The 72089-nt window shown below is 39.8% G+C and overlaps 1 protein-coding gene across 2 annotated transcripts; it reads left to right on the forward strand.

The window, feature by feature from the left end:
* Positions 1–2704: 2704 nt before the first annotated feature.
* Positions 2705–24436, forward strand: BMS1 (BMS1 ribosome biogenesis factor; the record flags this gene model as incomplete). Of its 2 annotated transcripts, none has more annotated exons than XM_079536408.1 (22): positions 2705–2880; positions 3650–3840; positions 4749–4828; positions 6025–6213; positions 6677–6819; positions 8301–8422; positions 9106–9302; positions 9725–9861; positions 10444–11216; positions 12020–12121; positions 13098–13255; positions 13778–13859; positions 15029–15105; positions 16030–16209; positions 17779–17967; positions 18572–18752; positions 19281–19339; positions 20155–20277; positions 21597–21744; positions 22660–22835; positions 23251–23412; positions 24082–24436. In XM_079536408.1, 22 exons carry the CDS (start codon positions 2705–2707, stop codon positions 24316–24318), a joined length of 3882 nt encoding a protein of 1293 aa, XP_079392534.1. In that variant the 3' UTR covers positions 24319–24436. The 2 variants fall into 2 exon arrangements, with proteins under 2 accessions (XP_079392534.1, XP_079392535.1); XM_079536409.1 differs by having other exon boundaries at positions 15032–15105.
* Positions 24437–72089: the final 47653 nt, after the last annotated feature.

The raw sequence follows: 72089 nt of genomic DNA on the forward strand, positions 1-72089 counted from the left end.
CCCGCCGCGCCGCGCCGCCCCGCGGGAGGGCGGCCGGAGGAAGCGCACGTCGTTCAGCAAGGCGCAGCTGGAGCTGCTGGTGCGCACCTTCGAAAAGCAGCCGTACCCTGGCATCGCCCTGCGCGAGCAGCTCTCCGGCCTCACCGACATCCCCGAGTCCAGAATCCAGGTAAGAGCGGCGGCCGGCCGCAGCCCCGCGAGCGTCTTTTGGGCTGTCGGCGCGTTTTGGCGGGACCGAGTCAAAGTGCCTTGACGGGCGGCGGGAACGTCGTGTTTAACTCTGCTTCCTCTCGCAGGTCTGGTTTCAGAACAGGAGGGCCAGGCAGCTGAACCGCAAGAAGAGCGAAGGCGTGCAACCCCTCCAGGCGGCGGCCGCCAAGGAGGAGCGCGGGCACTGCGGCGGGGGCATCGGCACCGAGCAAGCCCTGCAGCCGGGGGACAACCAGTGCTGCTCCGGCCAGCCGCTGCCCTGGTCGGGGCCTCAGTACGCGAGGCTCGATAGTCATTGGAGGAGCTGTGGAGTCCCCGCTCAGACCCCCTCTCACTTCGGCCTGGACTATATGGGAAAAGGGGAGCAGTTCGGTGCGGGAACTGTAGGCAGTGCCCCTCAGCACTCGCTCCCTGTGCAGCAAGCGCAGGACCCGTACCTGAAGAAATCGTTCCCTGAAAACTACTATGCAGATGTCTTGAAGCCATGTACAGAAGATTACCTATATCTAGCAGCTAAAGAGAACACATATAGCAAGCCTGTCTTAAGCTACTTAAATGCTGACCAAGGTCTGGTCGATGAGACCTACTCATATACCAAACCTAACTCCTCTCCGTTTAGTAACAGTTCCATTCCGAGCTGTGGCGAGGGGGAGTCTATGCTTGAGCTGAAGCAGATGAGGCACAGCTCTCCTCATTTTGCAGCTAGCGAGGCAAGCCCTCCTGCAGTACCTGCAAAATATGAAGGGAGGTACCAGGGGACGTGTGCTGCTCCGGACCCATTGTACGGACAGCAGCTGCTGGGGACAGTGAGTGACTATGACCCTCACTGGCTGGGTATGAGAAATGAAATTTTGGGGAATGGTTTAGACTCGCTATTTGAGCAAAATGGGGAGCAGGGTGGGCCTCAAAGTTACCTTTTTGCTTTGGGTGGCCAGAATTCAGCCTGTCATTTGGGTCACACGTGAAACCATGACAGCAAGGCTGCTTGATGGAAAAATCATCTTTTACTTTGTTCGATTGGCAGTGTTGTCCCAAAGTGGTTAGAGGTTTTGCAGGTGGAAGGATGGAGCACTTGCTGTGAGCTTCATGCTCGGTCTGGAAGGGAAAGGAAGATGAGGAAAGCCAGGGAGGTGCACAAGAGAGTAATCTGTGGAAGATGTGTTGCCTGTCCCTCTCCTGTCCTGCTGGGATTGTCACCAACCAGCATTCCTGCGAACATTTGGCTTTCAGTAGCTTCATATTAACCTGTGTTTACAGACAGATACTTCAGTACTTCGGATACCTCTGTACCTCAGTACCAAAGACTTTGTCTTCTGCTGCTCAGACTGCGTTGGATTCTACCAGGAGGCTTGGGACTGTGGAATTGGTTTTATAGTCTTACTGCACAAGATTTTGCTTGTATTTGGGTGTGAATTCACTTTCTTTAACGTAAGAAGCACGTAGAAAACTGGCGTAACATTTAGAGCCTCTAGTGGAGAAAGCATGAATGCAAGCTGGTCTGAGCATGGGATATGCAGCCTAGGTGGCGGCAGGCTGGCTCACTTGGTGTGTTTGTGTTTTAGGTGTGCTCCTGATAAAGGACACTCCTGGTGTCTTTTTAGGTGTTTACTGTATAGTATTTTCATTTAAAAACGTCCACATTTATGGCCTTTTAGAAGGCTTTCTTTTTGTGATTTCCTGTTGTATAATTTTTTTTTCAAATTGTTTGCTAATATTTTAAAGGAATTGTGTTGATTCAAGTAAAAACAAACAAACACTCCAAACAAGCAAATTTCATTTTACCAAAGGAAGGTATACATATATGTATAGGTATATGTATATTACATATACCTAGATTCTAACATGTACACTGCTTTTATGGAGAATGAAATAAATATAATAAAATGAAACTTAAACACGGACCATTATTTTATTAATGAAAAGGACCACAATGCTCATCTGGTTCCAACCCCCTGCTATATGCAGGGTTGCCAACCAGCAGACCAGGCTGCCCAGAGCCACATCCAGCCTGGCCTTGAATGCCTCCAGGGATGGGGCATCCACAGCCTCCTTGGGCAACCTGTCCCATTGCTACGGGCACTGTGAGCACGGACAGTCTCACCTCTCTATGAACACGAGGTGAGGAAAAAAGACCCCTGAAGAAACAGGGCACTGCAGGCGGGAGGCAGCGGTGTGCCGGCCAAAGCGCTCCGCCGCAGCGCGTCCCCCGGAACTCCGGAGCGCCGGAATGCCGGGTGCGGCCGCTTGTTTCCGGGGGAGGCCGCAAAGCGTTGCGGGCCACGCGGCGTGCAGGTAGGTGCTGCGGGTGCTGGGCCTGGGCAGCGCGGTGCGAGACCCGCTCCGTAGTACAGGGCTGCCTTGCCGTGCCTGGCGGGAACGCGGTGTTACACGTGTGCCATCCGAGCTCACTGCCTTGTGTCCTCTGCCTATTGTGCGCAGTCACAGGGAAACCTTCCATGCTACGCTGACTGTAAGCGGCTGTTGAAGGAGTAAGATGGAGGAAAAGGAGAAGAAGAAGCACCGTGCCAAGCACAGCGGACCGAAAGCAGAGAAAAAAAGGAAACGGCATCTCAATGATCTGGGAATTGGAGAGGAGGAGGATGCTCGGAAAAGAAACCCCAAAGCCTTCACGGTGCAGTCCGCCGTGCGGATGGCCAGAACGTTCCATAGGTGAGCAGCAGGAATTAAGTAGAGAGCATGCAGTCCATTGGCCAGACAGTTTTCAGAAAGTGGTGAGGTGCTGGAACAGCTGCCCAGAGAGGCTGTGGATGCCCCATCCCTAGAGGTGTTCAAGGCCAGGTTGGATGGGGCCCTGGGCAGCCTGGTCTGGTATTAAATGTGGAGGTTGGTGGCCCTGCCTGTGGTGGGAGGGTTGGAGATTTATGATCCTTAAGGTCCTCTCCAACCCGGGCCGTTCTGTGATTCTATGAAGCCCTGGCACAGCTGCCTGGAGCTGTGGGTGCCCCATCCCTGGAAGCAGTCAAGGGAAGGCTGGATGGGGCTCTTCTTCCTGCTCTTGTGGGTGGCAATCCACCCATGGTAGGGGGTTGAAACTGGTGGGCTTTAAGGTCTTTCCCAACCCAAGCCCCTCTGTGATTCCATCTGGTGTTTCCTTATTGTTTTGCACATAAATATACGTAGTGTAATTTTCATAAAGAGGCTCATAGAGCTTTCATTATTTGCAAGGCTGTGTTGTAATTTGTGCGTGTGTCGGTGGTGTGGTGCATCCTGCATATGTGTTACCTGCAGGTATGCTAGGTTTACTTGGAAAAAAAAGTCTGTAGAGCTCCTTCGGCTTGGTCAGAGTTCCTTGTTCATTGTAGCAACCAGGCACTTGGTGAGCTTTCGTGTCTGAATGTTTGCAGATGCTGAAAATATTCTAAAAGAGCACTTATTGCTTTTTAATTTCTTCTTGTGTTCATTTTAAATTTCTTCTCAGAACTCAGGATTTGAAGACTAAAAAACATCACATTCCTGTGGTTGACCGTACTCCTTTGGAGCCTCCTCCAGTGGTGGTGGTTGTAGTTGGCCCTCCCAAGGTTGGGAAGAGCACCTTAATAAAATGTCTCATTAAGAACTTCACAAGACAAAAATTAGTTGAAATCCGGGGCCCTGTTACTATCGTTTCAGGTGAGATTAAATTTGGGCTTTTGTTCTTTTAAACTTGTTCCTTTCTTTGTTATGTTTTCAGTCCCAACTTCCACTTGGCCATTGCCTTTTTACTTTTCTTGTATATTGCCATTTGGATCATTGAGGAGCCCAACCCACAGCATTTGAAGAAAAAAATTGTAAGGGAAAATCTTGCTTGGATCCAGACAGTTGTGTCTGGTATTGGTAAACTCTTGAGAGGTTTAAACTAATAAATCTGCTTTTTGTCAGGAATGATTCACAAATATGGAAAAGGAAAAAATGGGATGGGAAAAATGTGCTAAATTGGATGTTCTATTTGGTCTACTGAAACTTAGGAATTGAACTTTGCAGTTGATAATATGAAGGAGAAAAAAAATATGGTAACTTTCAGTCAGAGGTGTCCTTGTTGAGTGGTATGTTGTTAAAGAGCTCAAGTTAGTTAAACTGAACAGTGGGTACTTTGTTCTAATTCAGATGCATGTTAAGAAATCTCTTAATATCTATTTGGTGTTTTTAAACTATTGTGTTTTTTGGGAAGCTGCAGCAGAGGGTTTTGTCTGAAGAGGAGAAAAAGTAAGTAGTAAAATGAAGTCCTTGGAAATTAATTCTGGGATACAAAAGATAGAAGTAATGCAGAGGTTTCCTTCAAAATACAGTGTATCTTTGGTTGTTAGGTTGTTTTTGGAAAAGGCAGAACAACTTCTTGGAAACCAGGTGCTCAGCCTGGTAATTTTAAATGGAAAGGTTAACATTTCAGAGAATTGCAAGCATTTGAAAACAAGTACTTGTACAATTGCACATAGTTGGCAGTCCACTTGCTAGACTGCAGCAGTATAACCTGGAAGGAAAACAGTGGAGTAATTCCTTTGCTTCCTCTTTGAATTTCTGCTCCTTACTTTTGTTTTCAGGTAAGAAACGCAGGCTGACTATTATTGAATGTGGATGCGATGTTAATACAATGATTGACCTGGCTAAAGTTGCTGATCTGGTAAGTTACAAATAGCATATGATTTCTACTCTAATTTACGTTGAAAGTACTTTTTCCTGGAAGTCCTAGAAGTAGACTGCATAAGTGGTCTGTTTTCTCTGGTCATTGCTGTCCAAGGCAATGCTGTCTTGGGCTTCCAAAATAACATGTCTAATTCCTACAATGAACCTAATATTCTCTAACAACCTCAAGGAGTTTTCTTGACTGGTGGGAGTGGGAAGATGGGATTTGGGTGTGGGATGGTTTGAGAGGATGAAGGGAAATTACACAACTTTATTGTGAACAGAACTGGTAAACTATTAGCATAAGACTTTATAACAGGGCAAAATATTGAAATGACTTTTTATTTGAGGATTTCGTCAAACTGTGTAAAATCTGAAAATGGTATTCAGCTCAGTAAGTTTTCAATTAGTGCATGAAGTGGAAATATGAGTTGGTTTTGTTTGATATACTTGGCTGTTTCTGTCCTTGAAGGTAAGTAATAGGATTGATTTCAGTGAAATGTGGTCTCTGTTTTAAATTTAAACTTTTTGTTTATGAAGTCTTTTTTGTCTTGAGAGTCTAATATGCAATCCATGAAACTATTAGCAATTGTACTTTGTGTATGGATTTAGAATAGAATGTTCATGGTTGATTTGGGCTTGGGACCCTCAGCTGAATGTTAATCATAGTATCGTAGAATGGCCTGGGTTGAAAAGGGCCTCAGGGACCATCTAGTTTCGAGCCCCTGCTGTGTGCAACAGATCAGGATGCCCAGAGCCACCTAAACTAAAATGCATGCAGTAGTCCAGGATCCTGTCCTACCTGCATGCTTCCTTCTTAAGGAAGTAAGTTGTATTAAAAGTACTGAATTCTGTTGGTATGTAGATGATGTTGAAGATTCCAAATGCACTGAGTGATGCCGAGAATCTGTTTGGTTTTACTGTTAGGAGGCTGAGTTTACATCATTATTCACAGATCTTCGTCATCAGTTGTCGTGCATTTTAAGTTCTTCATCACTGAGGACCCAGCAGAGCTTTATTTCAACTTTCATGACATTTTCCTCTGTCAGTGAATTTTAGTCAGATAAACAAACAGAGTGTGACAAATTACACAAAATGATCCTGCTAATATTAGAGGGTGCTCAACTTTTCACTGTTCTTGGTTTCTGAGAAGCTTGTGACTTTAAAGACTTAACTTAGATATTGTGTTCTCAGGTTCTGATGCTCATTGATGCCAGCTTTGGATTTGAGATGGAAACGTTTGAATTTCTGAACATTTGTCAGGTACATGGCTTTCCCAAAATTATGGGAGTTCTTACCCACCTGGATACATTCAAGAACAACAAACAATTAAAGAAGACAAAGAAGAGGTTAAAGCACAGATTCTGGACTGAAGTATATCCGGTATGGCATCCCACATTTATTTTCTGCGTATTTTGCATTGTAGTATGTTAATAAAGTCTATGACAATACTTAAATATTTATTGCATTCATAAAATCTTTTGAGTATTGCTATCAATAGACAATTTTGTTATTATATCATATAATGCAGTCTTTGTTAAAATGCTTGTATCTCTGTCTGAGCATGCCTCGCTAGCAAACACGTGATACTAGTAAAGAGATCTGTTACATGGGTTATGGAGACAAACTAAATCTTTACAACAGATTTTCTGACCTTGAATGGTTTTGCACTAAGATTTAGGGGAGTGTTTTCATGTTGAAGTGTGCTAATGAGCTTGAACTTCAGGAATCAGTTGTAAATTGCAGTTTACAATTATGATTTATGTAATAGAATTGTGTTAGGTTTTTCCAGTTTTGCAAGTATTGCATTGATGTTTAATATTTTAATGTTTTTTGATATATTCAGGGTGCTAAGCTGTTTTATCTGTCTGGGATGGTTCATGGAGAATATCAAAAGCAGGAAATTCACAATCTGGGACGTTTCATCTCTGTTATGAAATTCCGACCACTTACTTGGCAAACGACTCACCCATATGTCCTTGCAGACAGGTATGTGGCTCTCTGTTCCTCAATATCAGCATAGAAAATATGCTTAGTGTTTAAAAAGCTAGAAATAGCTGAGCATCTGTGAACACAAAACATAGAGAGAAAGAACAAAAATAATGGTAGTCTTTCAGTAACATTGTTTTAGGTTACTATACTTGTTATAGAACGTAGGCCACCTCCAGACAGGTTGCAGATGTGGGCCCATGAGAGCATAACAAGGTTCAACAAGGCTAAGTGGAAGGTGTTGCAGTTGAGCCATGGCAATCCCAGGTATTTATACAGACTGGGCAAAGAGCCTCTTGAGAGCAGCCCTGCAGAGGAGGACTTGGGGGTCCTGGTGGACGAGAAGCTGGACATGAGCCAGCAGTGTGCGCTTGCAGCCCAGAGGGCCAACTGTGCTCTGGGCTGCATTAAGAAAGAGGTGGCCAGCAGGGAGGGAGGTGATTGTCCCCCTCTACTCGGCTCTTGTGAGGCCTCATCTGCAGCGCTGCGTCCAGGCCTGGGGCCCCCAGCACAGGAAGGATGTGGAGCTCTTGGAGCGGGTCCAGAGGAGGGCACTGAGATGAGCAGAGGGCTGGAGCAGCTCTGCTGTGAGGAAAGGTTGAGGGAACTGGGCTTGTTTAGCTTGGAGAAGAGAAGGCTCTGGGGAGACCTCATTGTGGCCTTCCTGTACTTGAAGGGAGCCTATAAACAGGAGGGGGAACGGCTGTTTACAAGGGTGGATAGTGATAGGACAAGGGGGAATGGTTTTAAACTGAGACAGGGAAGGTTTGGGTATTAGGAGGAAGTTTTTCACCCAGAGGGTGGTGAGGCACTGGAACAGGTTGCCCAAGGAGGTTGTGGATGCCCCACCCCTGGAGGCATTCAAGGCCAGGCTGGATGTGGCTCTGGGCAGCCTGGTCTGCTGGTTGGCGACCCTGCACACAGCAGGGGATTGGAACCAATTGAGCACTGCGGTCATTCTGTGATTCTCCATGGCTGGTTGTTTGTGTCCCCTTCTTTGTGCAGTACAGAAGGTGGATGTGGAAGGGATTTCCATCTGATTGCCAGTCCTTCTTTCTCCCCTTCCCTCTGGTAGTTCTTGTGTTGCTTACTCACATTGTTAAAGAAAAGATGGTATTGCATGTCTGAAGGGAATGCATCTTTCTGCTGTCTTATGGTGGTAACCTGTTTTCACCCTGATGACAAAATTGATTTGAGGAGTGTTTAGTGTGCGTAGCTTATAAATAATTGAAGTGTTAAGGCAGAGGTATGTATTTCATGAAATGTTGGTTAATCTTCTGGAGGTACGTACATCTGTGTTCAACAGGTTTTAATATACAGCTGTTTCATATTATTGACTGTTTTGATTTTTAGAGCCTGCAGAGCGTAACTCAGTGCTGCTGTGGTTGTGTTCCTATAAATTCTTTTTTTTTTTTTTTTTTTATTAGGGCTGTTAGATGATCTGACTTTTTTTTTTTTTTTTTTTTTTTAACGTTTGCTAGAATGGAAGACTTGACAAACCCAGAAGATATACGAACCAATCCCAAATGTGACAGGAAGATATCACTTTATGGCTACTTAAGAGGAGCATATCTGAAAAACAAAAGCCAAATTCATATGCCAGGTAAGTTATCATATTCCTAAAACTTGTGTTTGTGCTGATCTGTGTTGCTGTTGGTATTTTAATAGTGGTTTGATTTGTATCTTTAAACAGTGAATTGTAAAATAGGTTTTTCACCTTTTCAAAATCATGTTAAGCTTTTGGAAATGTTTTTTTGTAATACATGTTTCTGTAAAAGCATATAGTTGTAAATAGCTGTGCTTTTCAATTCTGCAGTTTTCTTGCAGTGTCAAACACAGCATCTGAAGATCTTCAGTGATGTTTCACTTTATGAGGTGCTTGAAGCGTAAAACACACCAGCTCTAATAGCGACAAGTAAATTTGACTTATGTAAAATTTTTCGTACTGTTTGTATAAATTCAGTATTTTAGGCACACGATTTAAAAGCTTAATTTCAATGATTTTAATATTAAATACACAGACCTATTCAGAAAAGTGAGTTAATAGTTCCCCTCATTAAATGCAGTCAGGCAAGCCTAGAGCTGTGTGTTGGTGAACTTGAGTGTTCTCCTCTAAGTTCATTGCTTTAACAGCAGAAACAGATGTTTGATACAGAGGTGATGAATTGCTGAATACTACAACGTTTTGGTTTTTTTTTTTTCTTTACTCTCTTCATGATGGATTGCACACATTTTAGAATTAAAACTCAATGAAAACCTTGTTTGTCCCCTTGCCTGTCTCCCTAGGTGTAGGGGACTTCACTGTGAGTGATGTGAGTTTCCTACCAGACCCCTGTGCGCTACCTGAGCAGCAGAAGAAGCGTTCTTTAAGTGAGAAAGAAAAACTAATCTATGCCCCTCTCTCAGGAGTTGGGGGTATTGTATATGATAAGGATGCTGTTTATATTGACCTTGGAGGAAGCCATGCTCATGAAAATGAAGAGGTAAAAGAGCTATGTTATTGATTTCAATTCTTGTATCTTAAAAAATGTAGTTTTCACCTCTAGAGTAAAAGTAAGTATTTAATAATAAGCTTCTGAAAAATAATCCCTTTGTATTAATTTCTTTTTTCTTCTCAGATGGCTTCTCTGTAAAACTCTGTGCAAAGCATTTGAAGAATGAGTTAATAAGTAGTTAATTTCAGAAGTTTTGTTTGTTAAGACAAGACTTATATAAGCTTCTGGTGCTAGAATATTATCGTTCTTATTTTGCAGGGTAGGGCAGTTGCAGGAAAGAATAATGATGATGATGATCATTTTTACAAATACATATTTCCATTTTTTTTGTCGGATCACTGGTTTTATTAACTGTTCATTGGATGTTTGTTTATTCACCTTAATTGAAATGTAAAAAACTGGCTTTTCAGGAGGAAGTGAGACCAAATCATGAGCTGGTTCAGAGCCTCATCTCCACTCACTCAGCCATAGATACTAAGATGGCGTCAAGCAAGGTTTCTCTCTTCATGGACTCTAGACCATTAGGTTCAGAAGATGTGGGACAAGAGTAAGTTTTGAATTCTGAGCAATGTTTGAGCAATTCTAAGTGTCTGATTTTAGGTTCTAATTTAGGACGGTTTCTCAGTTATATACAGTTAGCAGAGTGGCTTGTTGCTTAGTTCATTTTGTTAGACTACTCAAGCCAGATACCAGTTGTTCTTAGCTCAAATTATGTATTAAGAATGTTTTACAAGCAGTATAGTTCTACAACCCAGAATTTCCTGGATGATTCAGCTTTAAGTGGAACGTTTCTTTTCAGAGTTTTAGAGAATGGCAGTTATAATCCTCAGTGAAATGCATCATTTAACCTATTTCCATACCACAGCAAATGAAGAAATTTCATGGAGTTATTTGCATCTACAATTTGCAGTGAATTGAACTAAAAGGCTTTTTGTACTTCATGAAGTCTGTTACCTTTTTAGTGTTTTTCATAATTTCATAATTATGAATAACCATAATTAGTGTTTTCATAACTTTTGATGTTCCTTCCGCAAAAATGTTTTAAATTACTGACATGAAAACAAATTGTTTTGCTAATATTTCTTTGCACTTCACTGTCTTTCCCCAAACGTGATCTTTGGAAAAGCAGGATTGTGATGCCAAAAGAAGAGAGGCAGATTGATTTGAAGACTGGAAGAGTACGTCGGAAAGCATTATTTGATGAAGAAGAAAAGAAAGAAGATGATGATACCGTTAGTGATGAGGAAGATGAGCAAGAAGAAGCCATGTCTGAGGATGGAAGTGATGGTGATGATGAAGAGGAAGACAGTGATGAAGAGCTCTTGGAGGCAGAGATGGCTCCTGGGAGTGCCAAACGTCTGAAAACGGAGGTGGCTCAAGAAGAAACTGTGAGTGAACTGCCAGCATTTGCTGATAGTGAGGATGATCTTGAGATGAGTTCTGAAGAAGAGGGAAAAACTGCCTCTGAAGAAAACGAGACAGAGGAAGATGATGATGATGAAGAAGAAAGGACATATGGAAATGAGAGCTCGGGTAGTGAATTTGAAGCCGCCAGCGAAGGAGCTGTGGAACCTGAGCAAAATGAACTAGCGAATGAAGATAAAGATACCAGATCTCAAGTCTTGGTTCGCGGTCTGAAAAAAAAATCCTTGCTCACAACAGATTCGGGAAATTGCACAGCAGAAGAGGCATCAGAGTCTGAGGTTGAATCCCTCAGTGAGGGAGATGATGAAGAAAAATCGCATGATGAATTAGAAGCTGAAGTATCAGATAGGAAAGGATTTCAGCCAAAGAAAGCTGATAGGATGAGGCAAGCTGAACCTGAAGATGATGAGGTTGAAAATCTGCTGAGAGAAGAAGAGAAATATGAAGAAAAAACAGATTTTTCTGCTGACACTGCAGGTAGACTGTAAATGTTGTAATTTTTTGTATGCCCATTTTGCATTAAATTCATTGTTAATTGTTAAAGGATAGCATAATGAGCAAATATTATATGTATTTGAGTTGTATAATGTGTAATTGTTGGGTGGCAAACTTCACCTTTGGAAACCTGGTACTATTTACTTTCAAGCCTTTCATTTGTAGTGCAGTATACAGATTTCAGGTTTCCTTGCTAGAAAATGGAGATGATTCATTTTATAAACTTTGGCATTTCTGCACCAAATTTTATTATAATCTTTATGGATCTGTGCGTAACAGAATTCAAGGTACATTATTTCACTTAGAGCAAACCATTCTTGGAGGAACATGACTAAAATTTTAATTATTGACTGAGTATTTGATTAAGTTGCTCATAAGAAGCATTGGAATTGCCATCCTTGGAGGCATTCGAAGTGCCTGAATGCTGCCATAGGCAACCCGCTGTTGGTGACCTTGCTTGAGCAGCACAGCTGGAGAAGTTAACTTCCAGAGCTTCAGCTTTAGCCATTCTGTGATTCTTTGAGCAGCAAGGGAGTGTATAATTCCACATTTGAAAATATTAAAATCATTGCTCATAATCTCTTACACTTTCATCCTTCTCAAGTTAGGATTCGTTAAGGGAAAAAAAAATCAGAGCTCCAGCTTGTTAGCCACAATTAGTTTCATGTGTATATGGAGTATAAAAAACTGATCAAATGTTGAGGTAATGTTCTTATTTGAATGGATTAAGTAGTTCCTGAGTTTTGCTCTTTTTTGAAGACGGATGCTAATTTTTCCCCTTTCAGGTGCACTTAAATGGAAAGAAGACCTCACACAGAAAGCAGCTCAGGCCTTTCTAAGACAGCAGCAGGCAACCCCAAATCTTCGTAAGCTTGTGTATGGAACAGGTACACATTCATAATGTCTTAATTTATGGTGGGTTTTTAGCTAATAGCAAGTTTGTAAGTCTGAAACTTTGAGCTCTTTCAGTGAGAGTCTTGAGGAGAGTTAATTCAGTTTCCTAATTGCCAATACTCACTTCCTTTTGTAATAAAGGCAGTTGTTAGTTTTTCCCCCCCAAAAATATATATATATCCTGAGCTTGTTTGGGATACTACCGTTACCTGTTGTATGGTGTAACTGTTTTCCCTCAAATATTTGAATTTTGCTCACTTTTATAATTGTATAGTAGCAATTGCTTAAATCCATTTTGGTAATTTATGTTTTTTGTGAAATACTACTTTTTTTTTTTTTTTCTGTTTTCATTAATTTCTTTCTCACAGTGACTGTAATATTCTTTTAGATGTGTCTCAGTGTTATCATGTCTGTGCATTATCACATCCAAGGTGTTCGTTGAGGAAAAAAAATACTCTGGCTTAGAAGAAAGATAAGATTATTTTCTTTTTGTAATTTGTGCTATTTAATTTGCAGCTTTTCCATTATTTATCTGAATGTACAAACCTCATCATGCAGAACCTACATAGAATACAATGAGTATTTGTCTTCTATTGAACTTCCACAGTGCAGAAGTGGAAAGATTTAGTAGTAGATTCTCAAGTCCAGTGTTCTTGATTTACAAGGTAGTCCAGTGTTGTATCTACTTATGGTATTTAATAAGCACTGTTTGCTTACTGGCAATGTTCTTTGAGATAATTCCAGGTGGGCAAGTAGGAACTGGACTGCAGGTTGTTCAAAGGACTGTATAGAGTTTTGTATTAAATTGCATGTTTCAGTGTGGAATGGCTGCACAACTGAAACTGGTAGGATATAGTATCTTTCTGGCTGCTTCTGCTACAGATATTGTGAAACATAAGGCAGGAGAGGGGTTGTTGACAAATGTAGTTCATGTATTGTGGGGAAATAATCACAGTTGGTTTCATTTAGCCATCGAGGATGAAGACAATGAAAGTGAGGATGCAGGTGATGAACTTGGAGGTCTGTTCCACGTCAGCCGTCCAGATAAAGAAGCCAAACAGAAGGCTAATGGTCTTGACTGCTCTAAATTTCTGGTGGAAAAGCCTCAAGACTGGGACTTAGAAGAGGTAATTCAGTCAGATAGTTGAATTTGCAAATCCTATACTTGTTATGTCCTGACTGTATTTTCAAAAGCACTACTAAGTTATTATGGAGAAGTGTCACTGAAACAGACCTATGTAAGCTACGGTCTTTGTTACATCTTGTGCTACTCAAGGTCAAGAGGAATATTTAGTAGCCGAAGGGTTCAGTGGGAAGTTAGAATAAGTCTGTTGAGTGCTCACCTCTCAACTGTCTAGTGGATTGTAATTTTCTGCTTATACAGAAGTAGAAAGCATGATTGCAAATCTCTACATAGAGGCTTCATTAGTGTAATGACATTTGGGCAAGGTTTGAGGTGGCTTCTCGTTCCTGCTTGTGGCTGAGGAATTATGTAGTTTTGGTAGTGGTACCTTGACTTAGATCTGTGTGTGCAAGTGTCAAATTATCCCTGAGTTTGGAAGATGGTTGAGGAGTGGGGAGTCAATAATGGAATGCTTGTGTTGATGAGAAGCTTTAACTGTACAAGTCAACAACACTTTATTTTGCAGGTTATGAGCAGCATTAGAGATTGCTTTGTTACTGGAAAGTGGGAAGAAGATAAAGATGCAGCAAAGTTGTTGGAAGAAGATGGTATGTGTAAGACTCTTTAAGGGGAAGATAACAATGGATTCAGGGGTTTTAGGAATTACTCCACAGTTATGTGTTTAGAATGTCCTGCACTAGCTAATACTTGCACAGTTGTTTTCCAACTGTAAAATACTGCAGTGTTACACAATGTTACACAGTTGTTAAAGCATTTAAATGTTGCTGTAAGAAACATGGAAGTAGAATATTTTTAAAATTTGCTCTCTGAAATATAGGATATGTAAGTTAAATTAGGAAATGATTCGTGCCTGATCGTGTCGACTTTGCACTGTATATATTAATTCATCTACTTAGACATAGAATCATAGAATGGTTTGGGTTGGGAAGGACCTTTAAGATCATGTAGTTCCCACCCCCTGCTATAGGCAGGGACACCTCTCACTAGGCCAGGTTGCTCACAACCCCATTAAGCCTGGCCTTGGATGCCCCATTCCTGGAAGCATTCACATTCCTTTCTGGGCAACCGTTTTCAGTATTTCACCACCCTCAAAGTAAAGAATTGCTTCCTATAGGTGTTCTATTCACACGTAAATGTATTTCATTCTTTTCAGTGGTGTGGGTGGAGATGAGCAGAAATGATTTTTTTTATGGAAAGACAAACTGGTCATTTGCATTTGGCAAAAAAATGAGATCTTTTGGAATGTATTTTGTGTATGTTTTTAGACATGTCTGGGAAAAATGAGAAAATTTGAATAATGTGGCTGTGTCTTTTGTATAAATTGATTGAGGTTTGATAGATTTATTTAAGCATTTTTTTTAACTTTAAAAAGGTTTTGCTATATTTAAATTTTTAATCAGATTTTTTTTTTTTTTTTTTGAATGAAGAAGCTCAGTTGCTCTGATGATGCCTTGTACCATTCATCTTAACACAATAGGAATGTTCTTCCTTAATTTTGTGAGGCAATGTGTGTGGTCATTTGGAGTGATTTGAGTATGTTTTATTTGCATATTCAAAATCATCAAGTTGAGATATTGAAAGGGAAAAGAGGGATCCAGTGAACTTCAACTGAGAATATAGAGAAGACAACAGACGTATAAAACTGATAGAAAGGAAATAAGTTTGGGCTGAAACTAATCTATAAAGTAGTACTAAGAAATACACAATACTGAAAATGAGAATAACAAAATAGTAACTGTCAGATGTTTTGTTGCAGAAGAGTTGTATGGAGATTTTGAAGATCTTGAAACAGGTGTTGTGCACAAAGGAAGGCCTGCTACTGAAGGAGCTGAGGTATGACCTCTGCCTTTGTTCTGGAGTAGCACGTATGTATTTTTGATCGAGGGATAGGCATCTCATGTCATAAATTTCATTTCTGTGATTTGATACGAAATCAGTAGGAGTAAGGAAGGTAAGGTATATGACTTTGGAACCTGTAAGTATCTGGAGTAGCATATATATTTTGTCTCAAATTCAGATGTTGTTTAAAATTAATAAGGCAAGACAATGCACCTCATTATTAAACTGTGGATGTCAGGATCTGGAGTTAGAAGTAAAATATGTTAAAACCAAGTGTGATTGTAACTGTTCATACCATGTCATCTGATATGGAGGATGATAGAGCTCTGTGTTAACACAGTGAGCGGTGGAAACTTAGATTCCTCGTGTCTGTATAAGAGGTTGATGGAAGCACTTCATAACCATGACTTGGATGTCTTCTAAGAACAGAGCTATAGTCTTCAACACTTCTTTACGTTTTACATTTGGTTACAGAATTGGAGTAACAGTGTCATTTGGGAAGTGTTTGAACAGTTTATGAACAAACTTAGACCTTTCTAGCCTCTGCCTTGCAGTGCAGTATTACTAAAGGTTAATTACTTCATTTCCTTTTTAACTTTGTGTGCCTGTTTTAGGTGTAGAATAGTAGGCCAATCTTAGGATCTGTTCCCTGACATAAAAAACAAATGTGAAGTCAAGAAGTGTATTTCATGAAAAGGAATACAATTAGATTGTTGAATGTTGTGGTTATTACTGAAGTAGCATCTTTTTCTATGAATGACTTAAGAAATATTCCCATTTTAGATAAAAATGACTAAGTGTCTGATCACTTGAATCGTGACAAAATGTTCCGTAATGATACATATTGAGAATGTTAATCAGAATGGCTGATTTTCTGTGAACACTATTACATATATTTGTGAAATTATCACTGTTCAGTCTGAAAACGAAGAAGAGAATGATGGAAACAAGTCCAAAGCAGAAGCTGAGGAGGAGGAAGCAAAAAAGGAGCGCCTGGACAAGAAACGGAAACTGAAAGAGATGTTTGATGCAGAGTATGATGAAGGGGATGCCACATACTTTGATGATCTTAAAGAAGAAATGCATAAACAAGCCCAGGTACAAGCTGTTAATTTATCATTTTATCTGACTGTGTGTCTTCAGAAATACCCAACAGTGTTTGCCTAAAGGTCTTTTCTGGAGACATGCTTGAGAAACCCAACAACTGAAAGCTTGGTTTAATTTGACATTAGTTTATGATATTATAATTCACTGAGGAGGTAAAGCTTACATGATATATCTTGACCTATTCAGAAGTTTTTAGTGATTTTATCATTTACTGCTAGACTAGTTTGGAAGGGTTTAAAAAAGGAAAACAATAAAACACGAGAGAGGAGTCCTGATCTCCTCTCTGGAAGACATCAAGACATCCTTCTGCGTGGAAGAAGGGGAAAATCCTTCTCATATTAACTTGTATCACATTTTCTTGGTATTATTTTTGGGGTGGCTTTTGCACTGTTAAAAATGGAGGATTAAGCTCTGTGTGGTGATCTCTTCCCCAGACTGTATAGTTATTTTGAGGAAAAATAATTGATGATCATTCTTGTATGTGTTCAGTAGGAGTCTTCAGCATAACTGCATCTAAAATTCTGGATGCTGATTTTGTTCCAGGCCTCTAAACTTAAAAATTACTTATTTCTTTGGCTGGCTTGAAATAATACTGCCTTATGCTACTAGTAATTTCACTGTGTGCTCTTAAGACAAACCTTGTCCCAAATTGTTATTAAATTCATTGCTACCTTCTTGTATTAACCTCTATTATAACTGTGGCATACTGGTAGGCTCACTGAGAACACCTAAAATGTGAACACATACGTTGCAGTAAAAGATTATGAGGTGACTTACAGTTGTTTCACTAGCAGTCAGTTACAGAAACACATGCCAGCAGTCAGCTGTGCCCCAGCAGCAGGATGGAAGGGCGAGTATCTTAAACTGGGGATGTGTAAACACTTCTTGAAAAGTAAGCTTGGACCACAAGATTTGTTCCACATCTCAATACCTTGAAAAATGAGATGTTTGCTTAAACATGACACAGTGCATCACAGGTAGCTGAACATAAGGAGATAGAGTAGGAATGTAAAGAGTAAAGCTTATCTTATTCATAAGGATATCTTGTTAAATATTTACATATCTGCATTTATATGCTACAGAAGAGTTTTAAAAGACCCTTTTGAGGATACAGAGTATTTGAGGACACAGAAATATTTTTCAGCTGCTGAGTAAGATAGAAGCCCAATCTCCTCACAGTGATACCTAAAGATCAGGATGTTAACTTTAAAAAGTAATTGGGTTCCTAAATCAGAAATGTTCTTTTGACATATGTGTCTTTAAAATCCAAAGTCACCCCTATGAAAGATATATCAGAAGTGACTCAGTCATTTAGTTCTTTCGGGCACTGTCTTTCTTGCAGACTAACAACCCCTCTTGGGATTTCAAATTGGAAGAATTTCATGGTGGCGGAGATCTCACTCTGAATAAAGAGTCACAAAACCTATTGGATCTTTCTCAAAAGATTTATATAAATCTTAGCATGTTTTAAATAGAACTGGCACCTCACGAACAAGTTGTTAATACTTGATTTTTGTAAAACTTGATGGCTTTCTCCTTGACTTTCTCCTTGTTGCATAGCTTAATAAAACTGAATTTGAAGACCAAGATGATGAGACCAGAGTGCAGTATGAGGGCTTTCGGCCTGGGATGTACGTTCGAATAGAGATTGAGAACATCCCATGTGAATTTGTCCTGAATTTTGACCCCCATTATCCCATTATCCTGGGTGGTTTAGGCAACAGTGAAGGAAATGTTGGATATGTACAGGTATGTAGCCAAAGCTGTGAGTGCACTTGATTTCAATACGTCTGTGCTTCAGCGTGTCTGGAGTTGCTCTTCATTTTCTCCTTATTAAGAATACGATAACCAGAGAAAAGTGCTCCTCTTTATCTCTTGAACAGTGGAATTGCTTTTGATACAGTTAACTTTATGTTAACAGATACTGGATTTTTAAAGACTTAGCTGGATAACTGGAAGAAAAACACGCGATTGTTATTTCATGTCCATAATGTTGTTCTGCAGAGATGTCTCAGGACTACTGTACAGTGGTACTGTGATCATTAGTTTGCAAGCATGAGTTGTACTCCGAGGTTTATGTTCTACAGATAGGTGGTGAGAGGAAAGTTATTAGCTTATATTTGATTTGGGTTTTTTTTTTTTAACTATTTACATACAAATGTGGTTTTGGACAGTGAAATACTGTTAAGCTGTAGTCAACCTAGTGTTCAGTGATTCTGAATAAAGCTTTTTGAGTAAGAACATTGTAGTGTAGGTGGAAGTTGCTTTCAATCACTCTTGAAAATTAAGGCTTGAATTTTGAAATTGATGCGATTATCCTGTTAGAGCATTGTTAATCTTCTCTTCTAATTAGTTGCGCCTGAAGAAGCACCGATGGTACAAGAAGATACTTAAGACACGTGATCCTTTAATCCTCTCCTTAGGGTGGAGGCGATTTCAGACTATTCCAATGTTCTACATTGAAGATCACAATGGGCGTCACAGGCTACTGAAGTACACACCACAGCATATGCATTGCGGGGCAACTTTCTGGGGTGAGGGAATTCTGGAGTTATTATCCTGAATCACTTCATGGTTATCAAATACTCAAGCTTCATGGGATATGGCAGGGAACACAGCTGGAAGCTTTGAGGATGATAAATTTTTTAAAAGCTGTGCTCCCTGTGGAATATAAAATAAAAAGTAGTATGGTAAAATAGGCAGTTGCTAATAGAGAAGAGTGGGTGAATTATTTGACTTTTAATCAAATGATGAATGTTGTGCTTGGTTGTATCATACCAAGAAGAAACTGTCTCTGGCTTTGTCTATAGAGAAGGCAAGTACTTGTGTGCATATGGGCTCAACCCTGCAAATGCTTTTGTGCATGATAATAAATGAATGTGCAAATAATTGCCACAACTTCAGTAGGGCTATTTATGCGAGTACTGGGCTGAGTGCTGCATTTAACCTTTCTCTGGTTTCAGTCATTGATATTGTACACCGACAATTTCTCAGCTTTCTAAACTTTAAGTAGAAGCTGTTACATGTAGTGAGGCCCTTCATAATTCTTGAATTTTCCTTAGGGCCCATCACTCCTCAGGGAACAGGATTTTTGGCGGTCCAGTCTGTCAGTGGCACAACAGTAAGTTTGTTACAATAAAAATTAATTACTGTTTCCCAAAGGTCTTTTGTGTATGTAACATATAGATCTGAGGAGGAAGGTTATACGTGGTAAATCAGTTTCAGTGATACTGAAGGACCTGTAAAATCAGATGGACTTCATCTTCTGAGAGATGTATTGTGATGAGAGATGAAACTAGATAAAAACTTCTCTTTTCCCCTGCTACATTGAAAATGACAGTCATGACTGCATTACTATTTTCCATGGAAAGGTTTATACTTACTTTTTTTTTAGGTACGTCCATATTTAGATTATTTCTGAAACCTTTTTATGTGATGAGATTCTAATATTCCTGATGGAAAAACTTTGTCCTCAATGTGGGAATCTCTACGCTGTTAGAACCCACCCTTTGCACAGTCTCATCCTTGTTAAAACTATTAGGTTGTTCTCATCATGCATCCACAACTTAATTTGACTTACTGCAGTGCACAGCTCTTCTCCTTTGAGACTTTGAGTAATGTTCTGTTTCATAAAGGGAATACAGTAAGGTAGATAACAAGGACATCTAAATTGCCTCCAAGTTAATTAGAATGGCAGCTCTGAAAATCTCATTAGTGAGTGGTAGGGATGTTCCATCAGTAGAGCCTTAACTTGTCTGTGCAAAGTCAGTTTGTATTTTTCATGCTGCAGTACTCCTATAAAGGTTAGAAATTCAGAACTCAAGCTCTAAAAAACTGTATTTGTATCAGTAAAATGGTTTCTTTGCTATTTGTAAATGTATGATGGATTGTTCTTTGGTAAATGTGGTTCATTAATGTATTTTTGCTCTGTTTCAGCCTGATTTCCGGATAGCTGCCACAGGAGTTGTGCTTGATTTAGATAAGTCCATAACTGTTGTGAAGAAATTAAAGCTAACTGGCTTCCCATTCAAAATTTTTAAGAACACTTCTTTTATTAAGGTAGGTATGTATGTATGTGTGTGCTGCAAAGCTATGCAGCAATGCTAGGAAGGGATGCAACGTGAGAATACTTGCATCTTCCTGAGGCAGTTCTCCATGATCACTGCTTAGTGTCTCTTAAGGTGCTATCCAATGAATGTAAATCATTATTGTTAACTAGACAAGAATTCTGAAATAGTCTCCTTGCTCACACTCAGTGTCATTTTAATTTTGCTCTTAAAAATTGATTTTATTTTCTTCCTCAAACCCATTAGTTAGCATCTCATAGTGCAAGACAATTCTGAAAAATGTGAACTTAGCCCTACTGTCATCTAGTCAGTTTGACCCTACTGAATTTCAGTTTGACCCTACTGTGGGATGAAATATTATTGCTAGCAGTGCTTTATAACTTTACAATTACGGCTACAGAACAGTTTGCTCCAAAAAGTGTTGCAAAAGTTAATTTTCACAGATCCTCCAGCTGTCCTTAGTTGGACTCTGAGGAAGAGATTAGGTTGTTCTGCATTAGGGGCAGGAAGCAGCTAAGCACTGATTCTAACAGCCAAACATCAAAGTATTTGTGTGAAATGCACGATGTGTCTGGATTTCCTTGTGGCTTAAGAATGGAGCAGTTTACTTATTTTTAAGGTATGCAGTTTTCCAGCAAATGACTTTAAAAGAGAACTGGATTTTGGAAATTCTCTCAAATAGTTTGAGTTTTAAATGTATATTTTTGAATGCAAATAAGCTGATATGTGACTCAAAAAGTAGATTAGCTGAGGGAATGGGGCTTCTTGAGCTTGGAAAAGAGAAGGCTGTGGGGAGACCTTGTGGCCTTCCAGTACTTCAAGGGTATTTATAAACAGGAGGCAGAACGGCTGTTTATGAGAGTGGATATTGATAGGACAAGGAGGAATGGTCTTAAATTGAGACAGGGGAGGTTTAGGTTGGATATTAGGAGGAAGTTTTTCACGCAGAGGGTGGTGAGGCACTGGAACAGGTTGCCCAAGGAGGTTGTGGATGCCCCGTCCCTGGAGGCATTCAAGGCCAGGCTGGATGTGGCTCTGGGCAGCCTGGTCTGCTGGTTGGCGACCCTGCACATAGCAGGGGGGTTGGAACCAGATGATCATTGTGGTCCTTTTCAACCCAGGCCATTCTATGATTACTTCAAGTAACTTAAAGTCAGTCAAGCAGGTTTTTGATATGGCCAGCACTTGTAGTATAAAGACAGTACTCTGTCCTTGGTATTTGTTAATCGGGATTACTGTGTTTTTGTGGCTGCCTACATCACACAAATAAACTTAGCATCTTGACTAATGCTGGGTAATTCATGTTTTCAGGGAATGTTTAACTCTCAGTTGGAAGTGGCTAAATTTGAAGGTGCAGCAATTCGTACTGTGAGCGGCATCCGAGGACAGATTAAAAAAGCCCTCCGAGCTCCAGCAGGTGCTTTTAGGGCAACGTTTGAAGACAAGTTGCTGATGAGCGGTGAGTTGCACTTTCCTGAGATTGATAAGGGGCTGTTATCACACGACTTTCATCCTACTTACTTACTGAAAAGCAGCATCTTAGTCTCTGGAATCTGATAATTGAAGTGTGATTTCAAAGAGCGTGAAATCTGCTGAGATGCAGAACGAAATAATAAAAAAAGAAGCACCTTCATGTTGAATTTCTTTCAGTTATACTTGGAAGTCATGCAGTGCACAGATGAAAAGGCTTGTCCTGGAGATATATTTCCCTGAGTGTTTTCAAATGTTTTGCTTCTCTGCATGAATGTGAAAATGAATTGCTTTTAATGATACAAGTGCTAGGAAAACATTTTCTTCCGAGAAGTCCAGAGAGTAGCATTGTAACTCTACATAGGTTCTTTTCCTCTAATGTTTGGGGAAAATGATCCTAGGAATATGAGTTAGTGTTCTGCTGTGTTTATGGAGTGTCACTGTGATGCCGAGAACATGAGTTAGTGTTTATCTGAGCTAATTTGACATTTATTTTCCTAAACACAGTAAAATTATGGATAGTGCAAAACAAGAACGGTTTAAATCTTTTATAAAAAATATGCAAACAATAGACAAATTGTCTTTTATTGGTTGTAGTATAGGCACAGATACTTAAATGTGAACCCCTGTGCAAGTCTTTAATAGGAAGAGCTGATAGAGTAGTATTAATGTGGCTGTTCTTCAGGACTATATTATCTTTGTGGCTGCTTTAGATTTTACAGAACCAAGTGGTGCAGATAGTTACATTGCCTTTGCCTGAAGTTGAACAGATCTGGTGGATACATCAAACACAATACTAGTACATGATCTACATGCTAGTTGTCTATTTCTATTCAGTATTTGTGTAGTGTGGTTGTGATGAACTGTGTTGTGAGAGCCAAGTGATATCTTTCTTTTCTTTCAGACATTGTCTTTGTGAGGACTTGGTATCCTGTGTCTATCCCCAGATTTTATAACCCTGTAACATCATTGCTGAAGCCAGCAGGTGAGAAAGACAGTTGGAAGGGAATGAGAACAACAGGCCAGCTGAGGCATGAGCGAGGCATCAAACTGAAACAAAATAAAGATTCCCTCTATAAGGTATATTTGATATATGACTTCTTCTTTTATGCTTTTTTTTTTCTTTTTTCTTCAAACAGTGATCACAGTCTCATTGGCCCTGTGGCCTAAGACCTGTGCAAACAGAGCAGGGTAAACACACATTCATTTTATATTTTAATATTAATAATTTGGCATTTTTATCCACAGGCATACAGTCTTTCCTGGCATGTGAGAGGACTGAATCACTGGAAAGCAAATGTTGTGTATCAGTGAGAGTTTATAAAGTAGTCTGAATAGTAAAGTAGGGGTGAAGTTTTCATGTACATTTTTCATTTTACAGGTGCAAGAATGTGGGCAATCTTCCCCCTCCTCTCTCGCCCCCAGTAGGGGAGAAATCAGATGAAAGCTTTCTAAGGTCATGACTTTTATGCATGTTCTGTATCCATTCTTTTAGCCTATTGTGAGGGAGAAAAGGCATTTCAATAAGCTGCACATTCCTAAAGCACTGCAGAAAGCGCTGCCATTTAAGAACAAGCCTAAGAATCTTGAGAAGAAGGGCAAGACTCCAAAAGATCAGTGGAGACCAGCTGTTATCAGGGAGCCTCATGAAAAGAAGGTAATTATCACTTACCCTGAAATGAGGATTCCCTACTGGAAAGTGTGTTGTTTAGACCATTTCTAACTATTGTTTTTAGCATGTCACTACTAGTGCTAAAGGCATACCTGCTTCTAGTGAAAAGTTGTCCTGCAGTTTGTTTTGTTTCTGTTCAGCATGTGGCACATGTATGGAAATGGCTCTGAGTAGATAGCATCTATTTATTAAACTAGTAGGTCACCTGATACAACTTCTGTCCTTGTCACAGTGCCTTCAAAGTATTTCGAATGGATATAGTCCTCTCACAGTAGGGCAATTTAAGTTGACAGCTGCAGTCTTTTATTTGTCATGTCATTGCTGTATGTTATAGGTGAGATTTGAAGTGAATTCTCTACTTTGAAAATGGAGGATTGCAGCATGCTTACAACTTCAGCGTAGAAGTACTAGAGAATTAATCAATTAAGCAGAGTTTTCTAAATAGTGTCAAATCAAAATCAGAGTTCAGTATTTGAATTAACTACCCAACAAGATAGATAATTATACCATTTTAGAAATTGGGGAACAAGTATAAAAAATGTTAGCAATTTGCCCTGAATTCTGATTCAGCATACAGCTGCCTGCTGAGGTTAAACTGTTTCTTGCTACAAAACTCAACTGTCTGTATGTTGATTTTCTTGCTTTCTGTTCTAGATATCGGCTCTTCTCAATGCTTTGAGTACAGTGAATAATTACAAGATAAAGAAAGCCAAAGTAAAACATCGGCAGCAGATTAAAGAGTATGTCAAAGTTAAGCAGAAGGAGGAGGAACAGAAATTAAAGAGACAAAAGGAGGCTAAGAAGAAAATTTATCGAATACTGGGACAAAGGGAGAAGAAGAGGCAGAAGTCAAGCTTGAAAGGATCTAGCGAGGGAGCCAAGAGTGTGTAAAATTGTATCAGATTTTGGGGCAAATGAGAAAATAGGATGGCTGTGCAATTTTCTTCTGGAACAACAACAAAAAAACCATTAAACTACACTGAATGTACTTCCAGGAGAGGAAAAATGCAAATGTGACCTTTTTCAAGCTATGGAATACATTTGGAAATGTATATAAGGCAGTGAACTATAAATTGTGATTTTTCTATATGATATTCTGGAGGACTATCAGTATATTTCTACCCTTACTGCGTATTTGTCCAGCCAATAAAGTATTTTATTTCTAAGTTTCTGAATATTCTTTGTTTGTAAGTGTTTCGTCACAGTTCTAGTGGATTTATGTGAAAGGATGAACTCATGTGGATGAGTGTTTCTGAATGTGTTTCTGTGTTGGCCATTGCCTAAGTTTTGCCCTTAGCAAGTCTGCTAGTAAAAGGCATGAGGCTCAGTGCAATTTCTGGCTAAGCAGTGTTAGATACTTCCTGAATGCTGGCAACTACTGTAAGTGGGCACAAACAGCGTTCCTTTCTTCTTTGAGGAATGTCTTTCCATGTCTTCATTTGGTGGATTGTTGTTAGACTTTCTGAAGATGTGAGGAGGGAAGAGGTAGAAGAGACATAGTTTCAGTTGACTTCAACTGATGGTTGAAGTCTTGGAAGCTTTGAACAATCATTTTTTGTAGTGGGATTTTTTTTGTTAGGCCACATATGACATCAGATGGTTACTGTAAAATGTCTGTTCAATACTTCAAACAGGAAGCAGCTCAGATAAAAATCAGCAATTTCTTGGTCTCTTTCCTAAATGAGTTCATTCTTTATCATTAAACCAAAATTCATTATTATTGCATTGTGGTAGTATTTCCTATCTCTGATGGGAGATTCCCCGTGGGTTTCCTCATACAAAAGCTTTCTGTTGAGTGAGTTTGTAGATTTTGATGCCAACATTAAGCATTCAGGATTACCTTAATTAATTTCATAATGTTCTGTGTACTCCTAATATTGACATTCTAATGCATCCATTTTTGCCTATGTGATACTTGGCTGAAACCAGCCTCACATTAATTCTCTGGTATATTTTGTTGTTTTTATCTGCAAGGTTCACCTGAGGTTTTGTGAATATGAGAGCATGCTTTATTCTGTGATACTGCAGATGATCTCCTGGTGGATAAACAACTGCTGCTCTTCTGTTGTTGTAGAACAGGGTGGCCCCCTATGACTTTGTTCTTTTGCTCTGCAGTGTCGTTTCCAGTTCTGTCATACTGTGCTAGGTTGGGTCACTTGTGTTTCTCCTGGATCCCACCTCTTTCCATGTGTTTGTGACACCAAGCTCAGATGCAAGATAGCTGGTGTGCCCCACCAGCGTGTGCCCACTGCTGGCCTGCAACAATTTACAGAGTCCAGCCCTATTATGGCAAATAGAAATTAATGGACATTGGCTGACTTTTGGTTTGCTGAGGGGTCTGCAGGCGGTGAGCAGTTTTCAAGGCTTTTGTTGGTGTCTGTGTGGAAAAGTGTTGGCTATAGCTGTTTAAACTTCCTGTATTAAGGTTTAAAAACAAACAAACAAAAAATAGGGCACCTTCCTATCAGGAGAAGTATTTATTGAGTGAGCAGCTGTCCTTAAGGCTGCATACTGAGCAAGGGCACTTCTCTTCCATCTGCAAAGTTCTGCTGCAGTGGAAGTGGCTCTGCTAAAAAAGATTGCAAGACATTTGCGTTTCTTACAGAGCCAATTTTTGGGAAATTTATAGCAGAAAACAGGTTTAGTAAGCATCACAGCATTCTGTTCCTGCGTTGGACTTGAGGAGGCTCAGAACTGCCTAGGTTTTATGGTGATAGAGAGCTTGGCCAGGGTCCAGTACATTTGCTAATTGTACCTGGGCCATGATTTACAGTGCTCTGGAGAAGGTCACTATAAATCCTCTGCTGTGGTATGAGGGAAGCAGTGTACAGCATATGGATTACAGTCATCGCTGTATTTGTCTAACTGTCTACCTGTAAGGAAAAAGATAAAAAAAAAACCCTATATTTACCACTACTGGACAGCTGGTGGAGTACAGCAAGACAGCCCATGTTATCAGAGAGCATCGCTGGCAGGTGGCAGAAAGAGAAGCTGAACTATGCTTATCTCAGATAAACTCAGTCAGCACTGCAGGAAGTGCAGCTAATTAGCAGTCTTGCTTGTGATTAAGTGCTATCCACCATAGCAAAAACAGCCTTTTGTACAGTGATTTCCATGTTATTAAAAAAAATAATAATCCAGTAGAAAGCATTACACAGGTCTTTTGGGTGGGGTAATGCAAAATGAACTGAATCCTGGGGTATTTTTATGTAGGAGGCGATGCTAATAGTCAGTTTTGAGTAATTAAGAAGGGGTGAGGTGTAAGAGGGTGGTGGGGCTTCCTATATACAGGGCTGTGTGTGGAAATGGTTAGTTCATGAGTTTGAGAATGTGAGGCTCCATCAACAGTGACCTTTAAAGCTACAGCACGGTTAGGCCAACGCTGCAGCTTGTCTAGAGGATGGCTTTCTGAATAACACCATTCCTTGGAAGCCTGAGATGAATGTTTCTCGTTGTGGATTGGCTAACGTGGACTCATTTTTCGACAGTTAAGCCTGATCCTGCCTCAATCTTTTAGTCTCCAGTCTGTTTTCAAGATGAAATAGGTAACTCATACTGGAGCAGATGAGGCTCCATGTCCTGCCCTAGCAGCTGCCTGTTGTGGGGATGGCTGATGAATACCCTCCACAGCAGTTTGTTGGGTGTCTGGGTGTCCCCATCCCCAGGCTCTGGTTGCTTCCTCTGCTTTTGAGGCTCACCCACACACATTAAAGGGTCATCTTCTTCTTCACTCACGCTGAAAAACTTGTCTGTGACTGGCTGAAGAGGTGGTTAAAATACACGTGCGTGTAGCTGGCCTTATGGAAGGAGGTAGGAATCATTCCAGAGCTGACTAGCTTTGAGAGATTCATTTTATATCGTTTACTATTTTAAAATGAAATTACAGGTTTGTAATGACTTAAAAATAAAAGCCCCACTCACATTGTATTTCAAACTAAGTTAATTAATGAGGTACTGTGGCATAGTTATTAGATTCAATTGAAATAATTAAAATAACTACGTTAGACTGTCAAAGTACTTCTGTTCTGCATACAATGGCTTGATGTTACTTGCGTGTACAAAGCCATGGCCAGCTGTGACTTCACTGCTCAAACCAGGCTGTGTTCACACTGGGTGATGTAGCTGCAAATTTTTCACACATCTGAGGCCCACAGCTCTGAGTCATTTTGTGAACGTCGCCACGTGTCCATTGCTTCTTCATATCAGGACAGTAACTTGTTCTTTGCCAAAAACAAGCTGCTTTCAAAAAGCTTCAGAGCTCCGTAGCACTGACACAAACTAACGCAATCAGACATATTAGACACTGGTTTCTCTGCAACCAATTTTAAACCATTTTAAACGTGCTGTAGCTTTGAAGGTCGCTGTTGATGGAGCCTCACATTCACAAACACCGAGCTTAATTTGTTGTCTATTTTAATGTATTGTCCTGAAGTTATTGGGTTTTGAGAACGTAGAATCTATTAAGAAGCTTAATAGAGCAGCTCATTCCAATTATAAGAGATGTACGGGTGGAGAAAATGGAAGTGCATGGAAGATCAATGTATTAAGCAGTTGCCTGAATGATAGAAACAGAGGAAATAGATTTAAATTAATTCTCTTTAGTCCGAAGATATTTGCTTCTACGTTTGCTCTTAGTTCTAAAAATGCTGGGTTGCTTATATCATAATGGATAAAGCATTTCTATGCTGACTGTATCAAACTCAGATAAGGAGATATCCACAGTCTTTTCCTTCATTTATGGGCATATTTGGATTTATTTTCTTTGCTATTTTTTTTCCCTTTCCCCTGGGTTGTTTTTTCTTGTTTTGGAGGTTCCTGAATTTCTTCACTATAAAACTGTTGAACAGAGAACTTACTTGGCAGTAAGATAACTTAGTGAACACAAGACAGGTCATCTGTGAAGATTCAGTCTGGACAGGCTGGTTCTTCAGCTTTGAATTTCAGTTGCCAAATGCCTGGTTTCCTCAGGTTTCAGACTGTTGCTTAAGGACATGGACATTTGGAAAGTAATCCCAAGTTAATATTGCTTATTTTTCCCTTCATCAGTGGAGTCTGAAGTTAGAAGTACCTGCATCCCCTCTCTCTAATACAGGATCAATTCTCTGTTCCAGGTTGCAGTTTGTGAAACTAATTTGGCAAACGCTAATGGAAAGATAGAGATGGGTACAAAGATTTCCCAATATTTTTCATGCAGGAGAAAACTATAGCCTGATTGTAAGTACAGCAAGGTAAATAATGGCTAACTCAAAACTGAACTCATGTACAAGTATACTGTATACTTGCATGAGGTTTTCAGTTTGAATTTCTGCAGTATTGGAATTATTTTATTTTCTGCAAGGATTTATCATGTCTTCATAGTATTTTGTATATGCTGTCTCAGAAATCAGCAAGAGAGGTTGAAATTCATACTAAATTGCAGTCTGCTAGGGGTTCAGAGGTCTTCAGATCATGAAATAGCTTCTAGGACACATTGTTCATCTCAGACAGTAATCAACACAGGGAAAGAGATGAATTATTGAGGATCTCGATAGATGGTTCTGTGATCTGACACTGGTCAGAGCTTGAAAAGAAAGATTGAGATCTTTATTCCTGAAAATATGAAAAACTTGACTTTGACGGGATTGCTTTTGTGATTTAAATTAAAAACACGTTTTTTGGAGGAAGACAATTAATTTTCAGCTTACTGGAATGCATGCATTCAAAAAGTGTATTGTCCAATTTTTTTTTTGCTTGTTTACCTGTTTCAAGTACTTGAAGTTTAAGTAATTAATAGAACATCTATTTGTCAATAAGTTGTTAATTCCAGTGCTGTATAAAGCAATTTAATTCATTTGGATTTACAAAACTTTTTTTTTTTTTTTTTAAACAAAGTTCATTACAAAAAAGCTCTTCAGGAAACAAACAGATCATGAGTTCAGTCCTCCCCCTATGATGCTCCATCTGTCTAGATTATATCTGTTCAAAATAAAAAATAACCTTTGCTCACATCCAGGAAACAACAGCCCTTCAAAAATTACTCTCAGAGCTGAGCTGCATATGCTTTTGGGGTAGTTTTATATTCTGTAAGGTGTCCTTTCTGGCAACAAAGTGGTGAAAACATATGTGAACATGTTAGGAAGATTCCCATAACAATTCCATTTTGCATAATCCATTTACAAATACTGGAAGCTGTGCTGCTATTGGCCTGGCTTGTTTGTTGCCTTTGGTTAAGATGGGGGAGCAGTCCCTGAGGACGGGGTATGGAGTGTGTTTTGAGAGCAGCAAAGTCTGCAAGTCTCCTCTGCCTCTTGAGATGTGGTCTTTGCAAAGGCCACAGAATCAGAACTTGGCTTAAAATGCAACTTTTCAGAAAGCAAAGCTGATTTCCCCAGCTTTAGCCTTAGTGTTTAGGGAGGAACAGCAAGCTGCTGAGACTTTCAGTACCGAGTTTTGTCTTGCCCAGGTTGGGAATGAATAGAAGTTCCCAGCTTCTGGCCATTTGGTAGCGCCTGCAGCTGGGAGCCCAGCTGCCCTGTAGAGGTGGGGCTGGCACTGCTGTCCTGGCAGGCTGAGGGGAGCAGGGGCTGGCCAGGCCAGAGCTGACCTGACAAAGGCACATAGCAGAGCTTCAGCCTGGCTCTGACCCCCTGCTTGGGGTGTTATGAATCAACATAAACCTGAGGGCCCCTAAGGGAGAGTGCTGTAGCCCCCGTGGTTTGGGCAGAGGCTTTACCACTTGCAGCCACTGTTCAGGTTTTGTGTCTGGCAGGGCCAGAACTCATGTAAAAGCACATGTAGAATATTCTAACTGTTAGAATGCTGTAAGTCTGTCATGCAGTATGATGAAAAAGTAGACAGTAGTATAGTGTTGCCTGAATGCTAGCAGCTGGAAGCAAACAGAGAAGCAAAGCAACCAGGTATGTCTCAACAACTGTAAGTTTTAGAAGCAAGTTACTATGAAATATTGGTTCTGAGTAAACATATTCTTGAATCCTGATGAAAGCAGCTTGGGTCTGGGTACTGTTGTGTTCCTGACAGTGATATTGGCTCCTTCAGCTCTCCTGTGTGCTGGAAATCACCTGCAAGCAGTGCACATCCTGTGCAAAGCAATTTCTGCCACTGGGTTTTGACAAACAGGGTACATTTTGTACAGGAGAAGAAGGAAAAAAAGCAAACAAACGAGGACACACAAGAGACTGAAGACAATGAAATATTAAAATATGGCTGCACAGCTTAGCTCAGTGCAATTGGTTATGCTGTTTCCTTCCATTAAAGGAAAGAAAAGAGATAACAGAAGAGACCTTTAGTTTCTTATAGATGACCTGCACTCATAATCGTAGAATCATAGAATGGTCTGGGTTGAAAAGGACCACAAAGATCATCTCGCTTCAACCCCCCTGCAATGGATAGGGTAGCCAACCACTAGACCGGGCTGCCTTTCCCCTTAAAAAGACCCCCAAAATCCTCTAGGAGCCATTAGTGCCTTATAAAAAAATATTTTATATTGTAGTTATTAAAGTGGGGCAAAACAATTAAGAATTAGGAATGATGGCTTCCAACAGGCACCTGCAGTCTTCTGATTGTAGGGGTGGAAAAACAATTAACTCCTCACTCAAGCTCAGCAGGGGAAACTGCAGTATTACACAGGGGGAAGAAAGGCTTGATTTAGGACGTGTGGCTGCACTGGGAGGTGAAATTTAAGGAGGGCTAAGGGCTAGACCTTAGAGAATTATAGCTGCTTTGGGAGAGAATGCCAAAGGACCCACTTTTTTTTCATGAGGAATGTGTTTTAATCTTGTTCCTTTCTGTACATTCATGCTGATATTTATCAATGTACACAGATCTATTTGCATCATTACAGCTCCCTCTCACCTTGCTTGTGCCTGTACAGCACAGGAGTACAGGGCAGGTGGTGCTGTTTGGCTCCATCTCTGCAGGCAAATAGATAATAACAAAGCTGAGGCACTGATATGCTGTGGATGATAACTGGTCGCTGTTGGAAGGACAGCATGAATTAAGGCCATCACTGACCCATAAGTGGCACTGTCACATCATAACGACAGATGGAGAAAGCATAAATCCTCAGGCAGCGAGGGCAAGCCTTGTCCTAAGCAGATGCAGTGCTATGGGTAGAATGCTTGGAAAGTCCCATAGTGGTTTATATACTTTGTACGGGATGCTCCAAAATCTGGAAGGTCTATCTTCTCTTGCTTTGAAGCCAATAACACTCAAAGCTCTTCTTTGCCCTTGCCATTGACCTCATTTACAGAGATGAAAGAAGTGAAAACAATTAGCTCACCGGGAAATTCTATTATGTAGAAGGGAGGTGGATGTTTGATCAATACTTGGGGGTTATGGTCTCAGCTGGAAGGGCAGATTTTTGTCTCTCAGATGGAGCAGTGCCCATTAGTCTCAGACGGCTTTACAAGTAAGAACAATTGTGATCCAATCTTTTGCTCCTGGAAAACTGAAAGACACCACTTTAATCATCTCAAGTAGCGAACTGAAATAGATGTTAAGCCTAATTCATCATACAGTTATAGAGGGGAGAAGGTCTTGTTAGGGAAATGTGCTCTTCATTTAACTTTGACTAATTGGGTAAAGCAGAACTCACCCCAACATCCTACTCCCCTGGCCCAGAAGTGACTTGTCTGGGACTGTGTTGCAAAAGGACGTATCTCGCTCCATTCACACCTGTAATGCACTCTCTGAAAGCCTTCCTTGCTCCTTCTCCTCACCGACATTGAACACGCATCCAAGCTTCAGCCTGGCTTGTATGCTGGGTGCACAACTACAGAGTGCTCCGCTGAGGATGGTCTCTGCTATCGGGGTTTCAGCTGCAGCTCCAAAGCAGCCTCTCTGGTAAATTGGAGAGGTGAAGCAGATCTGCCTGCTCTTGAATTTTAATGTCCTCATTGAAGCAAATGAGCATATATTATGAGAGGCAAGGATAAGTGGACTTTCGCCTCTGAAAGTACTGTTCCAGTAGATTGGAAGCAGGTTGTTTTTTTCCTAATGAATATAGAAAAGTATTAGTTTACCTCACTTAAAGTTTGTTATTATGCAATGGCAGAGATATCAATGTTTGGGAGTTCAGGGTTTAATTTCTACTATGAGGTGTTGATCATCTTTAGAAAAGTACAGCTAATTTTCCATAAACCTACGAGCATAAACTAGCATTGTTAAAGGTAGGGAATTCTTGCACCTCTGTGACACCTTCTAACATTCACTTACTTTTGTCATGCTACTAGTTGGCTTTTGTAATGGATAATTTGCCAAAAGCAGTGAAGCAATTAGCATGCTTAGCATCCTATTTTCCTTCCACACATAGCTGACATGGAAAGTTAATATATTTTGCATTTTTATTCTACTTGCGCTCTGAGAGTCTCAACATTTTTCACTTGTGTTAGCTTAAGAATTCTCTAAGTGATTCTAATAACAGAGATCATAAAATATCTCTGTCACGGTGAGAAATAAAGCAGTGGCATGACAACATGATCTACCATTCCTGGTAGTGGATTTAGAATGCTATAGGTCTGTAACACAAAGCACTAATTACTTATATTTTTAAACTATCAATTAAAGTACATGGGTTGTTGCTGTTTGTTTAATCACAACGATTTCACTTAATTTTGGCAGGTTTTATGCCATGCTGTGTATGGCTTTCTTGGCTTGTAAATTTGTTTTAACGTACAACTAAAACTGCAACGCTGTTTTACGTGCCTTTTTTTCCTGTTTTGCACAAGGAGACTCTGCATTTGAGTCCCTTAATGCTCCACACCTGTCACGCTAGCAAGACCCAGGAAACTTTAGTAGGTCTTTATGGGCTTAGAGGTGAGACACAGGTGCCTGATTAAGCTGAGTGATAACTGATCTGCTACACCTTGTTTTGCAGGTATTTCAGTTGCTCTGCCTCCAGCTGCTGCCCTGTTTGATGGCTGAGTGTATAAGGGAAAACCTGCTGGACTTGAAGGACACGATGAAATTTGGTGAGAGGAAAGGTTTATTTGGTTTTATCAACTGTTTAGCGCTGGTGGCTAGTTGAAGAAAAAGGTTTTCTAAATCAAGCGTGTTTTGGCTGTGAATTTTGCATTAGTCCTGCTACTTGGAGGTGCAGAGTTAAGGGACTGTGCCTTTTTTGCCCTCTTTGCAAGGTTTGAACCTTGCGTGCCAGCGTGGGGCCCAGCTGCTAAGTGCCCTGGGCTGTTGGCGAGGGCTGGAGTGCTGGATACTGCGTGCTGTGCCCCTGTGGGCCTCCCTGAGGGGCCCTGGCTGGGGCTTGTAGCTTCTGTTTTTCTCTGTTCCTTAGCCCTGGAGCTTTGTGCTGTTAGCTTTTAAGAAGATAAATGACAATGCATAGCTGCCTGCCTGCAGCAATAGCGGTGACTTGTCTCTGCTATAAGGGCATTTCTGAAGGGAAGCTGGTCGGACCTCAGCGTTGGTAAGGCATCAGCGTAGGTCGGGCATCTGACCTCTTCTGCTAGGCAGTTGGTCATTTGTTGTTGTTTGGGGTTACAAAATAGCCTGTAGCTTAACACAGCAACATGACTTCCCCTGGGTAGTTCCTGGGATGGCTTTTTTTTTTTTTTTTTTTTTTTTTTTTTTTTTTTTTTTTTTCTCTCCTTTCCCCTGCACGTGCTGAAGAACTGGAGTTTGTTACTCAGGTTGTTGCATGAGGTATTCTGAACTCTGTGAACAACAGAATGTCCTAAGGTGTGTAATGGGCATAGTCTCAGGAAGTTTTTGTGTCCCCCTGAGCTGTGACCTGGAAGCGGGTAAGCTGTTGTGCCAGCTGACTGAAGAAAGGAGAAAATGAGATGAGTCCTTAAGAGTTATTTGTCTGTTGAAAAAGGACGTATTTCATTTTTTTTTCCTGGGGAGAAATGATGCTCAGTGCTGTAGGAAGTGAAGTTATAGTAGCACAGAAGTAGTGATATTGATGCAGGGATGTGTATGCTGATTATGAGCGAGAATGTTCACTGTGGATCACATCCAGGAGGACTATATTAGTTGTCAACAAGCAGAATGAATAGGAAAAATCATTCCTGATCACACGGATGAGTGTGATATGGGGGTCAATGGTTGACAGGCTAGAACAATGTACAGATCTTGCAATGCTGAGGTGCAAAAAAAGGTCGGATCTGGCTGGACTGTCTTTCTGCAAGGCTGTTACGTGGAAATGTGGGTGACCTTGGAAACAGAAGGGCTCTCCCTCCAACAGGGCTGCTCAGAAAGGCTTGCAGTATTGCAGGAAAAGCATTTGCAATGCACCAGGTGGTGAGGATCTGCACAGGCTGGGATCAGTGCAATCTGGAATGCCAGGTGGCACGCTGAAGCCTGGTGCCAGCAGAGAATTTGCTATCATTGTTGTTGTATAATTCATTGGTGATCTTGCTAATTTGAAATCAGATCTGTATTTTGTATTGATTTAAATATATTCTGCCAAATGGATGATAGTGTGAATATCTGGCATCACTTGTTTGTCAAGACACAGCTGAAGTTACAGTCAAAGTGAGTATAGCACAGGAGGAAAGTCCTTTTCACCTTTATTTCCCTTTTTTTTTTTTTTTTCCCCTTGCTCCATCACCCTTATATTTACAGTGACACTTTTGTTAAACACGAGGGCTTTGTATTGGGAATTATGCAGAGGTACCAGTCAGGCCTAGACAGGATTGCTGAAATATTCTGAGCAGTGTCAGAATTAATTGGTGCTCACCTCTGCCTTTCTAGTGTTCCAGATCTTTTCCTCATATAATGGCATTTCACAGTCGGGCCTGGCTCAGTGACCTTTCCATGGGTTGTCAGTGTGTGGTTAATACTCACTTTTCACACAGTTGCAGAAGCAAATGCCTCTGGCACAGTCTGCAGGCTAAGTCCGTGCTGCAGATGAATCAGATGTGATGGAACTGCTGCAGTCTGAGTGTGTGGCAGCCTTTAAAGCTACCTCAGGTTTTGCTGGAGACACAGCAAAATAAAATGAGATGTTTTTAGGTACTTAGTTTAAAAAGGTGGCAACACTGTTTCTGTAGCTGTTTAGGGGGAAAATAGATAGCTTTAAAAATGTGGGTGAATCTATGAAGAAAGAAGCACTGAATAGAAACAGCGTGAAGAAAACAGGAGTGTTTGCAAGCTGTCAGAGAAGCTTGCCTCCTTATTGATCTTTGGGCTTAACAGAATGTGACAACTTACAGCAACCAAAATGAACAAGCGTAGAAGAATACACAAGGTCTGATTTAAAAATTTATTAAGCTGAGCTGCAAAACCTCTGAAGGATACTCATGTTGGGACTTTTTTTCTTAGCGGTACTGCTAAACAATCTAGAGTGAATTAGGCTCCTACAATTGGAAATTTAATTTAGGGTCATCTTTAAATGAACTCTAAAAGCATTAGACTCCGTTTGGCCAGGATCTTTTTCTTGGGCCTAAGTCCAGCATGTTGTCTCCAAATCAATTCCAAGGTCCTTTGCCAGCCCAAGTCATTATTGATTTTTTTCTTTTCTTTTAACAAAAATTCATCTCTGTGGTGATCACATCATGTGTCCTGGCCAGTAAATCAGCAAAACTGATTTCGAAGGGGAACTGATGGATAAGGAAGTGCTGTTACTTGTGTTTAGCAGTGGCATAGCATCTGGAATGCATGTCCAGGTTGATGGGTATCCTCCCAGGAAGGCCAACTTTTGGACTGGCTAGCCTGTGGCTGCTTGGAAGTCATGCAAGAGAAGAGCAGCTGTAGACATAAATGCATGGTCACACCCCTAAAGCACCTGCCCTTCCTAATTTCAAGTCTTGGAGCTTTGATTTACGCTGGAAGCAGACTGCAGCCTGGTGAAAGGGTGCTGCAATTTAGAGGGTTGGCTTCTTGTGAGCTGGTGAGTGCTGGAGGCCTCAGGGTGCATGTTGTCAAATGACTGTGGCACTTATGACAGGAGCTCTGTGTTTTGACCCACCTGTGGTTATTTGCTTGCACATTATGTTTTGATGAAAGTCTTTTGATTCATTTGTGTCCTGATACGAAGAGCAAATGTGAGACAGCAAAGAAGATTATGATACTGTGGTAAAGGTAGAAGTACCTACACAGTATTCCCTTTCACAAATGACTTTTCATGATTGAGAAGATCAGGCAAAGCAACACACAGCCACAGTGAGTTTGTTTCCTGCTTGAACAGGTTTTCTTTGTTTTGTTTTGTTTTTAAACATGATTCTGAAAAAGATGTTAGGCTGGAAGAGTAAAGGTGCTTGTGTTTGTATTATATGATGTCTTATAAATAAAATTTGTGAAGGAAAATATTTTTCTTCTGAAGGGTAAAGTAATCTTTTCCTTGTGTAAGTTGTCATGAGAGTCAAATGGAAAATAATTAGTGTGACTGTAGTTTGAATAGGGAGATATGAAATAAAAACAAATATCTCAAAGACCAGGTGGCAGTACAAACCAAAGCAATGGTGTCTTGTGTGCTACTAACTTAGTTAGTGCAGTTACCAATAATTACCACATCCTTAAATGACCATATTGTATTCACTAATGTCACTAAGGTCAACTCGCAGTCATAGGATAAAAGGGGATACTGCAATAGCTCTTAATGTGCATTGAAATGAGAAGATTGATATTGACAAAGTGACCTCTGCTCTGAAGGGGAAGTTTATTTTGAATGCCTGTAGTTTTTCTTGTTTGCGATTGACAGCCTTGATGGTATGGCTATTAACTTCCTTTGGTTTTAATTTTTGTTCCCTGAAGGAGCAGCACAGCCCGTGCTATCTGTGCTATTTTGAATGACACAGCAGTGGCACGAGTAAGAAAAGGCTGGTAAGACTTGTCTGTACGAAGTTGCTGTGCCCCAGTGCTCATGTCCCCCAAATGCCCTTTGATTGGTCTCTGAATGACCCCGGCTCTGTCTTAATGTCTGGCATGCAGTTCCGCAATTAAAATGTGTGCCCTGACATCAGTTCCGAATTTGTCTTTCCCTCAATTTTTCATGTCCACCCAATTCATTCTTTTGTCCTCTTATCCTTCGCTGTGTGATGTAAGCATAAGTTTGATTCTTTGGTTGCTCTCAGTGTAAAGTTTGTGTACAATTTACTTTTCCAGTTCTGATCCGATTTCCACTTGTTATACTTTTTCATCTGTTTACACTGGTTTGTACTGAAAATTATGTTAATTGATCTTCTGTAACATATGGAGCCTTCCTCACGGTTGCACTCCATAGCAGTAAAGTGATTTTGCTTAGGACAAATTTAGCTAATTCAGAGGGGAAATTGTGCTGGAAGATGTTTAAACAAACAAACACTACAGGTGATGCACACCTCTGTTAGTAGGAAAAGGATTGATTTTTACAAGGTGCAATGTTTTTGAATACTTGTAGGCAAACCAGGAAAATACTATTTGAAAGAACTAGCCAGCATTTTGTACTTGCAGTTAAATGCATTGTCAGATTTTGGGAAGAACAACTGTATGTTCTTTTCTGCATGAAGAATATCTTGGTGCATGTAAATTTTTAAACTTAGATTAGATAAATGCAGATCTTGAAGACTCTTCTCTGATTATACTGGGTGGTTAGGAGTTCAGGCTTAGCAAGCACCATTACTGTCAAAAGAAAAAGTGTTTTAAATAAAACTTGTGACTATCTCTGGGATTTGACTCTATTTGCTGTAAAGGGAGGTCATAGTGCTGTGGCTTGAATAATCAATACAGCTGTTCTGAGATGTGAAGGAGAAAGAAGTCAGGAAGTATAGCAAATCTGTGAGAGAGCATAGGTTTCAGTAGAGGGCTCTTTAACCTAAGCTTCCTTAGAGGCTGAGCATACTTACAGTGCATCCTACAGATTTTTTTTTCCTGAAGAATGTGGTATTGCAACTTCAGGAAATGGTCTGCACTGTTTGTACAATTCTATTGTCCAGAATGGCAACGAGGTTCCCTTTTTTCTTTATTTTGTTTCCCTCAGCCTTTTGATTTGGTAAGTGCATTACGAAAGTCAAGGACGAGTATTTCTGAAGAAACAAGTTTGTGGCTTCTTTCTTTCCCACCCTCACTATTTTTTTCCTACTGGAGGCTTGTTCTACAGATATAATGCAACTCCGGACTAACTTGTGGTGCATAAGTCATTCCATTTGGCTTAGATGAAGGGAATCATTGCATTCAGATGGCAAAGGGACACTTGTTTGATGTCCCATGGCTGTAGGACTGATAACTGTGCTCAGAGATGGGAAACATGAGGAGGTAGCTTGACAGACCTGAGGCTATTAGGGCAGACAGAGGCCTTGGTGGTCTTCCTCATCCTCTTTCCCCATGCTGGAACTTTGGTGATCCTGAGCAGCATCACATGGTGGTGATGCCTCTTGCTTGTACGCTGGGGGCAGGAATGAAGCCTGATCTCTTGTTTAAGGTAAAGATGTGGAAACATGATGCTTCAACTAACTTCTAAAAATAGGTTTATAAACTATGCATTTGTAGTAAGTTCACATCGATTTTTTTCATAGATATTAAGATTTATTCTCTCAGAAATATAATAAATCTGAGTTGAGAAACAGACCAGCAGACGCATTCATCAGCTGTCTCTTGGGAAATGACATTTGGAAAGAAATAGCTGGCCTGGAGGCTCACTGTCAGCCTGAAGCCCTCCTTCAGAGAAAGTTTCAAGGTTTAATCATAACAGCTATGTTTTCAGTGTTTAGACCACAAAACTCATCTGGCAGCTTCTTGATGTTCAGCCCTACATGGTGAGAGACAGTACAGTACTTGTGAAGCAGCACGTTGTGACTTGCAACTACATTTACTTATGAATATTTGTGTGTCTTGCTGCAAGCTGGGTGAGAGGTGTGAGAGCAGAGCCATGAAAGAGGTGGGGTCAGGGACTTCAGAGCAAGCCACTGGTTTAGTGCAGAGGGAGAGAGGTGTTTTCGTCACTTAGTTTGAGAAATGCCTGTTACTTCAGATGTGGGCATTGCTGAAATGATTGGTACTGCAAAGTCTGGTCACACTATGATTGAAAGAGCATCTCTTATATTCACCTGAGTAAAGGAGGTGTGCTAACATTTCTTTAAAGTGATACCTGTTTAAAAGCACCTGTTTTAACTTCAACACTCCTTATTCTCGATGCAGATTTATAATTTGGGTGTTGGTGAGATTTGTTTCTGCATGTTTCAGGCTTTACTGAATTTCTGCTCTGCTCTATGGGTCTGGGAATAATGCAGAATATCAAGGGGGAATGGTTTTAAATTGAGACAGGGGAGGTTTAGGTTAGATATGAGGAGGAAGTTTTTCACTCAGAGGGTGGTGATGCACTGGAACAGGTTGCCCAAGGAGGTTGTGGATGCCCCATCCCTGCAGGCATTCGAGGCCAGGCTGGATGTGGCTCTGGGCAGCCTGGTCTGTTGGTTGGCCACCCTGCACATAGCAGGGGGTTGGAACTGGATGACTGTGGTCCTTTTCAACCCAGGCCATTCTTTGATTCTGTTAGCCCAGGGCACCTAAGTGGGAGAGCTGTTTTGGTGCAACGGGCTAAAAGAGTTGGGCAACTTCACACATTTCTTGAGAAGAACTTGAGAGATTGATTGTGTCTTTTCTATTACTTAATTATTTTTGTCTGTGTGTAGATTGTGCTAAACTCTGTTTGTTCCCAAAACTACTTCCATTGCTAAATTTGTCAGCAACAGATGTGGTAAAGCTAAAATAAATGGCTTGTTATGGGACTTGATTTTAGAGATTATGTTCGATATTCAGTCATGTTGTTGATCTCTCATTTCTTTTAAAGGTGTTCATTTGTAACAGTTAAATGTCAATGGAAAGAAATAAAAATGTGTCAGGAAGTCTTAGGTTGCCAACCTCTTCCTGAAGTTGAGATGCTGAGTTGAATTGCAAAGACAACCTTATGCTTTGGAGTGAACTTAAAGAAATGAATGGCTGTCAAGACTGAAAAGGAATACTGAAAGGCAGAAGGCACCTGGGGAGTGATGTCCCCTATGAAGTGAGCCCGGATGCAGGGTGCATGGGAGAGGGTTGGGGTGCAGAAAGCAGCCAGTTTTGTACAGCAGCTGCCCTTGTTACAGGGCATGCAGGTCGCTGGTCCCTTTGAGGGCTTTTAATTGTGCTGCTCCAAGTATTCATTCAGATGACTGCTGTCTTCAAATGATTTGTTTGATGACTTTATCCATTTGGTCTCGTTTGGGGAAAATATTTCTTGTATCTCCTGTACCGTTCATATATGCAACACTCCTGTGAATAGTTAGTGCCAAAGCTAAAGAACACAGCTTTGTTCCTTTAAAACCACACAGTGGTTTTAAAAAAGAGATAATTCAATTGATTTTGTTCAGGATATGCAGATTTTTAACTGTTTGCACTTTATGACCTGCTATTTTTTTCTTTGTTATCTTCTGAACTCTGTTTTCCCAGGTCTTTTTTTCTGTGCACTGTACGAAATTTTATGTCACAATCATCAAATAAGAACCAAAAGGAAGCTCTGTGCAGGAAATATTGTCCATGCCTAGGGGTCTGTATCTCTAAGGCTTTGCCAGGTCTTCTGATTCATTAGTCGCATGAGATTTGGAGACAGCAGCTGCCACCACGTTGCTGATTTGGCTGTTAGCAGTGCTGCTTGGGCCGTCAGGAGAAAGGGCTCCCGCGTTCCAGGGCTGTCACTACCAAGCATCTCGAGCAGGGGGTGGTGGGGGGGGCCTGTGATAGCTTGCCTGGTTCATCCTCTGCTGTCCTCAGAGAATTCCTGGAGTGCAGGGAGGAGGGCTGCAAGGGTGAGAAAGCCAGTGTTTTTCAGCAGTTAAGTCATTGTTATGGTTTTAAAGTAATCCCAGTTTTTTAAACTGTTCTCTGAGGGGAGGGAAGATGAGCTGTATGACAAGGCAAACATGCTGCTCCAGATAACATCTTTTCTCCTTTCTGTACTGAGAAAAGGGAGAGTCTTGTTGACTTGTTTCCATTTTTCATTTGTCATAAAGAGCTGAAATCATGAATGCCTGTTCCCCGCTACCCTTCAAGTGCGAGTGTTAGGCTGGCTGATGGTTGCATATATATGCAGTGACCAGGCAGCACTGTTCTACTTGTTATTAGACTGGGCCTCCAACCCTCTGCCAGGCTATTGCTGACAGCAGTGAGAATCCTGCCTACCAACTTGGAGATTGATAGGGCAGAACTCTTGTTCAATTGAATTCTCCATGACTGAAAGATGTTGTAAATATCTGTAAATATCTACACAATCTGTTTTCATGGTAGTATAGGAACTTGCTCGTTGACTTCTCCAGCCTTTTTTTTCTGTATGCTACAAATGAGGATAAAGCATCCTAGTACTAAGGAGCAAGTTTCTGAGCAAAAAGATGTCAGATACTGTAATTCTGTAATTATAGGCAGGTTATAAAAATGACACATTTTCTAAAGTGCATAGCTGGGATATTTTCTTTTCCAGGACACCTGAGGATTTTTTTTTTTTTGAGCTTATGTTTCAAAACTGATAATAGAACTTGGATGGTTTGTTCTTACTGCAGCGTTAATTTCATTTATGAGGAAAGACAAGATAACAAACATTGACCTGAGCTAGAGAAAATATTGACATAAGAATCAAAAACATCACTGGTTAGAGTGCAGGATGAGAGCTCAGGATGCACTGAGATCTTATGCAGCTTCAACACAATGCAGAAACTGATTGTTGGGGTTAATACCAGCTGGGGGAAGACTTAGCAAAACCAGAAGGGAAGACTTTGTGGAATGTCTCTGAGTTTTATTAGGATTTGGGACTTTTAGCTTCTCTTTTTTTAACCCATTGCAAAGTGATTGATAGTCTCCCGTCAATTTTCTTCCAAAATACAAGTCATCTGTATTGCTTTCGGGAGGCAAGGTATGACCCACTGCATATACAGTGTTACCTTTCACTCAGTTCTTTAAATATGCCTTTCATTTTGATCAGGGAAGTTCCAGAGAATTCCGTAGCTTCATATATTGGACTTAATTTTAAGTTGCTTCATGATTTCTAGTGTTACTCCCTCTTCCTTCCCCCAGTCTTCAAATAATGAGGTTCTGCTCTACTGACCATTGTATTTTTTTTTTTTTATCTGGAATTGATCTTTAGAAGGATGTAGGAGACACCTCAGGCCATCTTAAAGGACTGAAGTGAAGGAGATCGAAGTTAATTGTTGTCATTGAGCTATCTGCAGGATTAAACTAAGCGAACAGCCATAAAAGAAGTTAACAGGCATCAGCAATGATGCCACCAGGTTGTAAACAGTTAAACAACGCAGTGAGAAGTGAAATGTCTGGGGATAGGTTGGTCTGCATACTATGCCTGCCTTGGTCACTATGATCATGGGAATCCTGCTTTTTGGATTTATTTCTCACATGGTGTCTGCATGTTCCTGACTGTGCAAACATGGGACACCTTGGGAATCCAGGTCCTGGTGTTGTCCTTCCTTTCTACTTTGCCTTTTCAGAGGAGCTGAGAAAACTTCTGTCAGTTTCACTACTGAACTGGGAGAGATATAAAATGGCTAACAGTACTATGCAAGTATTGCATTCCAGTGTCTTGCAGCTGCTGATTACTTGTGGTGCAGTAATAATTAAGTAAAGCCTATCTGCCTGAGGTCAGAAAGCCAGAAATAGAGTATATCTCTTCTGACTCCAGGTCCAGTGACACAGCTATTAATTCACACTATGACTACTTGAGTTCATTAAAAATCTCCCACAGCCTTGCCACCCTCAGCAGCCAAAAATTCTTCTTTTATTAGAAGAAAGGAGCCTCCTTTGGGACTCCAATTCCCTCAATGCTGAAATAACTTATCCAGCTGAGAGCATGCACTGTCTTTTGAAGTACAGTTAGCACTTTTTGACTTGAGAAATGAGAAGGGAAGTGAACTCTTACATCTCAGCTTGGAAGGTGTGTCTAATATAGCCAGGATGTGCACACTATACACTTCTGTTCCAAAGTCAGATTGCTGCAGTTAATGTGTGTTAAAAGTTTCCTGAAATGAAAACTTGATTTGCTGTAACAGAGAGGATGCCCTAAGCCAACTAAACTTTCAAATAGAACTAGAGAATGGAAAAATTGCAGTTTTTTAGTTACTTTACAATAGATTTTGAGGCTAGCCTGGGCAGATGTTGCATGATCTGTTATGGAACTCAATGACCCTGTGATTTCTTCATTGAGCTTATAGCGTGGGATCTTTTAAAAGGTAGGTAGTATCAATCCTTGATCTACTTAGTCCAAAGTGAGGGCTAATGAATCTTCTCACAAGTTGTTCCAACTTTTACCTACTATCTTTAAAGCTTATGACTGAGAAATAGAAATGTGTGTACCTTCAGAAGAGACCAAACATACTTCGTTATGGCCCAGGATGTTAAGAACATGAGCTGACATACAATTTGGTGACAAACTTGATTATATTGGCAGCTCACTTCAGATAATATCAGTTCCAGTTTAATTTATGTCCAGGCTTTAAATGCTTTGCAAATTTATTTTTGAGGAGAATTGCGACTACTGGAGTTCTTTCTGCTCCAGTGTTATATGTTATAAAAATATTTAAGACTTCCTTCTTGTGTAATATTTGCTATACACTGTACAGAAGACAAACATTTTCAAAATTTGTAATGAAAAGTAGCATTAGATAAGTTTATTTACTCAGCTTGATCCCAGATCCTCTTGAACCATTTCAAGAGAGGAGACTTGGGCCTTATGTTCTGTGAATTGCTCTAAAGCTTTACTTTCAACAAGGAGAAAAGGCCGGTTTGCTACTAATAAAATCTGTGTTGATGCCCTTTTACTCTTTAGGATGATGTAATTGTATTTTTTTGAAGATGTTTATGCATTCTATTGTATGATTTCTCAGTCTAATGCTTTGAAAAGCTGCTACAGAAGCTCAGTGTTATGAGTTAAAGCTAAATAAATAAGTAAAGCTCTCTGCTGCCAGATTTAAGTCAATATTGCTGTTGTAATCTTTTTCTATTGATGTTGTAATCTGTCCTGTACACAGACATCACAAGTGCTTGTAGCTAAAAGAGGCCAAGAAGTGCAAGAAAGGAAAGGGAAAGGAGAATAAATCCCTTCATTATTCCTGCAGATGTTTGAGCTATTGGAGACAATAGCGCTTTAACAGACTGTTCTTCCCTGTTCCAGGAGCAATGCCAGCGCTCACAGGAACAGGAAACTTGGCAGTCACAGCCGTCTCTCTTTATTAGCGTGCTTTGTCTCAAACTTTGTCTCACCTACCTCAGAGATCTGCAGAATGGGAGAGATATTGGAAGAGAAAAGCTGTGGGTACCCTAGAAGTGAGACTGAGCTGGAGCCACGGGTGTTTGTATGTTTTACTGCTCCTCCTAGTCAAGGCATTCCAAATTATGTAGTGCCAATTGTCAGAAGTTAGTGATCTGAAAGACTAGAGGTAACTATCAAAACCAAAAAGCCTCTATTTTCCAGGAGCCTCTAATGAAGACTGTAAAACACATAGAGAGTGGCATTCAACTGCAGGTGATACTCATGGCTTTTTTTTTTTCCTGCTGTAGCCAGCAACAGTTATTTTAAAACCACAGTTTCAAGTCTCATAACCAAATTTTAAAGGCGTAACAGAGGTCACAGGACATGATAGATTCGATGGGGCTGTGAGCAACATGGTCTTGGAGTTGTCCTTGCCTATAGTATGGGGATGGAGCAAGATGATCTTAAAGGTCCCTTCCAATCCAAACCATTCTATGATTCTGTGATATGATACAAACTGATTCCATTTTATACTTCTTTAAATGGCCTAGATGAAGGATGCTTAATTTCAAGCGTGAAATTTAAGTAGTCTATTCTCAGTGCACATGTTGAGCTGGAGTTAAACAGGAACGATGCCAGAGTAAAACCTGTTGAGCCTTTGCATGCATGCTTCTATGTGTGTGATGCTACAAAAGTGTCTGTTTATTGCTGATGGCAGTAAGACATGAGGATCATATGCTGCCTTCTCAGAACAATGTTAATAAAAGAAATTGATAAGGTAAAGAACATGCATGTAGGAAATGTTATATTGTCACATAGACTCTAACTCCTGATGATGGGCAGAAGATTTCCTGTGCATCCTACTTGTACTACTTCAACCATCTTTTTAAAGACAGGAATGATCAAATTCTACAGGGTTTTTGCATAGTGAACATGAGGTTCTGCTCTGGGATTTAAATGCTTATTTCTCTCTATATGCATATATCCTATGTATGAACAAGGATAGGATTGTTTCAGGACATTTTACAGATCTATGTTTTAAGAACTCAATGTAGATAGGGTTGTTTTTTAGTGAAACAGAATGGCACGTTGTCCTTACAAAAGATACTGCTTTAAATGGACAGTTTTATGTAGGCTGCCAAGATAAGTTATTGCTAGGTTTTGCTTGTTTTATTTATTTCTGTATATCTTTAGTGATATGTATATAAATATATCACAGGTTTGTCAGTGAAAAGGAGAAAAATCATCCTGGCTGCAATTTTTTGGAGGGGAGTGAATTGTCTGTCATCATTTTTTAGTTCTTGCTGACTAATTGTGTCAAGGAGCTAGCATCATGCTATGAACAAAATCAAGAATGCTTGCAAGAGTCGTTTTCTGCTTTTCTTCCTTGAAATGTTTTAAAGATGCTTATCAGTCTGTCTTCTGAGATTAAGTATTGATCATCAGAAATTGCAGAACACTCTAAGCCTCAAAATTGCTCAAAATAAAATAAACATATGGACAGTGTCATTCATCTTCTTTTGCAGATAAGAAAGCAGTAGCAGAAGGAGTATGAACTTAAATGAGATTGCAAGAGAAACCTGCCTGGGTGCCCAGCTATAGAGTCTCAAGAAAGTTCATTCAGTGTCTCAGTTATAAAACCATACTTATGTTCTTTAACTCATTCTTTGTTCACCTGTAGGTACAAAATCTTGTTCAGGTAAGGGTTTTTGGTGTGTTATTTTTAACGTGTCATGGTAAATAGTTTGAGGTATGTGCATCAGAACAATGTGAGCGTAAGGGGGAGGAAGAAGAGAAGAGACACTTATATCTATTGCAGTGATATGGCATCAGGGATGATGTGCTTTATTTGGAAAAAAAGAATCCATTAAGAGCAGTGAGCTTGAAAGCCAAAACAAATGACAGGATATGTGAAGGATTAGTTGAATGGAGCATCTGTTATTAATACTGAACACTGCTTTTTGAAAACCCATGTGAAGCATTAGCATGGTGGTGAGAATTAATGTTTTTCCATGAAAGGGAGAATGAATGGGAATCATGCTTTCCTTTATTTAGAAGTATTGTTTTAACATCTTGCTTTATCTGACGTCCAAATGCAAATAGAACTCTAAGTGAAGTGGTGCCTGGAGCACTGGCTCTTTCTAATCCCCTAGAGAAAGGCATGCCTGGTGCAGCAGAGAAGATTACTTCTTCTAGGGAATGTTAACTACATGCTTGATCAAGGGAAGGCAGGCTGGCTAATGCTCATTTATTGAGTGGTAAGCAATGGAAAATTAGCAAGTAACTGTGGCACATTTTTGAGGGCTTTATTGATCTGATTTCCCTGCAGAACTGATTTCTGCATGAAAGCAATCTACCTGCTTTCAGGAGCTGGAGCACATACACTGAAGTTTAATCAAGTCTGGCAATTGTAATAAATACAGATAGCTCTCAGGAGCCTTTCTCAGGTGGCACCAAAGAACAAATGCTCTGTAATCTCCAGCTCACACTTCCCTCCCTTTCCTTCTTTTTCTCTATTTAAAAAAAAAAAAAAAAAAAAAAAAAAAAAATCCTTTTGTTCATTACTTCTTTTCTGTGGCAGACCCTGAGATCTGAAGGATTTACAGAGAAATTTTCTTCAAATCTGCAAAAACAATCAATTCTTTTTTTGTTAGGGCTTACATGGTGGTTGACAGTGACTGTTGTTAATGTTGCTGTTTATAATGGTAGGTCATGCTAAAGGTTGAGGTTTTTCCTGGACTGTAAATGCAGGTTTCTCAACAAAGATCAAACCCAGAAAGGTTCAAGCTTAGCTTTACACTATGGAGATGTTTGCTGCTAGAGTCTGTGGTCAAATAGTGATGTATTATGCATCTTTATAGCCTTCATTGAAGGATCTTGGGCCACAATGATTAAGTGCCTTCTAAGCGTACTTGAGTATGTATAAACTTATATTGTACTGCATATCAAATACACTGCAATACCCTGAGCCTTGATAACTGTTTTGGGGAGGTGGTGCGGCTGAATGGGTGCATCTCCAGAGGAAGGCTAAGATTCCATTTACCGTGTCAAGAAACTCATGTTCCTCCCTTGCATTCCCTTGTCTTTTAGAGGTGGCTTCCTGTGTGGTGATATAGAGGAAGTAACAACAGGGATTTAACTGGCCTACAACTTAAGGCTTTTCTTCTGCAATGAAGGCTAACAAAAAACCCTGAAGAACTTCCTGCTTATTGTTATGCTTTGTGTTACTGAAATGCAGCTGTAGCTCATGTTTTCTCAAGTCTCCAGCTGTCTGTGTGTGAAGGGAGCAGCAATTCCAACTTGTTAACTTGTGAGTTGAAAGGTCGTTTCATCTTTGTTTTTCATTAGATGTCAGGTAATGGGAAAGATGAGTTGCTGAGTTGTGACAGGAAAGACCAAGTAATGTGTCTTGGCTGCTGGTGGGCAGGTGGCTCTATATGCAGAGCTCCCAGATGCAGGCATCTTAATTATGGCTCTTGTAAGGTGGCAAGCTGACTGTCGCGTTGAAGTCCCGGGTGATAGGAACTCAAATTAATTTCACTTTTTACTTATGAAAGTGAATTCAAATCATTTGGAGTCATATTAATATGGATAACTACATGGGAAACAGTATTCTTTTTTCATAATTCAAGCATTTGCCCAAGGATGCTGTGGATGCCCCATCCCTGGAGGCATTCAAGGCCAGGTTGGATGTGGCCTTGGGCAGCCTGGTCTGGTGGGTGGTGACCCTGCACATAGCAGGGGGTTGGAACCAGATGATCATTGTGGTCCTTTTCAACCCGGGCCATTCTGTGATTCTATGATGATTATTTATTTGTATATGAATATGGGAAATGCTAACATAAAGGACTACATTAAAGATTTGTAAGCAGTTCATGAGGTGGTATCTTCACAGTACCTCACTTTAGCTGGTGTCTGGCAGCTGCTTTTGTAATTGAAACTCCAGTGGACAAACAATTTTTGAAGATTTGTCATATTGGTATTGGCATTTCCAGGAAGTACTTCCGTTAATTATTGGGTTTCATTACTAACAGTGTTTGAAAGTACTGTTTTTAGGGACCGGGAGGGGGGGGAAGCCTGCTTATCTGTGATTATGAAGTAGTATCACAGAATGGCTTGGAAGGAACCTCAAGGATCATGAACCTCCAAGCCCCCACCACAGGCAGGGCCACCAAATTTAATACCAGACCCATTTAATACCAGACCAGGCTGCCCAGGGCCCCATCCAACCTGGCCTTGAACATCTCCAGGGATGGACGGGGCATCCACAGCCTCTCTGGGCAGCTGTTCCAGCACCTCACCACTCAATCTGTGAAGAACTTCCCTCTGATGTCCAACCTAAACCTTCCCTCCTTCAACTTAAAACCATTTTCCCTTATCCAGCTGTTATCTACCCTTTCAAAGAGTTGATTCACCTCCTATTTGTAGGATCCCTTTAGGGCCTGAAAGACTGCAGTGAGTTCACCCCGCAGCCTTCTTTTCTCCAGGCTAAACAAGCCCAGCTCCCTCAGCCTGTCTTCATAGGGGAGGTGCTCCAGCCCCCTGATCATCCTTTGTGGCTCTGCTCTGGACCATCTCCAACAGCTCACTGCCTTTCTTGTATTGGGGGCTCCAGACCTTGACACAGTATTGCAGATGAGATCTCACAAGTAAAGAGGGACAATATCTACTGTCATTTTTGATGTTAAAGTTTCAGAACAACAGTTGGTTGTTATTTCTGATGAGAAATGTGTATTCAGGCAGTGTTTCTGCCTTGCTGCCGCTGCAATTCCTGGTGGTGAGCATCAGCAGAGGCCACCAGCATCCACAGGTAGCATCAAGTGGGAGGCATTCAGGCTAGGGAAATTTTTTTGTCCATGTATGAACTAAACCCTGAGTGCATTGCAGAGAAATGTCTCCAGTGGATCTTGGCTCTGCTATCCTGTGGGTGTGGGGTGAGGTGCTGAGCATCAGACAGCCGTGCAGGCAGGGATCAGGTGTATTTGGACAGCCAGGTTCACATGGCCTCATAATGTCTGCCAGTACTAATAGAGATTAATGGGATGATTGAGAAAGTTTCTCTGTTAATTGTCCAGGCAGTCTCTCATGTGAGTAATTTGGAGGTATCAGACTTGGGAGCACTAAATTTGATAAAACCTGTTGGCGAATTCTAGGTATGTGCTGTTGCACCTGCTGAAATATTTTCTTAAGAAAAAGCATTATTGTTTTCCGGTGTTGTGTAGGGCAGAGAAACATTCAGTAGAAAAGAATCAGAGTCTGTTTTTTTACCACAGGTGCAATACCTGGACCTGTATAAAGGGTAGCCTATATTGGTAGTCTTTTTAAATGAAAAGCATCTCTGATGTTTTCATAATGTTACATTTTTGTCCCTCCTGGGTTTTGTTTTTAATTTTCAGATCCTGTTTACAGAGCTGGTTCCTGTAATTCTTAGTGTTTCCACTGACTGTGCTAGGGTACTCTGTGTGGGAACTTTGCAGAATTGCAGCCTTTGTGCCTGCTGAATAATAAATGACACAGACTGAAAATAGCAGTCTTGCTTTTAAGCTTTTCTCGCACGCTCATTTTTTTTTTTTCCTCTTTTGGCTGCTGCTTGTGGTTAATTCTGCTGCTGGTTAGGCAACAAATGCAGGCAGCTAATATCATATGACTTGTACAAAGAGGGATGTAAAAGCTGAAATTTTTCAGGATACAGATTTGCTAGCTGAGTTGTTATATGTATTGTTTCATATTACAATGACTAGAGTAATGTTATTTAAATGAATGTAGAGGAAAGACTGTTTCCTCAGCTCAGATGATGCACTGTATAGGAGAAACGAGAGTAGAAGGGTACTTGTCTAATTTCTGGTATTCTGTCACCCAGTTATATTCTTGAAAAACAGTTCTTAAGCTTTCTATCAGTTGAAGTTCTCCTATTTCTGAATACATTTGGAGAAACTGGCTTTATCTGCGCATCCACTTTTGATACGTGGCCTTTATGGTCCATGGAGATCAGGCAAAATATTTTTAGTGCTGTGTCCATCATGATAGAATGTAGAAGTGTTAGGATTTGCCATTAGCTACATGTGTATTTTGGAGCAGCAGAACAACACAGACTTGGAATTAATCTAATCCGTTTTACCATTCTGTAATGTATCTCTTTCACGTTAAGATCCTGAAAGTTGTTTTTTTTTTTTTTTTTTTTTTTTTTTTTTTTAAAGTAACACAAAGAGAAAGCTGCTAAATTTACTTATGCAAGGTATTTGTGAGGCAAAACCACTACTTTCCCAGCTGGAATTTGCTTTCAAAATATAAATTTATCAGAGAGATAGATAAAGCATTTCTTGTTTGACAGCAGTAGCAAGCAGGGGGTCTCAGACCATTTGCTGGTGAACAAGATTACATATCATAAAGCTGTCATGAGTTGGCACTAATTTGACAGTTTGTTGGCTCAGGAGACTCCAGCACTGTGAATGCAGGGGATAGAAATGTCTCTGTGATGCCATAAGGTTCACATGGAGGGCATTGATGAATGGCAGACAAATTGGATGCTTAAGTAAAGTTGTCTTGTGCTTGGGGGGACACATTAAACCCTACAAATTTGAGTTGTAAAATATGTAATAGAAGAAAATGGGAGATGGAAGATTACTTAAGCTGAAATATCTGGGCTTTTGTTGTTCTAGGTCCATTTGGTGGGCCAGTTTGAAGTATCGGAATTAGTCTGCGTGTACTCTCCCACTTAGCTGTTTCCCTTGGAGTCTTTTGTAACAGAACTAATTAACTAGAAGCTAATAATCTTTAGGCAATATGCAGGCTACTTTTGGGTCTCAGAAGGAATGGAGAGAGAGCCTAGGAAAAATGCTTGTCAATAGAGATTAAGGATGGCATCCTGGGGAAAAGGTGAATGGGTAGGCAACAAGGTTATAAGTAGTGAATGACAAATGAAGAGAGAGGGGGGGAAAAAAAAAAACCACCCAAGCCACAAACAACAAAATATGGTTGCAATGATATTTTCAAGAAATATTGATAGAGTATCTCAAAACCCATTTTGCTATCTATTTCTGGCTGTTAGTTATTTTAAATCTAAAATAACAGCTGATGTATTTGTTGCCCTTTGCAAAGAGCCCTGGCCATATTGGTGCTGGCTGTACTCTCGGCCTTGCTCATTATTCTCTATGGATTACCAGGAACATCCCTTCTGATTTATTGACTTATTAATTCGCTGACTGCATGGAGAACTGAGTTTTATTTTTGAAAACTACTGATAAACAATGTAGCCCAGAATTACTCTTCAGCTTCTCTATTTCCTTGAGATCAACAGTGGACAGTTGGTGGAAAACAAGTTTAGCGTAACTGGAGATATATTTTTTTTCAAGCCAAGATGGCACACTGCTGTTTGGTCACTTATCTTTGCAGGTATTGATTTATTTTTTCCTTATTTATTCAGTCAGGCAAGCAAGAAATGAAACTATCTGTTTTTAAAGAGCTGATATTTGTATTTTTTCTTCTCACCATGGTTGTGCTGTGCTCTTTTGCGCATAATTTGCCTCCAACCATTGAGCAAACAATCAGCCTGCTCCACGCTGTCTGCTGCTCTAAATTAAATATTGACCAGATGTGATAGCTTAACAGCATAAACTTGCTCTGAGTACAAGACAAGCTCATTTGTACACTTAGGATCATTCCTATGTAGGTGAATGTTCCTCTGTGAAGTTCAGTAACACATGAGTTTTTTAGGCTCAGGCTTTGCATGACAGATGAAAAGTTTGCTATGCAACGTAGTTTTCAGCAAAGACATACCTTTATGTGAACAAGTTGCACTGGTAAGCATATTTTGATCAAATGTTTCTTTTCATTATTTAGAGAATTAGGAAAACTTATTTTCTAAATTGCTGAGATATTTCAAGGTCACAGTGTGCTCACTTGCAGTCATAGTCAGTGTGAGCAGTTGAATTTCTATAGTAAATGCATATGTTATTTCAAGAGCACTTGTGTAAGCAAGGCAAATAGAAAAGCTGCTGAATGACTGGGGAGGCAAAAAGCAGATTTAGGGAAAGTCAGCCTCTGTGGGAACTGCTGAATCTGATGTCTTTACTCTCTGAAATGGTGTTAATGATTTCCAAACATCACAGCCTGGGTTTTAGAAGAGAAAAGTACTTTAGTAAAAGGTATTTAAACAGGCTTAGGAATAAATTAAATAATTGCCCAGTTTTACCTGTTTTATTTATGCTGAGATGGTTACCCATCTAACGTGAAGAAACTGAGGCTTGGATGTAGACGTTGGGACCAACCTGTTATTGGTCTGACTTAGAGAGGTCACCTGCCAGAGTAATGGTACTGTGCTTTTCTGGGCAGGTGGAAGCCCCAAGCCTGGCTCTGGAGGAGAACCCCAGCCCATGTGCAAGAGGTTGCCCACATTGAGCAGAGCGCTCAGAAAAGATGTGTGCTGTGGTTATTGATCTTTTCCTTTTCTTCTTGTGCTGCAGAGGGGAACAGGAAAAGGACATTTCATTGCCTCAGAATGTGTTTAAGGTGCATTGAATTGTGACCAAGACTAGGACAGAATGGAAGTGGAAAAAAAAAAAAAATCAATGTTTTGCTTAATTTAAATTCTACCAATTTCCTTTGAATTGCTAAACATGAATGAAGGGTCTGCTTGCTCACTAGAAGTTGCTTCTCTCTTGAACTTCTCCTGTTAGTCTTTGCTGGATGCTTGATTTAGATAACTGTGGTGAAATGAGCAGTTAAAATACTCTTCTTCAGTACTATCTAACTGTTCATTTATGATTTGATGTAATAAATATTAGGAAGAGGCTGAAAACCAACCTATATTTGGGACAATTGCACTCCTGGAGTAGAAGTACAACATAAATGAGAATTGTCTCATTTTCCCTTCTCACAGAATCACAGAATGGCTTGGGTTGGAAGGGACCTCAAGGATCATGAATCTCCAACCCGCCTGCCACATACAGGGCCACCAACCTCCTCATTTAGGCTGCCCAGGCCCCCATCCAACCTGGCCTTGAACACCTCCAGGGATAGGGCAGCCCCATCAATACTTGTTTCAAATATCTCTGGCTTTAAATTGAACAACAAAACCTTAAGCCTGTAGTAATGAAAAAAGAAAACCACAAACAATTCAGGACTAAATTCTAAGAGAAAGGGCAAAAGTAGTTGTATAATGCTTTCCAAAAGGGTCTTGGAAAGAAAAATGACATGTATTTTAGTTGTGCTACAAGATAATGTAAAGTTGTACTGCCAAAGTAATTTAAATAATAAAAAAAAAAACACGGAGTATGGGAAGTGAAACAATGGATGTAATGTAGTAAAGGCAGGCTGTTCCTTATTTGCAGGCATATTTATATCATATTGCTTGCCTGTGTTGTAAGATAGTGACGCTCCAAATGGAGAAGTGCATATATTCTAGGTGACAGCTTAAGTAAACTTTGCTGCATGCTGACAATTGGTCACTTGGTAGTGGTAGAATGAGTGACACCCTGTGGAAAATTCCCTACTATTGAGTTATTTAAATGTCATGAGCCACAAAAAAAAACAAAAAAAAAAAACAACCCAGAAGTAACAACAATCAGTTATAGAAAACGCATCGGCGGTAACCTTGTTTTGGAAACATTTAAAAGACAGAAGTCCTTGGGACTCTTGAAAGGTGCAGAGCTAGGATCATGAGTGTTTGCCACCTTCACAAGCTTGGCTTTAGGCTCCAGCTTCTGAAGTACTGCAGATGTGCAACCAGACACTGAAATTGCCTCCAGATGATGACAGTTATGTAACACAGTTCATCTGTACACATGATACTGGGACAAAACATAAAATGACATCAACCAAATGGAAAAGTTAATAATAATAATTAAACAAAAAGCAGGAAAACTCCTATCCAAAAAGGAGTATAACAATATTATGCTGAAGAAATGCCAAAAATCAAAGAATCATAGAATGGCTTAGTTTGAAAGGGACCTTGAAGATGATCATCTATTTCCAAAGTCCCTGCCATAAGCAGCTTTGCCACCTATTAGATGATGTTGCTTGAGGCTCCATTCAACTTGGCTTTGTAAGCCTCCAGGGATGGAGTATCCACAGCTTTTCTGGGCAGCCTGTTCCAGTGCCTCACCACCCTCTCAGTGAATAATTTCCTGACATATAGCCTAAACTTTCTCTCTTTAAGTTTGAAATCATTTCCTCTTGTCCTATCACTATCAGGCTGTGTAATAAGTCCATCTCTCAGTTCTTTATAAACTCCCTTTAACCTGGAAGACAACAGTGAGGTCTGCCTGGAGCCTTCTTTTCTCTAGGCTGAGCAAGCCCAGTTCTCTCAGCCCTTCTTCATAAGAAATGTGCTCCATCATCGTATTGTATTTTCAACTTTCTCCAGCAGCTTCGTACTTTTCTTGTGCTTGGGGCTCCAGGCTTGCCCTGGACACAGTCCTACAGATGAGACCTCATGAAATCCGGGTAGAGGGGAACAATCATCTACAATCATCTCCTTCCTGCTGGCCACCTCTTTTTTTGATGCAGCCCCAGATACAGTTGGCCTTCTGGGCTGTAAGCACACGCTGCTGGCTGCTGTCAAGCTTTTCACCCACCAGGACTTTCCCAAGCCCTTCTCTGCAGAGTCGTGCTCAATAAGTTCCTCTCCCAGCCTGTACACACACCTAGTATCGCTTTGACCCAAGTGCGACACTTGGCTTTGTTCAAGTAACCTCATTAGACTCATGTGAACCCACTTTTCAAGTCTGTCCAGGACCTTTTTTAGATGGCATCCCTTTTTTTGTATTGTATGAACTACACTACTCAGCTTACTGTCCTCAGTGAACTCGATGAGGATGCACTCAATCCCCCTGTCTATGTCTCTTATTAAGATGTTGAAGCGCCTTGGAAGGGTGCCACTTGTGATCAGTTTCCACCTGGACTTTGAGCTGCTCACTGCAGCCCTCTGGCTGCAATCACCCAGCCTATGCTGTATTTACAGAATGTTTCAGCCTTCAAATGCACATTTCTCTCTTTTAGAGATAAGGCCTGGTGTAAGTTCAAGTAGATTATATTTGCCCTTTGTTTGTCCACCAATACTATCATTGCAGCATGAAAGGTCACAAGATTTGTCAGGCAGTATCTGCCCTTTGTGAAGCCATGCTGACTGTCTCAAATCACCTCTTTGTCTTGCTCATGCTTTAGCACATCTTCCAGGAGGATCTCCTCCATCCTCTTCCCATGCGCAGAGATGAGGCTCATCAGCCTGTAGTTCTGTGTTTCCTCCTTTCTCTTTTCTTTGAAATGAGAGTGATATTTTCCTTTTTCCAATCACATGGAACTTTGTCTGACAGCCATGAGTTTTCAAATATGATGGAGAGTGGCTTGGCAAACACATCAGCCAATTCCTTCAGGAGCCTGGGATCATCCAGTCCCATGGACTTGTACACGTTCAGTGTCATGAGACACTCTTGGGCTTGCTCTGCTCTTAGAGTGGGAGGGATTTTAATCCCCACCTAGAGTTTCAAAAAGCTGGTGAATAAGCTTGAATATCCAGATCTGAAAGATGGGGAAAAATACATCAACTAGAACTTATGCCTAGAATAAGAGTGAGAAGGAAAGGGTTTTGACTGTACTTGCATTGGGTGCGGGTTTGTGTGTCACAGTCCCAGGCACCTCTGTGACAGTGTACCCAACTTATCAAGAACCAGTAAGAGAAGGAGTCAGAACACCACACTGCTCTGACCATTCTTTTCCTAGCAGGTATATCTATAGTCCTAACCTTTCCATGTGAACTTAGTAAAGAGACCTTGGTTTCTCAGCAAGATGCACAAAATCCAACAGATGGAAAGGGGTGTCTTTTGACCTCATCTGTAGAGGGTGTTAGTAAGGCTGCACAAATATGCAGTAAGCACCACGTCTGCTGAGATTCCGTTCCAGAAGCTGCCCAACCCATATGGATTTTGTAACTGGGAATCCTGTTGCAATGCTGTAGGGGATTTATTTTAAACAAAGCACTAAGCTATTTGATGGCTTCCTTTTGTGAGATAGCAGTGACTAGATACCATGACAGTATGCAGGTTACTTGCATTGCCCTTCCCTTGTTGAGGCCTCAGCCTCTGGCTGCACTGGAGCTGTGTCCTGCGAGGCTGTTTTGTGTGGAGGGATTATCATCTCTCCTGCTAAAGCTGGTCTGTTTTCTAAGGATTCAGGAGGGAGTTTGAGGATGCAAATGGAGTGAATGGAAAATAAATGAGCGAAAAGTCACGTGCTGTAGGAAGAAATCTGCCATTATGGTGATAACTGTTCAGTTTAAAATATGAAATGTTTGAAATAAGAGCTTTTTCTATCATTGGTGAACAGTCTGGTTGCTGAGGTATCTTTTCAAAGAATTAATTAGGTGTATCAGTGGGGTTGACATTGATAGCTGAAGCTTGCTTTTATTATGGAGCTGAATTTGTTCATTGTACTACGAAAATATTTGGTACGCTACCCTCTAGATGAGTTGTGCAGAAGTTCTTTGTTTTATGTGCATTAACGAGACATGAGAAGCCAAGTTCAGAATTTCTTACCCTTCCTCAACTGCCCAGCACGAACATGCTGAAGGTGAGCTTTAGGCAGATAGGGAATTTTCAGATGCTGGAAACTAGCACATCAGAGGAATTTACACAGTGAATGTGGGTTTTGGAGATTATAAATTTGGCTTAGGTTCTTAAAATCATGTAACTCCAGCTTTCAGTATGTAAATCCCTCATGGATCTTGGGCATGATTTATTTTGTGCCTCAGTTTTCTAGACACAAAAAGAAAAACGTGGTTTAGAAGTACTCACATTTTCTGATGGTCGCATCTAAGCAAGAAGGAAGTTGTGATAAACATATTCAGGTAAAATGTTCATGCCTGAGTGAAGGAAGCAAATAGTTTTAGAATGTTGTCTAATAAAGGCAAGTCTTAGCAAGGTCTTCAGTGCAATAGGGAAAGCTGGCCTCCTTGTTGTGTCTGTCTAGATTAAATTAAAACTGAAGTTGCAGGAGAGTAGTGTGTCATTAGAATAGGCTTTGGGCCAACTGGTGACTTGCTGCACAACTTAAAATTGTATTTCTGACCTGGATCCTTTCAATTAGCTATTGATTAAAATCTTCACTGAGTGTGAGATGTGGTCAGTGTTTAGAAAGTAGAACAGGAATGGCAACAGTACTTCAAAAAGAGCATGGGTTGGGGCATTGGGAGGAAGCAGTTCTGCTTAATAAACTGATTGTATTCTTGCCCAGCTCTCTGAAAAGAAAACGTGCAGCTCACACCTCCTCTTTTGCTGTTCTTAGTTGGCCAGCTCCACTTACATCTGCACTTGGTGTTATTAAGAGTCTCTGATGCATGTTATCTCTTCTTAAGCTGCAGAGGATCCAACCTTGAAAGTTCAAGGCGTTCCATCTGCCTTCTATTAATTACCACTTTTATTCCTCGTGATTCTGCTTTTTTTCTAAGGGAATCTTTTCTATTACTCCTAAAGGACAAGGCATGTATTGATCATTTCATGACCTTTTCTGTATCTAAGATGTACTGCTACATTCAAACAGCAGTGTATCTTCATGATATCATGGGAGATTGAATATTGCAGTTGAAAACATGTAGTTCATTTAAAGTATATAAATACTGTTTATAGCACTTATGAAATTAGACAACGGTCAGGGAGCATAACAAAAACCTTATAAGTTTGAGGGGAAAAAAAGATTATTTCCATGACAAGCATAAAATGGAATGTTGAAGTAAACAAATTTGTGTCCATACTAAGAGACAGTATGCTGTTCCCTGTGATTTATGACAGTTTTAAATAGAAACCTTTGCTAATAAACTCTAACAGTAGTGATAATATTAATGTTCTTAAATTAAGTGACAGCAGGGCAAGGGGAAATGGTTTTAAGTTGAAGGAGGGAAGATTTAGGTAGAATGTCAGGAGGAAGCTCTTTACTATGAGAGGGGTGAGGTGCTGGAACAGCTGCCCAGAGAGGCTGTGGATGCCCCGTCCATCCCTGAAGGTGTTCAAGGCCAGGTTGGATGGGGCCCTGGGCAGCCTGGTCTGGTATTAAATGGGAAGGTTGGTGGCCCTGTCTATGGCAGAGGGGTTGGAGATTCATGATTCTTGAGGTCCTTTCTGGGCCTTTCTGTGATTCTGTGAAAACTGTACTTCTATATATTGTTTTTGCCAAGGGGGGGGGAGGGGGGAAAAACCACCAAAAACCTTGTGTTTTTGCCTATGAGCCATATCTCTCCCATAAGAAAATCATGGCGCTGGCAAGGGAGATGTTCTGCTAACTGGTTAATGTCCCTTGTAAGGTGGATTGGATCGTGGTGCAGGGAGCTCTGTAAAGGCAGTCCTAACTTCATTCTGTTAGCACTGTTCATTTCCATCATCTCATTTCCTTCCCTGATTACTTATGATGATGTAAAGCAGTATATGCTAAGATAAGTGTGGGTTTCTTATAGAACTGAAAACCACCTGTAGAAAGCTGAAGGATGTGTCTTTGCTGTGGATTTGCTGGTACTCTGAGGTGTGTGGGTAATGCTTCAGAGCTAGGTTAAAACTTGTGGTTTGTTGCAGGAGCACCACATTAAAACTAGAAAACCTGGTCTGAATGGTCAAGTGCCTGCCCAGGAACGATCATCTGATTTCATTTGTTTTTGCTTTAGTAAGCACACAGCTGCTCCTCCTGCTTGGATTTAACTCCAATTGCATTAGCATTTTAGATGCTGCTAGATTTAAATGAATGGTAGACTCAAGTGTGTGCCCCTATTATACTCCTTGCTTGTTCTATCTGCACCCATCTTCTGTCTCTTTCCAGTCATCAGTCTAATGGGTGAAACCAAAAGTCACAGCAATGAGCGAGCAGGAAGCACATGCTACCTTAAGAGTAGGTTTGGATGTTTTTGTTTTCTCAAAGTGGAAATTTTTCATATGCTTGGGGAAAAATGGGGAGTACCTTCAAAAGAAGAAATCTCTAGGCATCATTTGTGTTCTACTGCACTACATCTAATCCCACCGTGAGTGAGTTAAACTGTCAGCCAGATTTCACTTGACTCTGAGTCGTCTGGTTTCTCTTTCAGACTATTGAACAAAAAAAGGAAGAAAATCAAGAGATGATAGAATATGTAACTTCAAGCCTCAGCACTGAGTTTCTTCTGGAAATGAACTAGAAAGGGCTGTCTTGGTAAACAACACATTAGTTGTGACTTCTGGTCACTGATAAGGACATAGATCTAATTAGGATGTAGCCTTAATTAGCATGCATTGGAGAAGTTGACCATATGGTGATAGAAGATGGGAAACTTGTGATTTAAAAAAAAAAACAAAAACAAAAACAAAAAAACCTTCATGCTTAGTGTAGGAAAAAACTAGTGGTGTTTTTTAATTTTTCATCTTTAGGGATTCCTGGCTGCCAGAGATCTTTTAGATTAGAATCCTAAGAAAGGATCATATTTTGAAGCTGAGGACATGCAGTATTTGGGAACATGTTGGCCTATTCTTGACCTGGAATAGATGTACTGCGTAACAAAGCAAAGCTGAGGAAATTGTGGAAACTTTTGTTTTTGTTTTGTTTCTAAGAGATGCTGTAACTGGCTGCATTTAATAATACATGACTTGGAACCACTCTGGGGAGAATCATGATAGATTCACTCCACTCTTCCCACACACGTGTAATTATGTCAAACAAAAATATTTTAAAAGGAACAGCCATTCTGGATTACTTATTTTCAGCTGTGTTGCACCTGCCACTCCCCGTCATCTTTTGATGTGAGTTGTCTCCTTTGGAAAGTCACAGCTTGTGTATGAATATATCCTTTTTCACCAGTAAAGCTTTGCTTTGTTTAAAGGAGCACCAGTGCAGTAGAAAGCTTTGATTAAAGTCAGGATGAATAGCCAGGCATTATTAGGATAAAGCATGTTTTTTACCTGCTTTAGAATGAGCACCATAATTCTTAGGACACAGCTGTAACTGCCCCCAATAAAAAACAATAAGCAGAAATATGCAGAGAGGAGTTAGAGTATTTCCCATCTGTCACTAGAGAACTAGAAGCAACTTCTTACAGCCTTGCTTTTTTTTCCTTCAGCTGCCTGCTGGCTGTTAGCTTTGCAAACACCCTGTTACAGAAAGTGTGTGTAACTGTCCTGAGACTGAGTTCATCTACTTACGCTCATTAAACAGCTGTAGAAAATGTGCTGTAGAGGCTATTGGATGGGAAACCTCCATATAGACGGTTGTATCTTCTGCTTTGTGGTCTTTGACCTCAAAGGGTAGGAAAGAGCAATGCAAGCGATACCTCAGCTTTGTGTTGGCTTTTTTTTTTTTTTTTTTTTTTTTTTTTTTTTTTTTTTTTTTTTTTTTTAACCATTCTTAGTAGCTTTGAAGTACAGACATAATTTATTCTAATTATAAAGATGATGCAGTATCAGAATAGGCCTTAGGACATGAATTAGATTAGGCTGAAGGTCAGGTGGTAAGCCCTATCAGCATGTCCCAGAGCACCACGTAATGGCTGTGGTAGGTGCAAAACTGATTTAATTGCTACAGTTGCAAGCAAGTACTGATACTTGTGTCTATTATCATTTTTTTTTTTTCTCCTTCTCCTTCTTTAGGCATATTGACTTTTATTAGGTAGTTAATGCAACTATCAAAAGCAGTCATTTTCAATAGTTCACAATATAATTTTGGGTGTTTTGTAGAAGTAAACAGTATTTGTACACAGCAAAGATAAATGTGTCAGTGAACTTCTTTAGCAGTCCTTTGTCATTGCTAACAGCACTTCAAATTAATTATAACTTCTTTCCTTTACACTTAAACTTACCGGACCGATAATTTGAATGGTCGTTTTCCTTCCTTTTTATAGCCTGTTTCACTTCACTGGTTCTCATAAATACTGTAAGGCTTATTGGTTTTGTTTTTCAACATGTAATAACACATTTAATGGAAAATATAGTCTATTCTGAGAATTGACATGTTGAAATACCATCCTCCCTCTTTATTTTCTTCTATAACAATAGTAAATATTACTGAACTACTTCAATTTCCTTCTAGATTTGTATGCTGGGGAGAATAAATGAAGACAGAACCGAAGTGATCTCTGTGTAGTTCATTCATTTCACTAAGGATACTTCAAGGATGATGTTTTTTTACCAGAAAATAGTAAATAACATAAATTTAGCTAATGTACAATCTTATGTTAGTTTCTTTTCAGATATTTGTATTAATGATGTTATATTGCACTATTCAGAATGTGTTTTTTTTAACCTTTTAATTATTCATCTTAATGCCAGACATGTTTTTAAAAATCCTTTCTAAAGTCATTGCTTGAACTACAGCCAAGAACGGACAGTATCAGCCATTTGAATAACGTCTCTGAGAGTCCTTCAAAGGTTGTTTTTCTCTTGCCAAAAACTGAGAAAATATATGATGACAATAATTCAAAAACTTCTATGATCTTGATATCTTAGACAAGCAATTCATTTGTAATGCAGACAGGCTAACTGGTGCACAGTTAGACTCATCAGTGTGCAAGCTTTTGCTTTCTATTGCACTTTCTGTCGCAGTTCTTATATGACCTTTTCTTCTTACTCTTTTTTTTTTTTTTCCCTGCATTGTGTACTTGTGTTCTAGCTGCCCTTGCTTACATTCTGGAAGAATGTGAGGAAGAAAATGTTAATTCCTGGATATTGTGCCATGAATACATACATACTCATATACCATGAGGTGTATGATTCCAGATGTGGTTAGCTGTGTGAAATACTACAGTCCTGACCTGATATAACCAGTCTGCATTGAATGTTGGAAGGTGGTGGTTCTTGATGTTTCCAGTCTGTCTTGCACATTACATTGCTTTGAAGCTTTCTTGTCTTTCTCCATGTGCTCACCTAAGCTTAAAGGACTCCTACAAAGTGACAAATACAGTTGTATGATTCAATTTCATTTTTGATTTGTAAATCGAAGATAGACCTAACTCAGAAAACAGGCAGCTATATAATGATGAGGAGTCCTGCCATTACTACTTTGATAGGCTTACAATCCAGGGCTGAATTCTCCTGCAAAAAAGGGTTTTCATGGGAATAGAAGTCCTGTGTTTGACAGGCTTACGTAGTTTAAAATGTATTGGGCATCCTTGTTGTCTTCTCTGACTTGAGTGTTCTACCCTGCGCTCTTTTGCCCACCTCTCACCCCTCTCCTACATGGTTCCTCTATTGAACAGGAAATACAACAGTTGTTTGTTCCAAATATGCTTCTTGTACCTTAGTGAAGTAGTAAGAAAATGAGGCTGTTTGTGCTGGAGAAGCTTTTCCTTGAAGCAAACTAAAATTTACAAGAAGAGAAAATTGCTGTTTCTGGTGATGGATTTGTAGGTTGTGGAGAAGAGATGGTTAATGGAAACGATCCATCTCAGCTCCATCAACCTTTCCATTATGAAAACTTTTTATTAAATGCTTGTAATGTTGATTGATAGTAAATATTGGGTCTCTGTTCAGTGGTTCAACACGAGGCTGCAGCATGGAATTTTTCCCTGCAGCACACCATTAACAAGAGAACTCGAGCTCCTTTTCAATTATTTTAACCTGTCAGTCTCTAATTCACCACGCAAACTTTGAATTACATTGTCTCTTCAGAACTCTAGTGAAAATAACAAGTTCCTGTTCGAAAGATTTCAAATGAGATCTTATAGGTTAATACTTCATTTTTGTGTGACTGATTTAGCTTTTACTCAAAAGGACAAAAGAAAGAGATGATACAGGCCCCAGCACAAGAGGTTCCCTTACTTTTTCCCACCTGAAATTCAAAGTGTAAATGCACTCTGGAAGAGCTGATCTCAGATGCCTAACAGCCCAGTAATTTAAGAAACAAAGGATGCTAAGCAAAAGAAGGCAGAGAGCACTCTGCTTGAAAGGAGCCTTGAGAAGATTATACTTCATTTCTTAGGAAGGTGAGAAAACTGTCTATGCTTTTGAATGGTGAGCGTGCTCTACTGACTGTACAGAGCACAGTGTGGGGTGAGGTTGCAGGTTTGTCCTTTGTTCTGTAGACTGTAGTGTGTTAACCAACAAAGTCTGCAGTGTTCTTGTATGAGCATTTGAAACAAGGATAATTGAGTGTTGTTCATGTTGATGTTTCAGTTATTCTGTTTACTCCTTAGGTGTATGCAGGAGAATAGCAGCTATGAAATCTACAGCTGTAATTGTAGAAATGCCAGACAACTAGTGAAGACAACTAGTTGACGACTGGAAAAAAAATAGAATGGAGCATGAAGTTCCTTTACGAAATGCAATAGACATTAGACCTGAAACTTAACACAAGAAAAGAGTAACTTCTTTAAAAACTTCAGATTTTTCAGAAGGCTTTTAGTAGCTGAAGTATTTTTCAATATTCAATAATATTTCAATGTCTAGTTTTATAATAATATATTAATGCATTCAGTGGTTCATAATGAATAACTGAAAAATATAAGCTTCTTCTAGGTATATTTAAGTAGACTGAAAGTAAATGAAAGTGAACAGATTTTTGATTTTTGCCTCCATTTTTAATTTTTATTTTTATTTTTTTTATTTTTTTTTTTTTTTTAAATTTTAGTCTTGTTCTGATTTCATTATATGCATATTTCCTGCCCACCACGTTCAGGTGTCAGAGAGAGGACTTATCAATCCAGTCCACTAGTTTTTTGAGAAGATGGCTGTGTGAGGCTGTACATTTGAAAATCTGGTCATAAGCAGGTACAGATAGGCAGCAAGTTACAGTAAGGCTTATTGTGCAGTATAAGGAATTAATCAAAAGAGCTGAATTTATGTAAACTATGATCCAGTAGCAAATTGCAGTGTTCTCCAGGAACCCAGAGAGTTGGGTGTAAAATGAAAAAGTACTCTTGGGAAAAAGAAATTTGACAGCAATTGAGGCAAACAAGTGAACTCTGTTATTGGCAAATAGTAAGAATTAGAGATGAATTAATATGTTAAGCATTTCAGAGCACCCGCTTGTTTTCCAAGGGTCTTCTGTGTAGACTCTCATTCTTCTGACCTGTTCCATGGCAGGAAAAAATGAGTGATCATTTGCAGTAAAATATGGTGAAAATACCTGCAATCCAGCTGTTCAATTTCATTCAGCCTTCTCAGTAAGACCGTGCTTTCATGCTACATTAATTCTGAACTTAATTGAATGCTGTCATCTGTGTGCCATTTCACTGCAGTCTGAAAAAAATAGAAGAGCTTCAGCTGATGGTGTAAGGGAACGTGTTGGCAATTTCTTCTTGAAATAAAGAAGCATGCTTCTTTAACAAGTATGCTTATATGTTACCTGATCAGACTAATTGTGATAGTTGAATTAAAAGCAACTGAAGAAGTTTTCTTGCTCATTCAGCTATGCCATTAAACTCTTTCAACGTGAAGATATGTTAAATAAAAAAAAGCTTCTAAAGGCACGTTTCTTTGAATTTCCAGCTGCTGGTGTATTTCTTTTCATATTCTGATTGCAGGAATCAATCAGCAGAATTTTTGCTTTCATTTGAAACAGAAAAAACAGTTCATAGCACTCTTGGCAATGGGTGCAAGATGGCTTTGTGAGCTAACTAGAGCTCTGACAGCAGAACACGTATAAAAACGTGAGCTCAGCAGCCTGAGTTACTCTGGTGTTTATTTCTTGTGGTGTTTCTTTTTTGCTTTCTTGGTCCTGGGAATGTTTAATCCATGTATGTGTGCATTATAGGTGTGTACATATATCTTTCTGAGCGCTGAGAAGATTTTCAGGGCAATCTTAGGAGATATTCCTGTCACATCAGATGTGCTCAGTCACTGAGAGGAGCTCTCTGCTCATGTGATGGGACCTGCCAACTCTGCTCTGGGAAATGTGAAGCATTTTACTAGCTTAGCTTAGCAGGTGCAAATATAAACATTTGCTGTGATATGTGGCACTGTTGCTTCTGTGCTGCAGCACTGCTCTAAAGTTATTTAAATCACGTTGAAGAGACAGGGGAAACTCACCTTGGACAGTGCAGGAGGGACAGCTGTCACCCTGCCTTACACACCTGGAAAACCAATGTCTCTATATAAAGAATTATGAGGACCAGCAAGTTGGTAAATAGGAGCTTACTGCCATTGTCTTATGTTACTGTGTTCTTTCCTGCTGCATATGCAGAAAAATAAAACATGTGCAGAACATGTGCAGTCAGCCTGCCCAACTGTACACATGTGCTGGTGTCCTGCTGGCACTGCGAGCCAGCATTTGGCTCCAGTTTGAATGATTTCTCTTGGATGAATTGGTGACCTGTAGAGCATGCAACAGATAGATACAGTTTTGCAGTCAATACTTTTTATCTACCGTGGCAAGCGCTTTTCCAACCAAAGTCAATATAGGACTGTCAGCATTCTGTGTATGTTTACTTTGATACTGGAATACAGCTGCCTTGGGAAAAAATAAGTGCGTGACAATTGATTCTCTGGGCCATCTCTTTAACCAGCTATGCAGAAAGAGAAGACAAAACTTCTGAGAATGCTGAATATGTGAGATGTGCTAACGCTCTCTGATGGTGCTGGAAGTGGAGTCAAGCCCTGCGTGCTTTTCCCTTAGCTGTAGAAGATCCCACATCATCCACGTGGGATGTACCTGCTGTAAGACAGAGGAGTCCAGTCCTGTTGGACCAAGAAGCGGTCCATAATGCTCCAGAAAGCTCAGCTGTAGTCCTGAAACTTCAGTGTTTAACAACACAAGAACAACCTGCCTGTTGCTCAGGTGTCTTAAGGTGTACCAAGAGTGGGGGAAAAAAAATAATTCTTTTGGCAGTTATCTCACTTAAGAGGGTATGGAGATTGTCACTAATGCTGAGGTGCCTTTTTATTAGTGACTTTTCTTGATGTAATATTATCAAGCGATGAGTTTACTATTGTTTTATAGCATGAGCTTCCTAACCTTGATTTCAATTTGTATTCTTGCACCTGGAGCTATAACACATTTTTATTGAGTTTTGTTCTGATCAAGTGCAAAATATGGATTTACTTATATATAAACATATAATAATATTTATATATTATATATAATTATATTATAAATATATTATAAATATAATTATATTATATATAATTATATAATATCTAATATAATATATAAAATATTATATTTATATATATTATATTATATAATTTATATATACTACATATAATATATATTATATATATTATTTATATATTAATATATATTAATATTGATTTTATTATTATATATAAGTAAATCCATATTTTAAAGGATATTTTTGGATTATATATATATTATATAAATATAATATCTATCTTATATAAAAACATAGATGTGTGTTCATGGGCAGATTCACTGTTATCTTCACAAATGTTCCCTTTTCTCTCAAGTTTATTGGCTAATTATAAAGCCATTCGACATTGACGTTCTGTGAGTTGTATTTGTTTCTTAAGTAATTATTCTATTGTCAACTCTGTATTTCATGTTAAGATTTCATTATGACGTGTATTTTAAATGACCAGAACTGGAATTTTATTCATGATTTTTTTTGTTTAGGGCTTTCATCTGCAGATGCTTTATACATACGCCTGGAGAAGTATGCGTATGAATAAATCATGTCCAATTAAATGTATTCTTTGTTCATAGTTGCAATTGTTAAATAAGCCTGCTCCCACTGTACAGTTGTCCCTGACACTAACTGTTAGTTTTGTTATTCTTGTGCAGAGTTCTCAGGTGCCAGGTGATTCCTTATGCTAAAGATGAAAGATTTAGTGATCATCCGTGTACAACATTTGGAGTTCAGAATCCTTAGTTTTGTTTCCATTTGTATTTGTTCCAAGCTCTTTTCCTTCATTTGAAGTACAAGTGTCACTGACATTAGTTCTCAATCTTCTATGGAGACAGACACCAAGTCCATGTACTTGGAACACATCACATGTGCTGAAGTCCAGCCTGAAAACAGTCTAAGTGACAAAAGCTGACTCGTCTGTCTGCGAGTTCCATTTTGTAGTGAGTGGAATTTACAAAGAAGGTGGATGGAAATTTGTCATTGTGGAGTTTTATTCCAGCAAGAACAGAATTGTTCCTCAGTTCTCATTCCAGTTAGTATTTTCAGCAAGAAAGTAACTTACGTGAACAGTAACTCCCAGAATAGATTCTGCTGGCCCTTTTTAGGGATTGTAAGTTTTATAGGCTTTGAATAGGTAATTTTTCCTTTCATTTGCACTCAGTAGAGCAGAAAATGCTGTAAAGCCATTGAATTAATAGGTTATATAACAGCCTTGCTATGCTTCTTAAACTGTTCTCATCCATGGTCATTGAGCATTGCCCACTTTCTGACTTCTGTACCCGTGGGTCCATGGCTTTAATTCAAGATCTTGCAACACAGAATCCTTAACTGGTATGATTAAAGATAATCTTAAGGGATAAGTGAGGATAACTCTGTTTTTTTCAGGGCACTTTTTTCTCAGTCCCAAACTACAAGCATCTCTATTATAGTAAGTATTTAGTGAGGAGATAAGGGTAAATGAGATTATGCACAGTGGCATTAAGCGAGCTGTAGATTTTTGAAGCAACAAAGCTATGACCAGTGTTGTAAAATAGGAACAGAAGAGGTCTTTGATTCTTAGTTGGAAGACAGAATGACAGCTGGAGCTGAGTTGTAGGTCAGTCAGTTCCCCAGGCTGGAAGCCCACCAGTGCAGTGTAACTAATGTCAATACCTATAGCCAAGCATCCTATCAATATCAGCTGATGTTGCAGATAGGTCTGTGAGAAATAGCATGTTTTGGCATGTTGAGGAGATAAACAGGTGTGAAATTCAACTAAATGCCACAAAGAAGGATCTTTAGAATAATGGGAAAAATATTCTAACCTTTCTCTTCCAACAGGACATTTTGTGCTTAGCATTACCAAAAGCTGGGGGCACCTTGTTTATTGAATCAATTATCACACAAGCAACTTCAGTATACAAGATGTAAGCCAGCTTGTATAGGATGTCTAGCACCTGAGATATTTGATGCATCTGGAGTGGCACTTCACCCTCTGCTGTAGTGTATCTTTATTTAGTATTATTTACTTTGCTGTGATGCTCTGACATCATTGATCTCCTTGAGGACTTTGAGGATGTGTTATTAGTTTTAATTGAACATAAACTTCATTTCATGAGAAGTCTTGCTTAGGTGCTTTTTCTTGGTTGAAATCTCACAATAAGTGCCTGCTTCTCCATTAAAAGTCCTGGCAGCATGGTGGATTTGACTAGTTGGTAATGGGGGATGATGTAAATTTCTGGTGATCCAGGGAACTATAAGGTTGAGGTGAAATGTTCCCTGCGATCCAGAGGTAGTAAAGAGTGGAGTGTAAGTGAACCTGAATGCTGTCTTGTTTGTTTCTGATGTTGAATATTTTGTGTCCAGGGAGGCAATTTTGTTTTTCTTTCTTATAATAAAGAGAAAAATAAATGAGTTGTTGATGCAGAAGTGAACTGGGGGGTTATAAAAATGTTGCAATAACCTATTTATTTATTTATTAGCTGTTGAGGAAGTTTGACAAATTTAGTGAAGGTTGGTACCTGGGGCAGAACAGCTATAAGCCCTGTGCTTATCTTCCTTGATTTGAAGAATGTGAACCAGGTGTTCCCTGGTTTCCTTTACTTCTCTTTAGTTTTCTCATGTTTTCTGATTGTGTTTGGGAATGCTGTTGTATTTGATATGTAATAAATATTTATTGTATTATTGTATGGATAAATTTGCCATTTAGCCTAATATTACAATCATGTGCAAGTTACATAGCTCATAGAAAATTACAGTTTTAGGCCGAAGTGCTGTTGTATTGGAAAAGGTAGGAACAAGGAGTATTGTTGTGAAGAAAGGATTACATAAGCAGGACACAAGAGGTGAGGTGGTGGGAATCCGAGTGTGCAATAAAGCAATATTGGTAAAAAGCACAGGTTGCAGCCGCATTTGCAGTGCCTTAAGGCAAAACTGACTGGCTGCTCAGTTAGCAAGCTGAAGAATATCCTCCAACATGGGGAATATTTTAAGGACTAATGGTGGATGGGGGACAGAGCACATTGAGACGAATGTCCCACTTGAGACCTTTCTCAGATCAGCGTTAGCTTAAACTTTACTTTGCTGGTAGGAAAATGGACTGTTACAGTTCACTCAAAGTTGAGGAAGAGAATTTTGGAATAAATGCTTGTGTGTGGTTGAGACACTTTTCAGATTCCTCCTCTTAAATCAGCCTTAGGGTTATATGTCTTATTCATACACAGAATACGCATCATACACACAACTGTAAAATAAATAAAATCTGCCCTTTGTTTTGGATATTAGAATATAAGTAACTATACTGAATTTCAGATACTTGCTGAACTACTGGTGCAACGCAACAATATGTAACTTTCTCAGTTAAGTTTTGTTATTTTAAAATTCTTCTGTACTGTTCTGCAGTTCTGATAGGCACTTTTTCATATTTCACATAGCATTTTAAATAGGCTGTAACACTGGAAACCATTGCCACACATAGATGCCTTGTTCAACCTTATCCTTTCTTCTTTGAGTAATATGAATTAGTTTATTTATTTAGGTATTTGTTTATAGAATAAGTTCTGGGAGCTCAGCTTGCCATGTCTTCACAATGCTGAAAAGAGGATGTGCTGTCTTTGGATGTATGCCTGTACTTGACTTCTTTACTTCCTTAAACAGAAGGATTATTCACAGTAAATGTTTATTTCTTGCACTTGTTTTTTTGGAATCTGAGTAGTATCCCTTCTGTTTCCATTATTCATTATATTTATATTCATTAGAGAAATATATATTGTATAGAGTCAGTTATCATGCAGCATTTATAATGCAATCTAATTCCTAATCCTGTGGCTGAGATTGTTCTGAGTCATCTGTATTTATACAAGTAACATCTCAGGACACGGACAGCTTCACTAGAGAGGTATCAGATCTGTTGCTTTCCATGTGAAAACATCTTTTGCCAGGTCTCACCACCCCAATTGTTACACAGACTGTCTTGAGAAACGATCCTGAGAGAAGTGAAAATGTTGAAACAAGCAAATTCCGTCTCCTTCCTCCTGCAGAGTTTTTAGAGGGTAGAATTGATAGTAACTGTTGAAATCTACCAGAACAATCACTTCCAATTCCTGCAGCAATGGACATCAGATAGTGTAGAATAAGCAGTGTTTTCAGGTTCTAATTAGGTGTCTGTAGAAAACACGGTAGGCATTACCCAGAGATTTCAGTGTATCTGGCTTCAAAATACTTTTTACTGTAGACGTTCCCTTCTCTTTTCTTTAACTTTGTACAAGAACTGTGAAACAAAAAGCATTCAACTACCTTGCTGCTTATGAACTTGTTTTTATCTCGATTTGATATGGGAGGACTTGGTAAGACTTCAGAGAAAGGACTGTGGAGGCATGGCTGACTAAGCATCTTTAATAAATTGGCTTTTGGGAACTGAGGAAGAGGACTCGGACATCGTGGATTAATATTATTCTAATGGGTTGAAGGTCAGATGCTGTATATGGCAGTAATTAAAATATTATATTACAACACAGAGAACGGCAATCTGTTTTTCTAATCAATAAACAGCTGAAGAGCTGCAAGTTACAATTCCCCAATCACATGTGTGGGGCTATTACACTGCAACTGTATAGTTAATCAATTTACTAACATCTGTGAGATGTCTCTTTTGTCAGATGCAAGGTTTTCTTTGTTGGGTAAATTCCTGAATAGGACTGAATGCTGGTAAACTTCAGCAAGGCTTTGAATATTAGTGCTCCATTTTCTGTTCTTACTGGCTGGAAATTTAAGTTGAACAGTTGTGCAGTTTTTTTCAAGACCTGTGTAATATTGAAGGCATCTGGATTTGCCCTTGAGAGGCATGAGCCTTTATCAGAAATCTATCAAAAGAGGAGAGGAAATCATACTGTTCAAATGACTTTTTTCATTTTTCTCCTTCCTCTTCATCAGAGGTGCAACCAAATAAAAACTTCAGTTGCATCATTAAATGTCACTTGGAAGAAAACACTGTGGCTCAGCAATCAATGTTTCCAAAATACATTGCTGAGGAGGTTCCCCTCAAACATACCAAAGGAAAATCCTCCATAGATTCATTTATTGAGATATTTACATTGCAGTGGCTGACTTGTTCAAAGAGACTTTTATATTCTCTCATTGAATTATCTGAAGCCAATCAAGATATTTCATGGTAAGAAGTCACTTCTTGTGGTACGGCTGCTGGCTGGCAGAAAGCCTATTAGAGTCAAAGAGCGTGAAAATGGGATAGAGATATCTGTCAAGGATGTTGGTAGCTGTGCTTCCTACGAAAGCTGGAATACATAATGGATTTAGAACATGATATATAACAGATCTAAAATTGGGAAAAAAAAAAAAAGATAGAACACCTGGGAAATCAGCAAGGAATTACATTAAAAATAATCCGTGTTTACAGGAAAAAAAAAATTATATCTTATGACTTAAATTGTTTTGCATGTGTTGATATTGTCAGGTTTCTTGAATATTTTCGGTGAGCAGCTGTTCTGC

Source organism: Tetrao urogallus (assembly GCF_951394365.1).
Source record: "Tetrao urogallus genome assembly, chromosome: 5".
NCBI classification, from domain to species: Eukaryota; Metazoa; Chordata; class Aves; order Galliformes; family Phasianidae; genus Tetrao; species Tetrao urogallus.